Below are 65,498 nucleotides of genomic sequence, written 5' to 3' on the forward strand. Positions count from 1 at the left end.
CTTGTCACCCCGCGACCCTGTCCCCGAGGCCGGTGGGTGCGCGGTGGCCGCGCCACGTGGTGGCCGTGCAGTGCCAGGGTTGGGCACCGAGCCCCGATGTGCCACCGTCCCCCCCAAACCCGTCCCCCCGCACTGTCCCTGTCCCAAAACCCACCGCGCCAGGGTCATCTGGGGACACGTTTGGCAGTGTCCCCGCGGCCCCGTCCCTCACCCCGTGTCCCCACGGCGCAGTCCCGGAGCTGGCGGCCCGCGGCGTCATCCAGCAGGTCTTCCCCCTGCACGAGCAGAGGATCCTCAAGCGGCTGATGAAGTCCTGGGTGCAGGCGGTCTGCGAGGCCCAGCCGCTGGGTAAGGTGCCGAGGAGGAGGGAGGGGGGTGGCATGGGGGGGAGGTTTGGGGGTCCTGGCCCCCCCCCCCCCCCCCCCCCGCCCCCCTCACACCGGCTTGGGCCCCCGCAGATGAGATCTGCGACTACTTCGGGGTGAAAATCGCCATGTATTTCGCCTGGCTGGGCTTCTACACCTCGGCCATGGTGTACCCCGCCGTCTTCGGCTCCATCCTCTACACCTTCACCGAGAGCGACCAGGTGAGAGGGGGCGGGAAATGGGGTAAATCCCCGCGTTTGGGGGCCGTGGGGGGTTTTTTTCATCCCTCCTTGCTCCGGGCTTTCCCTATGATGCTTTAATGCTGCGGAGCTGGGAGGGTCCCGATCCCACGGTGGCGGGGCCGGGGCAGCACCGTGCGGCTTCCCCAGGGCTATGGTGGGGGGGTGGGGGGTGTGTCGGGGACAGGAGGGGACCGACCCCGGTGCAGTTGGTGCCATCCGTCCCGCAGACCAGCCAGGACATCTGCTGCGTGGTCTTTGCCATCTTCAACGTCATCTGGTCCACCCTCTTCCTCGAGGAGTGGAAGCGCCGCGGGGCCGAGTTCGCCTACAAGTGGGGGACGTTGGACACCCCGGCCGAATCCATCGAGGAGCCCCGGCCCCAGTTCCGGGTGAGCCCCGGAGGGGAGGCGTTCCCATGCCTGTGGAGGGGGTCCCCGGGGCTGGGTGTTCCCCCCATCCCCGCCGCCACCGACCCCAACGAGCCACCCAGGCTCAGCGCAGAGAACCGGCACCTTCGCGGCACCCGACGGGGGGGGTCTGCGCTGGGGTCACGGAGGGATTCCGTGGGGCTCCCCGCCGTGGGGAGGGTGACACGCTGCCGTGTGGCGCCCCCCGCCCCGTCCCCATTAGGGCATTAAGAGAATCAGCCCCGTGACCAGCGCGGAGGAGTTTTATTACCCGCCGTGGAAGCGCCTGCTCTTCCAGTGCCTGGTCAGCCTCCCCGTCTGCCTCGCCTGCCTCTCCTTCGTCTTCCTCCTCATGCTGGGCTGCTTCCAGCTCCAGGTGGGTGCTCATCCCGCCCGCGCCCGCCGGGCTGCCGGCCCCCCACCCCGTGACACTGACTCCCCCTCCCCGCAGGAGTTCGTGCTGAGCATCCAGGAGCTGCCCCGCATCATCCGTTTCCTTCCCAAAATCGTCCTGGCCGTCATCGTCACCGCCTGCGACGAGGTTTACAAGAAGATCGCCTACTGGCTGAACGATATGGGTGCGCGGGGGGGGGGCACTGGGGGTGCACCCGGCAGGGTTGGGAGCTGGGACCACCCCACCCCCGAGCCCCCCCTGAACCCCCCCCCCCCCCCCCCGGCTGCTTTGCAGAGAACTACCGCCTGCAGAGTGCCTACGAGAAACACCTCATCATCAAAATCGTCCTGGTGAGGGGGGACACACGGAGGGGATGGGGGGGGGGACACGCGGAGGGGCTGGGGAGACACTGAGGTGTCGGGGGGGGGGACACGGAGGGGCCGGGGGAGACATGGAGAGGTCAGGGGGGACACGGAGGGGCTGGGGGGACACATGGAGGGGCTGGGGGACATGGAGTGGCCGGGGGGGGACACGGAGGGGTCAGAGGGAAATGGAGGGGTCGGGGAGACATGGAGGAGCTGGGGGACACGGGGGGGGTCAGAGGAGACACAGAGGGGTCAGGGGGACATGTAGGAGTTGGGGACACATGGAGGGGCTGGGGGGGACACAGAGGAGCTGGGGGGACACGGAGGGGTCAGAGGAGACACGGAGTGGTCAGGGGGACATGTAGGAGTTGGGGGGACACAGAGGAGCTGGGGGACACAGAGGTGTCGGGGGGGACACGGAGGGGTCCGGGGTGGGTCCCAGCGGCTGCCCCACATTCACACACATGCCCCCCCCCGCCGTTTTCCCCCCAGTTTCAGTTTGTAAATTCATACCTGAGTCTTTTCTACATCGGTTTCTACCTCAAAGACATGGAGCGGCTGAAGGAGGTAAGGGGCCGTGCCCGGGGGCGGCGGGGCCGGCCTGAGCCCCCCCCCCGCCCTCTCCCCAGCATCGCCCAGACGGATGTCCTCGACCCACCCCTGCCATCGTGTCCCGTCCCGTCTCCCCCAACACCCTCTACACAAACCCCCCCCCAAAAAAAACGGGGGGCCGGTGTCCCCGCACGCCCCCGCCGCGGTCCCTGGCTGCCGGCCGGAGGCTGCGCCGGGTCCCCAGCTCCCGCCGCCGCTCACGGCCTCTCTCTGTCTGTCTGTCTGTCTGTTCTTCTGTCCCTTCCGCAGCTCCTGCTCATCTTCTCTCTCTCCCAAAGCCTCGTGCGTCAGCTCAAAGAGGCTCTCCTTCCCTTCATCCTCCTCCACCTCCACCTCTCTCTCATCTTCTTTAAGGGCCTCCTGGGCTTTTGCTGGAGACTGGGAGTATCCAAAGTAGGAGCGGGGAGGGGGTAAGGGGAGGCGGGGGGGCGGGGGCGGGGGGGGTCGGGCATCCCCCCAACACCCCAACCCTTCACATCCCACCCCAGGACGCCTGCCGCCCCCGGGAGGGACACGGGTGTCCCCAGCCCCGGCTGGCGGTGGCACACAGGACCCCAGCGCCGCTGAGGTCCCATCCCATCTGTCGTCACCAACGCGGGGGGTGTGTGTGTGTGTGGGTGTGGGTGTGTGTGTGGGTGTCACAGAGTGGGGGGACACGGGGCTTGGGTGTCCTGCTCGCCTACGGGGAGGAGCGGGGACCCCCCGGGGGGGCAGGCGAGATGGGGATGCAGGGACACACAGAGCCCACCCCAGGTGCTGTGTCCCCAAACCCTGGGCTGCAGCGTGGCCGCGCCGTGTGTCCCCACACGGATGCTGGCCACGCTGCTCCTCACCCAAGGTGCCGTGTCCCCCCTCCCCGGGTGACAGCGTGGCCCTCTGCACAGATACTGGCCACGCTGCTCACCACCCGAGGTGCCGTGTCCCCAAACCTGGGTGACAGTGAGCCCCCTGTGTGGCCCCACACGGATGCTGGCCACGCTGCTTGCCACCTGAGGTGCTGTGTCCCCAAACCCTGGGTGACAGCGTGCCCCCCGCGTGTCCCCACATGGATGTTGGCCACGCTGCTCATCACCCGAGGTGCTGTGTCCCCCCTCCCCGGGTGACAGTGTGGCCCCCATGTCCCCCCACACAGATACTGGCCCCGCTGCTCATCGCCCGAGGTGCTGTGTGTCCCCAGACCCCGGGTGACAGCGTGTCCCCCCCCACAGATGCTGGCCACGCTGCTCATCACCCGCCAGTTCCTGCAGAACGTCAGGGAGGTGTCACAGCCCCACCTGTACCGGCGGCTGCGCCGGGGGGACCTCAACCTCCGCAGCCTCCGCCAGCTCGCCCACGCCGTCCTCCGCCTGCTCGCCTCCCACCGCCGCCCCCCGGCCCCCCCCGAGGGGCTGCGAGGGGAGAAGAAGTGTCTGAACGGCGGGTGCGGGGTGCCGGAGGAAGAGGAGGAGGAGGAAGAGCGGCGGGAGTCGGACTCGGAGGAGGAGAGCGCCCTGGATTGCGGGCTGAAGCTGAAGAAGGTGAGCTTCATCGAGAAGGCGGAGCGGCGCGGCGGGGAGCCCGGCGGCCCCGAGGACGAGAGCTTCCTGGAGGAGGGCAGCCCCACCATGGTGGAGAAGGGCATGGACCCCGCCTCCGTCTTCGAGCTGTGCGAGGATGAGGAGGAGGCCGAAGGTCCCCCCGGCAGCCCGGTCAAGGCGGCGGAGCCGGCGGTGGTGGTCCCGCGGGCAGGCGGCCGGAGGAGGCAGGCGGCTGAGAGCCGGGAGGAGGAGGAGGGTGAGGAGGAAGGGCGGAAACGCAACCGGGCGTCGTGGATCGACCCGCCGGAGGAGGACTACTCCACGCAGCTGACGCAGGCGGAGGTGGAGAGCTGCATGAAGAAGTACGAGGTGAGCGACCCACGGTGGGCACGGGGACGGTGGCGTGCGGTGGTGCCCCCCTTCCCCGGCCCCATGGCAACGTGCTCTTCCTCCTCTTCTTCCTCCCCAGGACACCTTCCAGGACTATCAGGAGATGTTCATCCAGTTCGGCTACGTGGTGCTCTTCTCCTCCGCCTTCCCCCTGGCCGCCATGTGCGCCCTGGTCAACAACGTCATCGAGATCCGCAGCGACGCCTTCAAGCTGTGCACGGGGCTGCAGCGTCCCTTCGGCCAGCGGGTCGAGAGCATCGGCCAGTGGCAGGTGGGCTGGGGGGAGCGGGGGAAGGGGGGGCTGGCGGGGGTCCCGGCTGGCCGGGGGCTCATCCCCGGCTCCGTCGCTCTTGCAGAAGGTGATGGAGGCCATGGGCGTCCTGGCCATCGTGGTCAACTGCTACCTGATCGCCCAGTGCGGGCAGCTCCAGCGCCTCTTCCCCTGGCTCAGCCCCGAGGGAGCCATCATCTCCGTGGTGGTGCTGGAGGTACGGGGCTCGTGCCCGCTGCCAGCGGTTATTGTAGGGTCTCCCGGGGGGGGTGACGAGGCGGCGTCTCGCCTCACACAGCCAAGGGCTCCCGCAGACCTTCCCCTCCACCGACGGAGCCTCCAAACCCTCCGCCGCAACCCCAGGCGGCTCCCTGCGGGCAGCGGGTGCTGCCAGGCAATGCAATGGGGGGGGGGGGGGGGGGGGGGGCACGCCAGAACCCCCCCAGGGCGTTATTGTAGGGTCTCTGGAGTCCCCCGTCCCTCGCGGGGTGCATTTCGGGAGGGGGCGGCGGTGCCCACGGGGCAGGGACGGGGATGCTCAGCCCGGACCCCCGTGCCTCCCGCAGCACTTCGCCCTCTTCCTGAAGTACATCATCCAAGTGGCCATTCCCGACATCCCCGCCTGGGTGGCTGAGGAGATGGCCAAGCTGGAGTACCAGCGCCGCGAGGCCTTCAAGGTAGGCGATGCCGGGCTGGGACCCTCCTCGGGACCCAGCGTGGAGCCGGGACCACCCCCTTCCCCTCCCCGGTGCCCGTGGGGTGTCCCCGAGGTGTCCCCGGGGCTGACGGGCTCCCCGTCGACAGAAGCACGAGCGGCAGGCGCAGCACCACTTCCAGCAGCAGCAGCGGCGCAAGCGGGAGGAGGAGGAGAGGCAGCGGCATGCCGAGTACCAGGCCCGCAAGGAACGCGAGTCCAGCCGCGACGAGGCCAAGCCCGAGGCCGCCGGGCAGGACCCGGCCCACGAGAAGAGCCAGAGCAAAGGGAAGGGCTCCGGGGGTTCCTCGCACGGCTCCGACAAGCCCAAGCGCCCCAGCTCCCTGCTGGCCACCAACAACGTGATGAAGCTGAAGCAGATCATCCCGTTGCAGGGCAAGTTCCTCTCCGGGGGGGCTGGGGCCGGCAGCACGGCCACCGCCAGGTCCCCCCAGTCCCCCACCGGCAGCGAGAACAAGCTCCCCGGCTTCCTCAGCTTCAAGTTCCTCAAATCCCCCGAGACTAAGCGGGACGCGGGGACCGAGAAGGTCCAGTCACCCACCAAGCCATTCAATCCCGGCAAGCTCTTCAACTTCGGCAAGTCCGAAGGGGCCGGGGGCAACGGCGCCGCAGCCACCGCCTCCCCCCAACCCCGGCCCGGCCCCTCGGCGGACACGGGCGAGCGGCCGGTCCCCAGCAAGTCCCATCTCAACGGAGCGCCGGAGGAGGGTGGCCGAGAGGAGCCGGAGAGCCGGGCGGAGGAGGAGAGTGGGGGCTATAAACTCTAACCGGAGCTTGGGGGGGAGCGGGGCTGCCCCCTCCCCTCGCTGGGCAACCGGGGACATCGTCACCCTCTCGCCTCCCCTCGCCGTCCCCCGCCGCGGGGAGCGCAGGGCTGGGCTGAGCCCGCCGGGGGCCAGCACTGGCCCCTCGCTCTGCACCCTGTCCCCTCTGCCGCGTCCCCTTGCGTCCCTCCAGCCCCTCCGCTGGCACCCGCCGCCATCCCGACCCCAGCGCCGGCGGGGATCCTGCACCAAGGACACTGGAGCAAAGCGCCATCGGCCACGGCCTCGGATGGAGCATCCCAATGGGTTTCCATCCTCCGTCCCTCCGCACGCTCACGCTCCGTGCCACGAGCCCAGCGTCCTGCGCCCGCCGCCCCGAGAAGCCGGCACAGGGAGATGCCGCGGCCCAGCCAGAGGGGAGCTCGGTGCTGCCAGATCCACCCGGAACAGCCACCGCGCTTGGCACCACATCTCCGATGGCAGAGGGACAACGCGACTGTGGGAATGGCGGCGAGAGGAGCCCGATTCACCCGTGCCTACAGCCCCTGCCGTACAGCCATGGCCGGGGTCCCGCCGGCACCGGGGGCCCTGCTCCGTCCCGCTCCAGGCAGCCTCCGCTGGGATTCCTTCCCAGTACCGGGACGTTTTCCTGCCCGAAGCCCGGACGGCCGGGAGGGAGGGGGGTGAGCGGCGAGCGCCGGCCACCTGGATTCCCAATGCATGGGCAGCGTTTCTTGCACTAAAACCGAAACAAAACCCACCGCGAGCGACTCTCTCCCCTTCTTCCTCCGAGGGCTCGAGGCGGCGAGAGCTGGCACCGGTGCCGCGGTCAGCAGAGCCCGGCCAGCTGCGGGCAACGTCCCCAGCGACTGCAACGCGAGCCGGGACGGTCCCTTCCCCTCTCCGCTTTCTTATTTCGTGGAATTATTTCGCAATAAGGCACACGCTGGAGCCCAGGAGAAGGACCGGGGTTTTTGGGGGGTGGGGGTTGGGGGAGGGGGGGGGAAAGGCGAGCTCTCCGTAAGGGCAGGGTTGGGGTGGGGGGGGGGGGGTGTGGGAGCAGCTTCGCTTCTGCCGGGGCGAAGGTTTTGCCGTCGCCGGGTTTAGTCTTAGTGCTTTAACAGCCGCCGCCGTCCTCGCCGGGGCTGCGCGGGGAAAGGGGTGGGGGGGCTTTTCAGCAGCTCTGCTGGGTGCTGCTTCGCTTTAGGGGCCGGGCCGGGGCGGTGGCACCCCTGTCAAAAGAAATAGGCTTGAAATTCTTTAACCCGCCCCAAGGCCGTGCCACAGGGTGACCCGGCTGGGGACAATCCAGCCCTGCCACCTCCCCTCCTGCCCCTCGCCACCGGCTCTGCTCTCTGCCCGCCAGCCACCCCGCCATTTCCAAAGCAAGCAGGGGAGAGGCGGGGGGGGGGGGGGGGAGTGGGTGCCGGGAGCCTGGGCAGGGGGGGGACAGGACACCCACCCCATCACTGTGCCTGGACCAGGGCTGGGTGGTCTCACGGGGTCCCTGCACCCCTCTCTCCCCAAGGCCTGGGCTGTAGAAAAATGTCAGGTTGTTTCCCCCCCCTTCCCCGCCCCCCGCCATCTCTTTCCACATTTCCACACCGTGTAAATTTTTTTGGGGGTCTTTAAATCAAGCCATTTTATACAGCAATAAGGGCAGGAGGGGGCCGAGGTGCTGCCGATGGTCCAGTGCAGGCAGGGAGATGCTCTGGGCTCCCTGCGCTGCGGAGGGGACAAGATCCCCCCCCATCAGCTGGGGACAGCCACAGGCTTTGTTGTCCCCAGGGCCACCACGGAGGAGGTCGGGCAGAGCCCACCCCGGGGGCAGACGGAGACACTGGTGTCCCCCCTCGCCCTCCCGCATCATCCGTGGCCGCTCCCGGGCAGGAGGAGCGGAGGATGCGGGAGAGATTTCTGGGCCGAGGCCAGGGGAAAGGAAAAAAAAGGGAGCGCTGGGCTCCGTGGAGCTGGGAAACTGGGACACGCAGGGTTGGGGTGGGGGGTGGGGGATACTGGGAAACCCAGCGAGACCAGCACCACCCCGGCCATGCCCCGGAACGGGAGCAGCATCGTGTTAAGTGATGGCAGGAGAAAAAGTAACCCGAAAGATCCAGCCCTGCCTCGGCTGTGCAGAGCCCCGGGGACGCCCTGCGCCCCGCCAGCCCTCTCCCTTCCTCCACCTCTTCGAGTTTCTCCATCCTTCCCCTCCGCCACTCCAACACACGCGACCCGTCTTCAAGGGAGTTTCTTTTATCCTGTTTTTCCCTCCTGAGAGTAACGGTCCCGGTCACCATCCGGTGCCGGCACCCTCCGTTCCCGCAGCGCTTGCCGGAGGAGAGGGCAGGCTCCCGCTGCTGCCGGAACCCCCCAAGTCCAGGGCATTTTTAAACATTTCTCTCTACAAAATATTTCTACAAGCAGCCGCCTCTCTGGTATCTCACTCTTCCGGGCAGTTACTGTACAAAGGAGGGAAGAGTTAGGTTGTTTTGTTGGGGGTTTTTTTGGGTTTTTATTGTTTGGTGGTGGTTTTTTTTTTTTTTTTTTCCCCTTGCTGCGTTTAATTTCTTTGGAAATGAAAAGAAATGAAGGGGGTTATTTATTTCTTTTTAATTTATTTTGTCATATTTTTGTAAAACCTGCAGAAATGCAATAAAAAAAAAAATAATAAAAATATATTTCAACAAGCCCGAGGCGTGGGGTAAAATTATTGCTCGCCCGGGGGCCTCTCGCTCAGGTCTCCTGGCCCTGGGGGAGGGGAGGGGACGGAGGGGACACTGTCACCCCTTCACAGTCCTCTTAACGCGGGGCAAAGCTCCCAGAGAGTGACACAAGGACGAGCCCCACCGGTGCGGTTCGATGCCAGGCCGCGGCTCTCGCGCGTGTCGTCGGGTAGAGGAAGAAAGAAGAGAGTTGTAATCCTCTAAATTCCGCAAATTTATTTATACACAGTATCAAACACGGAATAGTTTAAAAAGAAATGCCAAAAAAAAAAAAAAAGAAAAATCGAACGGCCGTGACATTCGACTAACGGTGTATTTACAGTCGCTCCGCGAGGGCAGCCCTTCTGCCAACACCCAGCTTTCGGGAAAAACCACCTTCTCCCCAGCCCCATGAAAGACGATATTTTTGAAAAAAAAAAAAAAAAAAAAGAAGGACAATTCAAGTTGCAAAGACAGGTTGGAAGTAACACGGACTCACGAGCTCAACGCCGCGTTGCCCAAAACCAGCCCGGGATCGCGTGCGCCGGAGGGACCGGAGGAGTTAAATACAAGCAGTTGCGGACGACAGGAAACTCCGAGCCGCTCGCAGACGCTCAGCTGCGACGCGCGACCGGCCGAGGACTGGGCGGTTTAACTAAAAATACCCGAAGAAGCCTGTTAACGGCACGCTGGGCGCTGCTGGAGACGAAATGAATGCGTCCGGAAAGCAGCACGGCTGTAGCAGGGAGGAGGGGGTGACTCAGCTCTGACCCTCCATCCCCGTTTCAGGCTGTATGTTTTACAGTAAGCCACTAGTCACCCCATGGCCCCCAGAGCCGCCGCGGAACGAACCCGAGGGCCAGTCCCGCTCCCCGCCAGCCCATGCCGCTGCCTCCGCGCTCCCCGGCCCCTCGCTCCTTTTCGCGCACACACACACACACACAGACGCGGCTTAACAAAGCCGGGGGAATATTTGACCTGTCAAACTGTCTAATATCGTACCTCCAAAAAAAACCCAGACCCACCGGGCGCGTTTAACAGCAACATCCCAGGGACGACAGCTCCGCGATTCGCCCAAGAGCAAACCAGACAAGTCGTTTCTGGAGCCGGTAGCAACGAGGCGAAGTGAAACGTTCCCGCTAGCCGAAGAGAGTTTCCTTCCTTCACGAAGGCGAGGAAATTAAAAGCAGTTAGAGCACAAAAAGGACAAATTACCACCCTCCTCGTGCAGCTGGAGGGCAGCTTCGCTCTCCTACAGAGCGAGGAGCGGGGCCGTCTCTCGCCCCCCGACGCCGCCAGGAGCTGGTTAAGGGAAGGAGGAGAGGACGACCTGCAGAAAAACTCGGTGGCCACCGCAGTGGCCACTGCTGGCCCACAGGCATGCCCCGCTCCCCCCGCCCCGCGTCACCCGGCTGATTCAGCCTATTATAAAACCAAAATCCCCATTTGAAATAGGGTCAAGTTTTACCAGCGCTGCCCTTTGATCTTGCCAGCTCAATACTTACTTTCAGGTTTACACGGGCAAAACTTGGCACTCTACCACGATGGTTAAAGCCACCCAGACGCCTCAAAAAGCACTAAGGCTGCCAAGACTACTTTTAAAAAATTCCTAGAACAACCCAATTCTAAAATCACACACGTAGGGAGACTTAGTTCTTCATATTTGAGGACACGCTAGGAGAATTTTGGCTTTAAAAACAGAAACTGAGCGTTAAGGAGAATTTGAAAGCCGGCATTTCCTTCTCCTGTTTCAGTTACAAAGATGTTCTTCCCTGCCAGCCGGGTTCAGTCTTTTCAATATCTAGATGTTTGGGTTTTTTCTCCCAGTAGTTAAAAAAAGACGAGGTTCTGGAAGTCCTGTCTCCTCCCTGACATTAAACTCTCAAGATGACACACATCTTTCATATAAAATATAACGCAGCTGCCAGCACACGCGTTTCAGGGCGAGCTCCGCAAGCCGATGCCGTGACAGTAAGGCATTTAGTGTAGGCTGGACACAACCACTAAACTCCTAAGTATGCTGGCGTGGCCAGTCCACCTGGAAAACCTGCTGACTCGGCCTTTTTTGGTGATCGCTAGCCACAAACGTCCCAGATCAGCCTCTCCCGACACGGAGAGAGACCGGCTGGAAGCCCCTCTGGTCACGGTCAGCGCGTCGCACAATTCCTCTGCTGCCAGGCTGACGCCGTTAATCCCGGAAAACAAATTGGTTTTCCCCTTATAGATGTGCAGGTCTTTTCAAAAATCTTAAAAAAAGAAGCTAGCAGTATACAAACAAGCCAGGAAAGGGCAAGTGATAACGTAGCTGGGAGCTGCAGTGTTAGAAAATATCCAAAACTCCCGCTTAGTCATTGCCCTTACGGCCAGCGTCAAGGAGCTCACCGAAAAATAAAGCTTTGAAGTTATAACTACTGAGTATAGAGTGAAAATTTTAAGATTAATGTCCAGCCTGTTCAAAATTCGTCTTACAGGAAACACATCCCAACACCAACAACTGAACAGCTGCATAAGGCACGCACGGGAGAGGGAAGGAAACCCGTTTTCCAGCCGATCCCGCTCCAAAACCGACTTCACGGCCCTCCCACACGGCACAACCCCGAACAGCCGCGCGCTCCTGGAGTTTACTGACAGCTTGGCACGTTCACCAGGACGACAGAAAACAGCGTTCGGCTTAAGCGTGTCCTTTGGATTCACCACAACCCGGCTCAGCAACCAGCTCCGGGACATCACCGGGACGCGTATCCCAGTCACCCAAACCAGTACAGCGCTGGCGCTTCATGTCTAGCCCAGGCTAAGAAGTCATTTTTTTAAAAAAAAGTCACATCTTACACATCTAAACGATTTTAAAAGCCTGTCCTCTTACAGTGAAATGCATCTAAATGCATCCTCACAGTGAAACGCATCTAAAACCTTCTGCCCACCTCAATACTCCCGTGGTAAAGAATTTTGCCACAATTCCAAGCCGAGCCGCAGCCTCGGGCAGGCGGGATCCGAGCAACTCCCTTCCCACATCTCCTGCCGCTCCCTGTTCTTTGTAGCACAACGTGGTTCCAGGGCTTGTCAAAACCTTGTACACGTGCTTGCAAACTCCGTAAAGCTTTGCGAAAACAGTCCTCCGCAGCTTGCCAGCTTCCTACGAAAGCAAACCTTCCGGCCACAGGTTCTGCTGCGTTCTGCGCTTCCCGGTTGGAAGGACGCCGGGAGGCGGCCTCCAGCCTCCCGCTCGAAGCAGGGGCGATAGCGAACACGGAGCGGGTCGCTCAGGGCATCGCTTGTCTTGAAAAGCTTCCAAGGACAGAAACAGGAAACACCTTGAGAGCTGAACGTGCCAACGGTACCTGACCGAACGCACTCCGGCAAAATAAACCCCCCCGGCAAACTCCGGGAGCCAACCATCGAGGCAAACAATTCACTCAGACTTGGCTGCTCAGACCCAGTTACCCCTGAATTCACAGCGGAGGACAGAACGTTAAAGTCTATCTTTTCCTTCAACGTTTCCCCACCTCGAAGTATCACGCGAGTACTTTTTGTTACTACTTCTCCCCTAAAAAAAGAAAACAATAAAAAAAGCAGCGGTCACATGCCATGGAGAATTAACCTAAACAACGCCTTAGCTGCGCATCAGGCACTAGTGTATTTTTATCTTAAAATAAGGCGGTGCCCAGCTTGTTGATCTTCAGAACTCCCCCAGCGCACATCTCATTGCTGGCATCGGGCACAAGCTCCAGCGCCGTTTAACACAGCACAGACGCCCGCGGAGTCTGCTGGAAGGGGGCTGCTCTTCGAGGGACTCATCGTCCGTGTGTGTCCCCCCCCGGTATCAAGAAACACATTTCCGCTGCTTGGGTTTTTGAGGAGAGATGCACTAATTCAACTAGAATAACAAAATTCCGATCTCTGATGAGTATCTCCAGTTTTCGTTAAAAAAAAACCCAAACGTTTAGTAGACATCGGTAACAGAAACAATAAAAATCGGGGCCACGCAGACATACACAAAAAACCCCTGAGGGTCACTAAATCTCAGTCACTTTGTAACAAGAGAGCTGGAAGTCGGGGAGCTGGGTATTATACAAATAGTGCAGTCGGCAAAAACCCCGGGTTTGGTGGTTTTTTTTTTAAACGTTGTTGTTGTTTTCAATGCACTAAGGCACCAGGAAGTCACAGTTAGGCAAAGACGACCTTCCACGCGACATTCAAACCCGCGACACTTACCATGTATTAAACAGACGTGAATAAAGGATGGAAGCGCCGCAGCCCGAGGACAGCACTCCCGAGCCAGCAGCGGCACGGAAAGGGAGCTTGGAGAAGGAAGGAGGGAGGAAAGGAGCTCTCGCTTCCCACGGGATGGGACGGAGAAAGGCTCACTGTGGGTTTTAGCAATCCACACTGCTTGTACACAACCACCAACGCAAAAAAAAAACCAAACCAAAAACAACCCAAAAAGCCAAAGTTCGAAGACTTGTTTCTCCAGCGCTTCAGAACCGCTTTAAAAAGGCAACTTTCTTTTACCTCCTAAAAACATCGGCAGTGTTTCAAAGGCTCCCATCACCAACCAAGATCATTTTTAAAGACACGGAGGGCACAAAGACGGGGGTTTACAACAGGAAGGAACTGCCAACTCTCTTTAATAGTACATCGCTCTGTCTAGCAGAGAAGTCAGCAAAGCTCAAACCTTGCCATATCAATCAAGAATTATACAGCATTTTACAACTTTAAAGCACTGTACAAACATCACTGCAAGGCTGCAGCTCTCTCCAGCTTTGCTAAACACACAAATTGGTCACACTTTACCACCAGCTGCACGTCCGTTTCCTCTTTTTTTTTTTTTTTTTTTTGGTATCTCACAGCTCTTCAAAGGATTCTTCAGCTTCAGCTGATCCCCGCGAGGCCGGATGCGAACGCGGCATCTTCAGTCAACGTCTTGCACTTTGCACAAAAGCACTTTTTTGACAGCATTAACTCTGGGAGGACTCCTCTCGCAATCGCCGGTAAATCACACGGAAAGCCAAGTGTATTTTCTCTTCACCAACACAGTTGGCATTTTCAACAGCATCGTAGGAATTCGGAGGTTACTGCCATAGCAAAAAGGTAACAGTTTTTTGAGGCAGATACAAAGTTCTAAACTACTCAGTGTTAAGTTAAATTCACTCACTGCATCAGAAACCTGGCGCCTAAAGGACATTTCGAAATGCAACGTGCGCCGTGCCCTGCTCTTCCTCGGGTTCTGCCTTGCCAACATACGGTCGTCAGCAACAGTTTTCTCTCCCTTCTTGTTCCCTTCGCCCCCAAACCTGGATATGTGGCGTCCCCCGGTCGGACGGGGACGCCGTGGAGAAGGGGACAGCAGAAACCCTCAAAGCCGGCGGCTGCCGCAGCCACGCCAAACGAGGCTTATCCAGGATCTCTAGAAAAACGTCCGTGCCACCTCTTGAATTGGTGTTTAGGATTTGTCAACGAGGAAAAAACACAGCTATAAATGCAACAATTTAACACAGTGTGAAGTCAGCTTCTTACGTTAAAGCAGACGAGACATCATTACTAAGCTACACCTTTCCTGTCCCCTTCAGGTGACGATGCTCATTTCCTTTCAGTCTCTGAACCTCTGAATCCACCTCGACAACTTACGGGGTTCCGTTTTGGCTCTTACCGAAGAGTCAGCGAAGGGTTACAGGCAACAGGCACTGAACTGTCACAGTCCAAGAGAGACTGGTCTTCGTCAGAGACCATGGAAGCTCACATTTTGATCAACTCCAAGTCCTGGGCTCCATTCCAGACATGCCGATATGGCAGGAAAATACAACGTACCATTATTCAGAGCCGGCAGCTGAGACAGAGAACTAGATCTAGGTGCCGAGGTGCTCCCAGACTCTTCCAGCCAAGCGCTGCCTGCAGGGCGCCTGCCCAACTCCATTCCATCAGCTGTTGCTTAAATGCACTGCTGATCAAATACTCAGAACAGGATAAGAGTATCCTTGTATTCCAACGGAGAAGTTGCACAGATCAGTCCGTTCAAGACCAAGAGACGGTTAGAATTTAAGAGCAACAAAAAGCAACACACCTTTCACTTTGAACTCTCCGTGGCCACTGACGCATGAGACAATGTACGCTGCCAAATGACTGTGGCCCTCCCAGAACAGACCAAAAGAATAAAACTTACAGCTCAAGTTGACAACACGGTTGCTAAGATCAACATAACCCTAAATGACACCCATGTTTTTTTTTTTTGTTTGTTTTTTTTGTTTGTTTTTTTTTTTTTTTTAAGTGCAGTGCCAGTTTCAGAATAGTTGAGAAAAAAAATAGTGAGGCCCCACACTTACGGCTGGACTGGGCACATTCAAAGAAGAATTAACCACTTGGAATATGTCAACGGGCAGATGAATCGGAAAAAGCTCTATCACGGAAGGGTTCTGTAATAACCCGCGTCTCTTACCCAGGCTCCCATTGCTAGACCCAGGTGATCAGGTAACAGATTCAACAAAACCTGTGAAAGTGACAGTGTATATTTTTAGAAAGGAGGAACTAAGGTTATACTACATCATTTACTGAATTGTTCCACCATCGCTCCGTAAGGTTTACGGCATAAATAAAAAATGGAGAGGAAAAAAAAAAAAATAAATACATTGGCTCCTATGAAGTCAGAAGTGGTTTAGGCTGCATAGTGGAGGGGTGAGAGATGGGGGCAAGGGGCAAAATTTACACACTTTGAGACAAAACAGGAAGCGCCTGCAAAGTAGTAGAGGAGAAAGCCAAGAGTTTAAGTGTCCTCGTTCATATCCTGGCTGTCTGTCCGAGCGATTTTCCGTGGTGGCGCCGAATTCTCACCTTCTATTTCCACTTGCTCTTGATCTCTCTTCTTTGCTGCATTCTGTTGGGACAGAGAAAGCCACGGTGAAACTCTCCAAAACCTTGGATTCTGGTGGCAGTTAGCATCGGTAGGACAAGTTTTTGTTTGTGAAAGTTTTTTGGATGGAATACAGTGATGCAATGACCTAACTGACACGCTGGAACAGACACTGAAGAGGATTTTGCCCAAAGCCAAAAGGTGCTCCTTCGAGACTGTTCTTCAAATTTGAAGGTGGGACTAAAAGACCAATCGTTGATCTTGGCACCTTTTATTTATAGATCTCAAATATTGCATAAACATGAGTAAGATCCTCTTTCCCACTGCTCTGAGTCAGTCTCTAAACTTATCTAAATCTCCCAAAGCCTTCTGTCACATACAAATACTTTCTTTTCAGCTTCAAGGTTCCTTATAATTTCACCTCTCTCCATGTTCTTCCTCCACCTCTGCTCTGCCCGTGATGGCACCCACTGCTTCAACATCTCCCCTCCGAAGCCATCGCCTTGTTCCGAGTACTCCCAGCCCAGCTACCCCAGTTCCTTGTCTCAAACGCTAGCTAGAGCCTACTAATTTGCGCATTCCTCATACGAGAACTCCGATTTTGTACCGGAGGTACTTCCACCGCCTCATTAGTGCATTCACATTCTGCACAAGCTCACCTGGCATCTCCTAACAGGCCTGGGAGGTAAGAGCAGCTTTGCCCAGCTGGAAAGGAGAGGCTGAGGCACAGGGAGACCAATTTGCCAAGGTCACAAAGGAAAACTGCAGCAAATGGGAGATGTAACTGCAGTCTCCCAAGTTCTAGACTAAACGCTGAGTTAACGTCCCTTAAATTGAAAGGGAAGAAAAAGTTGGTTTGGTTTCTTTTCTTAAAAAAGAAGCGTTGTGCAGAGACAGAGCCGCCTTACACTATCTTTTGCTGAAGTGCAGTTCGCACTTTCTTTTAATTAATCTTCAATATTTTGGTTGTGAACAACATTCAGCTCAGTCAGCAAAGCAAGACAAAACATTAATATTAAGAAAACACGACCGTACCTTTTTGTCCCACTGCTGATGTAAATAACGCAAAAGTATATTTGTTTTTTCTGTTACTATGACTGCAAAAAAAAAAAAAAAAAGAGAGAGAGAGAAACATACTGAGGTCATTTTAAAGAGGACTTTTAAAATAGTGCAGTAATCACCACATTACTTCACATACCAGGCATGGTCCTTTTTAATAAAAGGATGCTATGCAGTAACACCAATCACTTAATAAGGACAGAGGAAAAGCACAAAAACCCCACAACTAGACATACACTGCTAATCACAGTTCAATAATATCACCTGATCTGAAGTGTAAAATAAGGGAGATCATGCCTATGCCAGATTTTTAATATTAGACCAGAATAAAGTTATTAAAGAACTCAAACTTTAGCAGGGCAGACTTACTTTGTTCAGATGGATATTCTCTCGTGGGAAGATATACCGATGGTCGTCTATTCTGTAGAAGAATTACAACAGTTACAGACCAAAGACAGCAAAAAGCTGATTTTTTTAACCCAACCACAGCTAAACCAACCAAAAAGCCCTCAATAACGCAGGCTACAAATGTGCTGGGATATTCTGCCCTGTTACGTGACGCTGTGCAGCTACAGCTTTTTAAAACACACATATAAAGAAGAAGGTCCGTTTTTCGCATGCTTTTCAGGGCATAAGGCTACTATTAAAGAACGCATATATAAAGAAAGCATCACAGATGTGGTCTGGTTGATGTGATGACACATTCCTCACCAAAGCAAGCAGGAAGTTTTCCTTGCCAAATCTCAACTCGTGAACACTATCAACTGTGATCATAAATGGTTTTTAAGCAAACAAACGCTCATTTCGAGTTTATTTCACTCTAGCATCCTTTGAGGCAGGCACGAAAACCTCCCCCCCAAAGCACCAGGATGCGGCAATACTTACCGATGCTTTACATACAGAATCCGCATGGAATCTGCTGAAGTTGCTTTTGTTGTAGACCGGTAATCCTTTCAAAAAATCTGCCTAAAAAAAGACACACAACAAAAACAAACAAGTAGCTGAGGAACGAAAGAGTGATATTCCCGTGGTTGTTTGTTTTGTGCTGATTCTCGACGGAGTCTCTCGGGTCATTAAGATAAACAACCGCAGGAATTGAAGGATGCTGCCAGGTCCCGGTTAGTGAGATGGTTGTTGGATACGAAACCCACCCAAAACTGTTTATGTAAAGTAAACCAACCCCTCAGCTTCCACATTTGGCTCACCATATCCCCAATGTTCAGTAATTCAGTTAGAAAGCTGCTAATTAAGTCTGTTTTGGCAGATAGGTGATTACGGGTGAGCTCTGACAGAAGGGGATTCGCACCACGCAGACACAACCGTCGCTGATGAGCAGACCAGAATTCACAGTGATTTACCAGCAGAAATCACAACATCACACGAAAAAACTCTGCCCCAGTTTCGCTGATGCCTGAAGTCCTTGAACATTACACCGTATCAAACCAGTTGCTCTTTCGCTTTCCCAGTTCACATTCTTTGTCACAGACCAAGGCTGGTTCCACAGAGCAATAAAACCCTCCATGGCCTCAAATCCCAATCCTTATCGCACCCCTATCAGCCTGCCCCAATTGTATTTTTCTTTCAAGGATCACATCCCGGCACGCGTCAAGGCTACTGGTACATCAAAAAAAGAAATAATCCCAAGTTTTGCTGGCAGCGGCGAGATCCCCACTCACAACAAAACTGTTGATCACACAGGCCAGCAAAGCTCTTTGCTGAACAGCCGCGGGAACCCTGCAGAGCCCTCTCAGCTTAATTAAGCCATAGCAGCATGAAACAGGAATTTCCTTCTCCAAAGTGAAAAAGGAGGGCGGGAGGAGAGCACCAAGCTTAAAAGCGTGTGTTGGAGCCCCTCTACTCACAGCAGAGACAAAGGAAGATGCCCAGCAACGTCGTTAAAGTAAAGGGAAGGTGGGTAATGAATGTAGGATGAACCTGTGCAATAAGCAGAAGAGAGAGGCGACCCTTCTAAATCATCAGCTACCTGTATTGTAATGATACTTGCTTAAAGATTCAAAGCCTGTTATATTAAACACTAAAGGATTCTACTCCGGGATACACATCACCTTATTTATAAGCAATTTTAAAAGGACAGTAAAGCAGCAGATGACAAGTCATTTGGTTTCAGTGTTAGGAGCAACGCGTAAATGGACACTACTGCTGCAGAACTGCTAGGCTGGAAGACATTGTTTTCATTTAAATAGAAGCCATTATTTTTATTAGCGCTGCATCTTTAATTCAAAACAAAGAGCTATAATTAGCCAAACCAGAAAAATATTGTTCATACTTTTGTTCTTAAAAAGAACTCTACCGACGTTCTAGTTTACACATCCAGCCCTTCCCACATGCCTGCTTGTAGAAATAATCTTGTTAAAATACCGGCCTTGGGTTCAAGCAACGAATCGCAAATTTCTCTTGCCCGCCTTAATCCCATGGGGCCAACGCTATTTCCCTGTGCCTTCCCTGCGCCTTCCCTGCCTTCGCTCACGAGTTCTCCAGGGCAGAGTCCATCGCTCGCTCCTCTGCGGAGCGGCCGCACCACGGTGGAGCTCGGGAATTAAGGCAGGATCTTCCGGCTCTGCGATAGCAGAAGCCCTTGGTTTCGGACCGCGCTGCGGTCTCAAGTTCACCACTTCCCACGCTCGCCCCGACGGATTTCTCTGCTCATCTGTTCTCATCGACATCCACACTCGGCACCGATGAGCAAACACATCCGCTACCCGAGGACTCCCGGGCTGAAAAGGATGGGGAACCCTTTAACGACTTCTGAAGGCACAGCCAGACGGTTTTCTCCACATAGCCCAGATTTAAGAATTACTAGTTATATTACTCTGTTTAGGACTGAGGATCTTTAAAAACATCCTATTATGTTTCAAAGCATCTCGCCTTCCCATTGCATTAAATTTGCAGGCTTTTTATGACAAAGTAACCTGCTCCGCTACACCAGCCTAATCCAGAGAGAGACAGACACGTCCCCGATTTCTTTTATCACAGTAAAAGCCTGACAACTACTTGGCTCTATTACTGCTTATAAGAATGGAAAATAACTGCTCTAAATAAGAGCCGACAACTTCAAGTACCTCTTCAGTAAGCTACAGCTCACCCCAAGTTCCTCACGCAAGACTATTCCCCTCCTTCCAGCTGGGAATTTGGTCTGGCAGAGCCTGTGTTTCCCTGGAAAGAGACCGGGAGAGCCGGATCACAGCTCTCACCGGGAATTCCACAGTCTTTTAACGGATTTTTACAACAGAGCAAGTTACGTCCAGTAAGTTGTAAAAACACTGTTACAATCATCAGTCAAAATGCAATTTAAATGGTGAATGTGGGGTTTTTTTACCCCCCTCTTTACCATATAAACAACTAAAGCAGGATATACACGAGCGAAGCACAGACTTGCAAGCAGGAAGGTTACTACGCTCGGACAACACCTGGAGACCTCAGCTCTAACAGCCACGAGCGTCCCCGGCTCTCCGCCACCACCTTTCCTTTTCTCAGGCCAGCAGTCGCCTGGGTGGACCAGCTCCAGCCCTGCCAGCAGTGCCCAGTGCCCAGCCACAACCTAGCTGGAGCAAAACAGGGACGCTAAAACAAGGAGAGACGGACCTTTCTCCAACCTAGGCTCCAGCCAGCACGTTAAGCACTCGCCACCAGTTCAGCTGAAGAGTCTGGTTGTCACTGATACAGACTATCCCTCCGATAATGGTAATTCTGCTGCAAACACGCACACTTCTGCCACTATCTGCTGATATGATCTCAGAGATCACTGAAAAGGCCCCCTCGGGGGAATTGCCTGGAGTCGTATTCCTGGATATTCTGAATTAGACAATACTCCAAGTGCAGTGATCCTTATCTGCTCCAAGGGCACCGGATAAATAAGCCCCGGTAGGTCAGTGCTGTGTTTACACACCTATGGCACAAGGCACACCGAGTCATACCTCCCGTATAATGTCACATGAGGAAACGTTCCCCCCGCCTGCCTTCTGCCACTCTTTAACCAAGGAAAGCACACCCCGGCCAAGCTGGTGAAGCTGCTGCAGCTTCCTGCGTGGATGTGAAAAACCAGCACCCGAACCGAGCCGACGCCTCGTTTCCTTTGGGGAAAGGCAAACTCAAAAAAAAAAAAACAACCAACAACAAAACAAGCGCGATTATGCAACCTCAGAAGACAACACTAGTTCCTTCTATGATTTGGGAAGTGAGGTAGAGATAAGATGCATCTACTGTTCCTGCGTCAACGAGGGCGCTCAGCTTCCTAGGAAGACAACAGTCTTCATCTAAAGGCAGAAAGGTGAAAAAAACCCCACATATATATGTGCCCCATTCTCAGCTTTTTGAAAGGAACCGCAGTAACAATGCGCAAAAAGACGAGGCCCAGCACAGAGATGCTGAAAGCAGGGCTCTGTCCCAGCACGATGCACGTGGACGTGGGTTAGAGAAAAACCACTAACACGAACTTGGGAACAGCCACGATACGCCTGTACGTGGAGACCGCGGACACTGCTGTTTTCCCCTTCATTACTGAGCTTGCAGAGGGGCAGAAGGAAAACTCTCTTTCTCCAAAAATTACTACGTTGCTGCAAAGGGAGGGAGGGAGACTGGAAGCCTCTTGGCTGTGACGGCTGCCACCGAACGCTGAGGCACCAGACCGAGTCCCTGTTGCTGCTCAGGGGGCACAGAAAGGATTGAACAACCTCCACAGCCCCCAGCCCTGGCACCGGCGGAGCACCCCACACCTCGGATGTGCCCCAGTTTCCCCTTTCTGTCCCCCAGTTTTGGGCGTGGAGGAAACACCCCGCACCCTAGCAGTGCCCCAGCTGCTCTCAGCCCCCCATCCCCGAGGGTGGGGAAGACGCCACACCCTGGGGGAGCCCTCGCTTTCCAGCCATGGTGGGGAACAGCACGTACCTTGATGTACCACAGCCTCCCCCAGTCACTAGAAGGGGGGGATCCCCCCACAGTCTGGAGTGTCCCAGCCCCCCTCATCCCCCCCCACCCCAAGAGGAGGGGTGCATCCCCAGTTTGGGGTGTCCCAGCCTCCCACAGCCCCCCTTATCCACCCCCCCATGCCCCAAGACAAGGGGTACTTCCCCAGTTTAGGGTGACCCAGCCCCCCCCCGCCCCAAGAGAAGGGGTGTGTCCCCATTTTAGGGTGTCTCAACCCCCCCAGCCCTCTCATCCCACCCCCCCCCCCGCCCCAAGAAAAGGGGTGCGTCCCCAGCTTAGGGTGTCCCAACCTCCCCAGCCCCCTCATAACCCCCCCCCCGCCCCAAGAGAAGGGGTGCGTCCCCAGCTTTGGGTGCCCCTACCCTCCTCAGCCCCCCAGCCCGGCGTGTGCGGAGCCCCGCCATCTTGGGGTGCTGCAGCCCTCCACCCCCGGGGCTGTGGGCCCCCCCCCGCCTCGGTGTGCAGCAACCCCCCGCGCCCCACCCCGTCGCTAGGGACGCGCAACACCCCCGCCCCGCTCCCCCCGCACCAGAGGGTGGCTCACCCCCCACCTCGGGGCGCCTCAGCCGAGGCCCCCACCGCCCCCCCACCTCCGCCGAGGCCCCGGGCGGGGAGGCCGGAGGCCGGGAGGCCGGAGGAGGAGGAGGCGGCGGCGGCGGCCATGGGCCCCCACTCCCCGGGCTGGGTGGGGCAGCGGGTCGGGGCCGGCGGGGGTGCAGCGGCGGGGCCCCCCGGGCCGCGCTCCCCTCACAGGGACGGGCAGGGGGCGCCGCCATTTCGGGCGGGGGGCGCGAGGCACCTACCATCTTCGCCGCCGCGAGGAACCGCCCCTCCCCCGCCGCCGCGCCTCGGCCCGCCCACTACCCCCGCTGCCCGCCGCCGCCGCTCGCCGATTGGCCCCGCGCCGCACCTCCCTCGCCTTCTATAGGGCGCCGCCCCCGTCACTCAGCGCGGCGCCGAGGAGCGTGAGGTTCGGTTGAGGCAGGAAATGCCCGCTCGGGAAGGCCCGGCGGGTAAGGTAGGGTGCAGGGCGGGAGGACCCGGATGTAGCGTCGGCCGCGAGGCATGCTGGGAAATGTAGTCCATTCCCCCTTCCCCTTAGCCCTCGTTAATGAAGGCGCTGTTAATTATGCGGCAGGACGAGGCAGCTCATTAGCAGCGCTGGGAGAAGAGTGGCCAGGGGAAGGCAATTCCTTCCCTACACCCCATCCTTAGCGCAGAGAACCAGGAACCCGATGCCAGAGCGCCCAAGGGGGATGGAGGAGAGGAGTGGGGAAGAGTGACAGAATGGTTCGGGTTGGAAGGGACCTTAAAGCCCCAGCCAGTGGCACCCCCTGCCCTGGGCAGGGACACCTCCCACCAGCCCAGGTTGCCCCAAGCCCCGTCCAACCTGGCCTTGAACCCCTCCAGGGATGGGGCAGCCACAGCTTCTCTGGGCAACCTGGGCCAGGGGCTCACCACCCTCACAGCCAAGAATTTCTTCCTCACATCTCATCTCAATCCCCCCTCTTCCAGTTTAAAACCCTTCCCCCTTGTCCCGTGGCTCCCCTCCCTGCTCCAGAGTCCCTCCCCAGCTTTCCTGGAGCCCCTTTAGGGACTGGAAGGGGCTCCAAAGTCTTCCTGGAGCCTTGTCGTCTCCAGTCTGAACCCCCCCAACTCTCTCAGCCTGTCCCCACAGCAGAGGGGCTCCAGCCCTCCCAGCATCTCCATGTCCCTCCCAAGTTATTCTGCATTTCTCCCAGTTCTTCCTCTTATTAGCAGTTTGCCCCATTTTTGCACCATCAGCATAAAGAGCTACTTTCTGCGAACTTCCAATGATTCCTGGGAGCACTGAACAGCATCAGGCCAAGCCAAGTAGGGTGCTAACTAGACTAAACTAAACCAAAGCTAACCAAACTAAACTAAAACCCAAAGTTCCCACCCCCCCAGCCCTAATCCCACACTCCTGCCATTCTCCCGAAGGCTCCCCACCCCAACAAGCCGTCTTCCCCCCCACCCCTCACCCAGTTCAGTTCTGCATTACCGATCAGCGCAGGAGGTTCAAGGCGAGTCGCCGGGCTTTAATTACAGCTCAAGTCTACCCCCAGGACCACACAAAGCAGCAATAATTTCACAATTTGAGAAGCAGCCATTAAACACAGCCCTCGAAGGCCACCAGCGCAATTGCTTACACGCTCCTGACACGAGAGGGACAGTCGGTCGCTGCTGCTCCAAGTAGGAGGAGGGACCGACTGTCCCTCTCGTGTCGGGAGCATGTGAGCCAGTGTCCCTCGGCACAAACTGGGTGATTCCAAAGCCACAGCGGCTCTAGGGCTCGATTCGAGCTCGCCCCACGCCACGTCGAGCTGTCGGGCAGAGCCCTCAGTGGGTCAGAGACTTCCTGCCCTTCAGCATACGCCGGAGGATGACCTCGATGCCGCCCGGCGTGCTGATGCGCTTGATCCAGCCATGGGTCCGCTTGCGTTTGCGGTTGTTGGGTTGGTATTCGTTCCCTCGCGCTTTTGTGCGGATCTGCTGGTGGTTCCAGGGAGACGCCGGGCTGGGATGGATGCCAGCGGGCTCGAAGGAGGGATGGCTTCCCAAGGAATGGTGGTTTCCCAAGGAGGGATGGCTTCTGAGGGAGAGACGGCTTCCGAGGGGCAGCGCCAGGGAGCTCGAGAGGACGGAGGCTGTTCGCAGCTGGGAAGAGCAGGCTGCAGCTTGCTGCAGGAGACGAAATCTTTGGAAAAAGGGGGGAAAAAAAAAAAACAAAGAGAAATGAGGAGAGAGAGCCTGGCGCTGCCGCTGACAGGAGAATAACGGGCTTTTTCGCAGCCATGAGGGACGGGGCTCACCCAGCCTCCGGCCCGCTCGCCCCCGCTGTCTTCTCCCCTCAGCCTTCCCCGGGGGCGCGGTGGCCGCCGTTACCTGCCGCCAAGGGCGGGCGGCCAGAGGCGGCCCAGCGCCGCCATCGCCCTCAGCCTGTCCTGGCAACACCGTCCTGCCAACAACACCGCCTCCTATTGGCTGCCTCCGCCCGGCCGGCGGGGGAACGCGCATGCGCAGTGGGCGGGAGGGAGGCACGCACGGACGGCGCGGCCGCAAGGGATGATGGGGGTTATAGTCCCGCCGGGGGCGCTGTTACCATGGCAACGGCCGCGGGGTGCGGCCTGCGCCCCCCGGGTTCGCCAAGGGCCGAGGCCTCCCGCGGCGCGGGGAGCTGGTCCCGGTCACAGACAGCGAACAGAGCAACGGACGCCGTTAAAGGGTGGTTTATTCCTCTCCAGGATGGTTCTGCTTGTGTCGGCTCCGGTGTTTGAGCCCCTGCGGGGTGGGCTGGGCCCGGGGCCCTGTCACCTCAGGGGGCCCATGGCCCCACCACCATCCCAGCCGCCTCACCCCCAAGGGGCGTGCTCTGGCTGCCCCCAAAATTGTCACGACAAGCAGTGTGGAGCAGAAGCATCCATTTTTCGAAGCCCCCGTGGGCACCGCCGGAGGGGTACATTGGGGCTGGGACCAGCACCGGACTCCGCTCACCTTCGTCCTCTAACATATATAAAAATATATAGAGAGAGCAGCAGCATGTGGGATGTGCCAAGGCACCTACAGAAAGGTTCAGCCACTGCCCATTCCTGTGTAGGTGAATGTGGTTATCTGTGTTTTACAGAGCAGGGAAATGAGGTGCAGGAGGAGGAGGAAGAAGAGGAGGAGGAGGAGCCAGAGGGCCAGCTTGGAGGTCAGCGGGTGAGTCACCACTAACCCGCAGGATCTCGGTCACCCTCGCTCTGCGCTCTGCTCTGCTCATCGAGAAGATCCTCCGGATTGCTTTGCTGGAGGCAAGCCCGGCCGCATCGCCCAAGAGCAGGCACCAGCTCCGGAGTTTTTCTCCACTGGTTTGGTGTGTTCCTGCCAGAAATTGGCCTGCCGGGGTGAGGGGTTGCGACTGCAGCCCTGCCAAACCCACTGGTGTGACATTAAACCCAAGAGACATTCCTCATTTTATGTTTGTCCTCCTGTCCCGGCCCCTGGGCTTTCGGTGCACCGTCCCCCGTGCTGAGCTCCGACACGCTCATGGCACCGACACGCTGGTGACCTCTGGGAAGCTGTGAATACCGGAATGGTGAGAAAATGGTAAAAGGTGAAAAAGGAACTCAGTAACTCATCCCACTGGAAGGGGCAAAAACCCAGGGTGAGCCCTCCTGCCCCCCCAGCTCCTGGCAGGCTCCCCATGGGCGGGCGGCGCTGGGTCTTGCTTTGACTGGCAAGTCTCCTTGTCTGTCACGCCGAGAGCCCTCCTCTTTAGGAGGGATTTAAGGGGCTTTCTATGGCTATAGACTGCAAGGACAAATAGCACTCCCAAACCCCCGAGCTCAGTTATGAAGCTGCTCATGGGGAGAAGATGGAAGGAGAGATTTCGGTCTAAAGCGGATGAGCTGAGCTGAAGGCATTGCTCCATCCTTCCCACCAGCCAGGCAAAAAAAATGTAATCGGAGGAGCTGGAAAGCTGAGCAGCCTGCCAGCGCTGGCACCCTGCATCCTGCACAGGCTCCCACCGCCTCGGGCATCTCTTCCTCTCTCCCCCTTTTGCCTCCTGCAAGATTTAAGCCTTTCATTTGCAGCCTCGACTCCTGACAATCCTTGTCAATAAATGAGGTGAGCATCCTCTTCTGTCTCTCTCTCTCTCTTTGTGCAGAGGGCTCGGAGCACAAGCTGTGATGTAGGGCATGCGCTGGAGGGGAGGAAGGTGCTCTGCACGGGGAGCAAAATGGCCAAAAGATGTGTTTTTTCGAAGCTGACGGTGGGAAGGGATTTGAGAGGCGCTAGATGGGATTGCGGGGAGAGAAGGGGAGACGGCAGCCTCGCAGAGACACGGCATTGCTTGCACTTAAATAGCCCTGTTGTATTGAGCTTGATTTGAGCGCGGGGTTATAAAAAGCTACCCAGCAATAAAACTTAAAGGACGGCTTCTGTTGTGATGCAATTGCAGTAAACGATTGCTGGCTCTGCCCGAAGACCTGCTGTTGCTATGTGCGTGTCAAATCTGCTTGGATTTTCTGTTGGAGATCGAGGGGGCACCTGCACGCATCGCTGCCCGGCAGAGGGGGCAGGGTTTTCTTCTTCTCCTGCTTCCTTGCAATGGTTTCTTCCAGCTTGCTGCTGGAGGACGTTGGCTGCTGGAGGAATCCAACCGGCTTTTTCTGCTGCTATGTGGTGGGCAATCCCCCTGGAAATCCAGGAGGTTTGGGAAGCGCAGGGGGTTAAGGGGGATTTCGGTGGCAGAGGTCAGGCGCAGGCTGTGCATTGTATGATCTTTTGTTTCTCAAGGTCTTCTTCCTTCCTAAAGAGAGCCGTGTGGCAGGCAGCCAGCCGCGGCTCCAGCGTGCCGTATGTCTTACAGACGCTCTGCTTTCCCTGCCGTGTCGTTTCTTGACTGCACGCGATTTGCCTGCGTCCTGCGGGCCCCCGGTGAAGTCGTGCTGCCCACGGACGGGGACCCTGTGCTGAGGATTCAGGGCTGCTTCCTTGGTTTTCTATCTGTACGACCGCTAAAGCCTTCCTGACTACTTACTCCTGGCTGTCCTGATAAAGCCGCTATAATTGTATCAGGATGGGGAAGCCAGGCGTAACAGAATAAATCCAGGTGCTTGCCACCAGCTGAAGTGGCTTTTTCCCCTTCCCCCAGAGGGAATTTTACTTTGCAGGACCCAGCCTAAGCAGCGTAAACATTTCCTTGCGTGTATCTGAGATAGGTGCTTAAACAGCCGTTCTTTTTATGCGTTTCTCGATGCTGCAGTTTCTCCACTTTGCAAAGAGTGAACGGCTGGGGGAGGCTGGGAAGAGCATAATAATATTTGCCCATTCCTCAGGAGTGTTGTGTGTCATCATTAATACTCGCGAGCCCCGGAGGGAAGGGATTAGAGCTGAACAAATTATTATGGCAGGTCGGCTTCTGGCTGCAGCACATCTCACGCTCCTCTCTGGCACCTCTCCTCTGAGGATTTGCAAGGAATTAGCAGATATCAAGTCCCTGCTACTCCCCGCGAGGGTCCAGAGCTGAGTGCAGGGAGGGGAGCGGAGGTGCTGGGCTGCGATGGGACTTGCTGGGTTATGGGGAGGTTCGTGGCCATTGGCTCCGGTGCTGCATCCTGCTCGCGGTAAACGATGCTCTTGGCTCGCTTATCAGGGCCAAGTGTTTCCCAGGACTTCTCTGGGCAGGGATGGGCTTACAGCTGCCCTGGGGGCCGTCGGGGAGAAACGCGCAGTCCTTTCTCCTGCCCACAATTCAAGGACTCCTCAGCAGGGACAGCAGGAGGATATTTTTGCCATTCCTAGCCCCCTGGATGTTTGGGACGTCAGCTGTACCCAGCAACCCAGTGGGGACGGGACCCCCGCGGGAGGCAGGACCGGGGAGGCTGTTTGGGCCAGAGGAGACCCTCTTCTCTGCAGGGATGGCAAGGGAAGAGCCAGCCTGGCTAGCCCATCCTGGCACAGCCACAAGCATGCCCACACCGTGCTGTCACGTCCCTGGGGCAGATGCGGTGTGAGCGCTGCCCCCATATACTACCCCATGGGCTGTATGTCGGCCCCACGGGCTCCGTATCAGACCCACGGGCTCCGTGTCAACCCCATGGGCTCTGTGTCAGCCCCATGGGCTGTATATCAGCCCCACAAGCTCTATGTCAGCCCCACAGGCTCTGTGTCAGCCCCATGGGCTTTGTGTTAAGCCCATGGGCTTTGTGTTAACCCCACAGGCTGTATATCAGCCCCATAAGCTCTATGCCAGCCCCACAGGCTGTATATCAGCCACATGGGCTCAGTGTCAGCCCCACAGACTGTATGTCAGCCCCACGGGCTCTGTATCAGCCCCATGGGCTGTATGTCAGCCCCACAGGCTCTGTGTCAGCCCCACGTGGCTGCCTGTCACGTTACCCCGTCGGGCTTTCCGCCCTCCACCCTGACACATCACATCTCATCCCATTTTTCTCCAGCTGTGACATGGTGCCGTCAAGTTGTATAAAATCTGAGGCGCTGCAGCCCAAAGTAGGTCAGTAAGTTGTTTTTTTTTCCCCAGCCGGGTTCTTCATCGCAGCGGCAAGGGAGGGTGAAGCCTCCTGGGGTTAACCTCCAGCGTCCCTCCAGCATCCCTTCTCTGCTGGGAGCGGTTTCCTGGAGGAAAATGTGATGTTGGGGGGGACCAGGATGTAGGTATCAGCTCGGGGCGATGCCATCCGCCTTCCCAAGCCTGTGCCGTACCCTCGGCCTCGCCGGGACACAGTGACCGACGGCAGGTTCATGCCGCGCCTGACTCATTGTTGTGCCTGGCCTTATGTAAGCCGTGCTGAAATCTCGCTCTCTGCCGGGGGCGGTGATGAAAGGTAGCCGGGATGGAGGATGGGGGGGGAGGAGGGGGAAAGCAGCCCATCGCCATGGTTACCAGCATCTTTGCAAAGTTCTTCGCATCCATCTGGTTTCATTTTCAGCCCTTTTCATCTCGCGAAGGGAACATCCCTTGATGTTTGTGGCTGCACCAGCCGCGGCAGACGGCACGGTGGGTTAGAGGAGGCGCGGGGGAGGTGGGAGACGGGTGCGCTTTGCCTCCCAGCCCCTCAGACGAAGCCTGACATCCAGTCGAGTCGTTTAACCTCCTCTCCCCTCCATTTCCCACCTGGCACAGCTCTCTGATGGGATTCGGCTGGTGTTTTCTCGGTCTGATATCCAGCAGGGATTGCCACGTCCTGGACCACGAGCTCCAGCCTGGGTGTATCCAAGCGGTGGCATCTCAGCTGAATAATCCCAGTGGGATTCAGGAGTACCCAGAGCCGGTGATGCCGGAGGGTGGCTCCGAGGCCGGAGCCTGGGCTCCTGGATCTGCCTGCAGAGCTCCTGACTGCCAGAGCCTTCCAGCAAATCAATTCTGGAAATGAACAGGATGGACTAATTGAGTTAATCCTGAGAAGTTCATCAATGTCGAGGCGGTTTGGCCAGAAGTCCTGTTTATAATCCATGCAGACATCATTAGTACCTTGTGAAATGGAGGCGCAGCGCAAAGCCAGGCCTTATGGAAACCAGAGGCAGAACCACGTCCAGGTCCCAAAGGCTGAACCCAGGGGATCCGGACCCAGCGCAGATGCAGGATGTGACCTGCCAGCCACGGGCAGAGCTTGCGGAGAGCTCGCAGTTGTGCTGGTGGGGACCACGAGGCTCAGGTTCTGCCTGGTTTCCCCTCTCCCCACGGGTTTTCTGCCCGCCCCATTTCTCTGTTCAGCATTAGCATCCCAGAGCTGCTCGGGGATCGAGAGCAGCCCGAGCCCGGCACCCAGCTGGTGCTCAAAAGCACGGTAAGAGCAATGGCGTGTCCATCCCGGTGCAAAGGCAGCTGGGCATCTTCCAGCCAGGGCTCCAGCCAGTCTGGTGCCCAGCTCCTCGGGCTCAGCACCGATCTGTTGGCTCAGCAGAGCAGGGCGGCCCCTTGCCAGCGAGGTCTGGATTTGGCTCCTCTTTCCCCGGGCTCTGAGATCTCCTGCTCTTGCTCATCAGCTTGGAAGGGTCCATCCCCGGAGCAGTGAAGGGTGCCCGGCGGGTGACACGGCTGTTTAGCAGGACGTTTGGCCAGCCTGCGGGGTGCAGGAGGATGCTGGAAAGCTCTCGGTGCAGCCGGATCCTGCATGGATGTGCTCGGGTCCAGAAGAGAGATCACCGATGCAAACCCAGGCACCAAGCCGCAGAGAGCTGGGACTGCCATGCCCCACGCTGGGGGGAGCTCCCGAGGACCTCCCCAGCCAGCGGCGAGGAGAAGGAGCACCCTGGAGCGGCTTTGCTGCATCTCCAGTCCCTACAGTTCAGCACCCAGAGCTTTACACGGCGTTTGCGTGGGAGTCAGGCCACCGTCCCCGCAGAGCTGGGCGAGAACCGAGCGCTGGCTGCTGTCCCGAGAGCTGGCAGCTCTCCCCGGATAAACCGCTCCGTCTTTGCCAAGGGAACCGCTACCCAGATCGCCTGCCTGGAGCAACCAGGCTGCTTTTTCCTGGGGAAACCCACAAAGCCATGTGTTGGGCTGGGACTGGAGCGCCGGGGCTCCTCGCTGGCCGGCAGCTCTCCGGTCCCCGGGAGGACGCAGGGGCCAGGCTGGGTGTGTGTGGGTCGGTGGATCTCCGAGGAGGAGGCAGTGGTGGCTTCCCCAAACATGGTGAATGGTAAAAGCCACTGAGGAGGCAGCAGCCTGTGTTCCCAGCCTGCCTCCATCCCTTATTTTGTTTAACTAATTCCCTCTCTTGCGGTTTGCTAGCAAAGCGTCCGTAATCCTGCTGAGTGCGCTTGGAGGGGTTGTTCAGGGAGCTAAGTGCACTGCTCCTGACAACAGCACTGGGATTTAGACTTCAATTCCCCTCTGGGAACGAGCTTTTCTTTCTCTCCTCCGCAGGGGTGGTGGTCGGTACCCACAGGCACCACTCAGGGGGTGGCCGGTGCCCCCTCCTGCAGGGCCAGCCCCTCCGCGCAGTGCCCGCTCCGGCTCTCTTTGCCCATCAGCATCAATAATTCACCATGTTTAGCTTCATCAATAATAAACGCGCGTCAGGCTGCCAGCCAGGGGAGGCAGCGACCTCCCCAGCCCCCTCCGCAGCCACCCTCAGCTCTGCCGGGATGGCATCGAGCTCTGGTCCCAGCACCGATGTCCCCAGTGCCACCGGCCTTTCCTACCTCCCGCCTGCCCTTGCTCAGGTCTGGCTTCACTCTCGGCCAGGGTCGGGGGTCCCCACGCCCGCAGCCTTCTCTCAAAGCCACCCGAGTGCATCTAGAAGAGCAAATGTCAAGGAATGAGCCTTAGGGACAATAAGGACAGGGCCACGGCCCCCCAGCCCATGTGGTGCCAGGTGGGGATGTGGGGAGGGGGTATCGCACCCCCCAAGCTTGCACTTTCCCCCTCCTCCCCTGTTTTCTTGACGTATTATTTTCAGCCTCCGTTTGCGGAGTGACTTTGATTAAAACCGTCAGCTCCAGCCCCTGTGATTTCCACCTCTCGCTATTTGTATTGGTGGTTTAGACTAGAGATAAGTATATATATTTAATGGTATAAATAATGCATTTTCGTAGCTGAATCTTCCCTCAGCCCCATATTTGGTGCCAGAAATAACATTTTCATTTCAAACAGGCTTTCCTTTGCATGTACCTTCCTTTGGCCAGAGCAGGTCCCTCCTCGGAGGCGGCTGCGTGCCAGGGACTGGGTGGATTTCCAGCCGCTCCAGTTCACCTCTGCTGGGCCAGCATGCGTCGCTCCGGCTCGGTGGCAGGGACCTGGCCCAGACAAAGCTGGACGGGGAGTGCTGGATCCATCTTTGATCAGAAATAAAAGCCCGTTTGCACGTGGCCGAGGAGGGCTGTGCGTTTGGGGAGCACCGTGTTCACCCCTCGATGCATCCCCCGAGGCACGTTCTCCCCTGCCTTGTGGGGGCTGGAAGCAAAGCTAGGGGGGGGACGACAGGGCTGTCCCCGCTCCCCTGTGCCACAGCCAGGACCCCCAGCAGGTCCCCGCTGGGTGCTGGAGCTCGTGACTGACCCCCCCTTCTCCTGCCGCCCCCCCCTCTTGCCTTCATTGCAGGGAGCATAATGCTGAACAGCATCACCGATGGGCTCCTGTGCTGCCTGATGGGCAAGATGACGAATGCCGTGGGGCCACTGGACAGTGTTGAGTCCAGCAACGGCTACAGCTTCATGGAGGTGAAGCCGGGGAGGATCCTGCGGGTCAGGCACAGCGCTCCCAACCGCCCGGCCCCGGAGGAGCCTGAGGAGCCCCAGCCGGGGGGCCTGGAGCGGGGCACGGTGCACTGCAAGCGCAAGATCACCGTCTACCGCAACGGGCAGCTGGTGATCGAGAACCTGGGGGATGCCGTCCGCTCTGAGATTCTGCACTGCCAGAACGGCTCGGGGGAACCCAACAGCACCGTGGAGCTGGAGCTCTCTGACGTGGCCGGCCAAACTCCTGCCCAGGCTCCCGCCGGCACGCCAGGATGCGGCACGCCAGGATGCGGCACACGGGAGGCAGCCACTGCGCCCGGCAAGCGTCGGAAGCGTAAACCCAAGAAAGTCATCAACATTGACTGCAAGAAGCAGATCACGAGCTGCAAAGGGACACACAGCGACGTGGTCCTCTTCTTCATCCATGGCGTGGGCGGCTCGCTGGACATCTGGAAGGAGCAGCTGGACTTCTTTACCAAGCTGGGCTACGAAGTGGTGGCTCCCGACCTGGCTGGCCACGGCTGCAGCTCAGCTCCCCAAATTGCCGCCGCGTACACCTTCTACGCGCTGGCGGAGGACATGAGGGCCGTCTTCAAGCGCTACGCGAAGAAGAGGAATATCCTGATAGGACACTCATACGGGTAAGGGACGGGGAGATCCCAGGAGGGAAGGGATGGATTCATCCCCCCAGTCCTCTCCTTGGCAGCAAACGCCCAGCAATTCCTGCACTTTGGGGGCGGAGAGGCAGAAGGGGGTGCGGGGTTTCCCCTTCTGGGTTTATCTCTCAGCTCTGATCTCCTACATCCTCTTGGTGTGTGTCCCTGCCTCCAGCTAATCCTGGAGCCCGTCCTCCAGCAGGGAAGCTGGCAGAGCAAAGCCTATAAATAGAGTAAGCCCAAGAAAGTCAATTAGATGGAGACTAAGCAGTGCAGAGAGCAGCCCTGGGAGGAGAAGGAGCCAGAGATGGGTCCAAGCTGGGCAGGATTAGATCAGAAGGACAAGGCTGGTCCAGGCTGGCGGGCACCGAGCGGGTCCCAGCACCCTGCTTTGGTCTGGGCAGGGGTGAAACTCCGAGCTCAGCCCCTCCACTCAGGCTCTGTGGGTCTGTGGCTTTGACTGGGGTTACCCTGTCCTGTTATGGGTCAAACGAGGGACTGGAGCCTGGGCTCTGGCCGTGGATCCTTGGGATCTGCCTTGGGGTGCAGCATCCACCGGTGCCGTGGGATCAGCGCGTGGTCCCCATGCCCACCATCTCTCTCTCTCCCCGCAGGGTGTCCTTCTGCACCTTCCTCGCCCACGAGTACCCAGACCTGGTCCATAAGGTGATCATGATCAACGGAGGGGGCCCGACAGCGCTGGAGCCCAGCCTCTGCTCCATCTTCAACATGCCCACCTGCGTGCTGCACTGCCTCTCCCCGTGCCTGGCCTGGAGCTTCCTCAAGTGAGTGGCCATCCCGATACCGCGGCACTGAGGAGGGTTGTCCCTGGCCACCCGGGCTTCCAGCCACTGACGGCGACCCCCAGCATGGGCAGGGACACCCCATCCTCCCGTCCCCCCGATGCTGAGGCACTACGGGGGGGGCTAACCCTCTGCCCGCACCGGCTCCCTCCCGCAGGGCTGGCTTCGCTCGCCAGGGTGCCAAAGAAAAGCAGCTGCTGAAGGAAGGCAACGCCTTCAACGTCTCCTCCTTCGTGCTGCGCGCCATGATGAGCGGGCAGTACTGGCCGGAGGGTGACGAGGTTTACCACGCGGAGCTGGCCGTGCCCGTGCTCCTGGTCCATGGCATGCACGACAAGTTTGTCCCGGTGGAGGAGGACCAGCGAATGGCCGAGGTAGGGGACGGAGCGGGGCTGGGAGGGTGGGCGAGGGCTGGGGTCTGCCTGCCGGCACGTGGCCATGGGGGCAGTGGGCTCGTCCCCGCGCTGACGCCTGCTGCTGCCACCCTCTCCCTCCAGATCCTGCTGATCGCCTTCCTGAAGGTGATCGATGAGGGCAGCCACATGGTGATGATGGAGTGTCCCGAGACGGTGAACACGCTGCTCCACGAGTTTGTCCTGTGGGAGCCCGAGACGCCAGCTGGGGACGGGCAAGGGGAGAAGAAATAAGGCGGCGGGACGTGGTGACCGGGCTGCTCCGATGGGAGAGACGTTTCGGAGAGGAGAGGGGTTTGCGAGAGCGGAGGGGTGCGGCGGAGGCTGCCCTCGCCGATTTTCTTTCCCGGCCACCTCGGAGGCTGGTGGCGGAGCGCGGAGGCTCCCCTGGGCAGGGGTGCGTGGGGCCAGCAGTGGGAACACGGCAGACCTGGTCCCCATCCCCTCGGGGACAGCATGGCAGCCGCTGGAGCGTCTTCATCCTGTTTCTTTGTAGTATTATTTTCCTCACGCAGCAACTCCCCATCCCCGGGGACAGAGAGGAGGCGGCCGCAGGGAGACTGGTTGCACCTGCAGCAAAATGGGAAGAAATTGGAGTGGTTCCTCTAGGGAGAGCGCGTCGGCTCCGGCACCTTCCCGGCCAGGGTTGGAGGAGCTGAGCTGGGATCGTTTTAAGGGGAAGCCAAAGGCTCCTTTGCCTCAGCAGCGGGATTTGCCTCTCCGAGCCCTGGAGCGCTTCGCTGGAGCTATTTGTGGGGCCGGGAGCATGGGACCACCGTTATCGCCCGCAGCTGAGCACGTGGCGTCCAGCAGCTCCTGCCTGGCGCTGGCGAGAGTCTGCCGGCACAGCTCGTCTCTGCCCGCACAGCTCGTCTCTGCCTGGCCGGGAGCTGAGGACGAGGAGGTGGTGACCCGCTCCCACGGGCACGGCCAGAAGGACCGTCAGCCCCCCCGCTGTGGTGGCACTGGCATGGCTGCGGTGGGCAGGACAACGCCAAACCTGAGCTCTCCTGCGGTCCCCAGTGCCGCCGTCCGTGCAGTCACGTCCCCGACCGCCATCGCTTTAGGTACCGCAGCACTGGCTTCTGCACAGCCCTCTGCTTCCCTCCCGCTGCCGCGTCCTCAAGATGCTCGGAGCCATCGCCACCACACAGCGACTCCTGCAGCGTCCGATCCACTCGCCCTTCCCAGCTTCCAGCTCCTCCACGACTCCGGGACCCACTACCTGCTCCCGGACCACATCCCCGCCGGGATCACCCCCATCCCTGGTGCACCAGGGGATCAGCAATACACCGTCACCTTGCCGCTGTGTCTGTCCTTGCTGACAGCTCCCATACGGATCCGTGAGGTCTCGGAGCAACACAGGAGCGACGAAGCAAACTGCAACCGTCTGATCTTGATGAACAACAGCTCATTACCCGCCGACACCGTTCTGTACGTAACCCACTGATCCCATCATCTCCTCCCCTCCGCACTTCGCATCCCGCTGCCAGGAGCCGGGCAGGACCGAGAAGGTACATGACAAGTGTCGAGCAGGGACCCAGGTGCCATCACGGGGTCCGGGGGCTCCTGGCTGCAGCAGGAGCCTGAGCGAGCCGGGAGGACGCTGTACTTGGCATGGCCACTCTTCAGCCCCGTAGCCGCACGCTGGGGATGGCCCCGGCCCCCCCCGGCTCCCCCAAAGCTTTGCTTCCCTCTTATTTCCCCCCCCATTTTAAACCAAAGAAACAACCAGTCTCACGGAAACCTCACCCTTGGCCCGCGTCCCACCCAGCACCCCGTCGCCCCCAGTGGGGCTGGCACCGTGCCGGGGCACCCCGGGGCGGCTCGAGGGGCTCCCGGCTAGGCAGGGCTGCTCCCACCAGAGCTGGCACCCCCCTGCAACACGCCGTCCCCGCGGCCGAGCCCGTCTTTCTCCCCAAAATGAGCGATGTAGAAGAGGGAAGGGTCCTTCAGAGCTGGCCCCTGGCATGATGGGGACCCCATGTGTGTCCCCAACTCTGTCCCAGCACCGGGGCAGAGCTGCCCCTCTGCCGGCACCTGCCCCTGCCTGTCTCATAATGAGAATTTTAATGTCCCTGGGTTCAAATTGTTCCCACGAGCCTTCCCCCCACCCGACATCTCTCTCACCCCATCCTGGCCAGGGGAGACGCCACAGCACGGCCGGGCTCTGCAATAAGGGCACCCAGAAACGCCACCGTACCCCAAAACACGGCCCTGACCCCCCCTCTCCCCCCGCTCGCCACCACCTCCCAGGTGACTGTCGGTGCCTGGCCGCGGGCCACGGCTCTTCGACCTCTGTTTGCCACGGAGTCTGTGTCGCTTGTACCCACATCGCTTGTGCTAAGGCCAAGGCAAACCGCACACCGGAACCCCGCCGCTGAGCCCCGCGCCGCATTAGTGCCATTTCATACAGTAAAACCACGTTATATTCTCAGCCGCGTCCGACTCCATGATGGGGAGAGACGCGTGGGGCTCCTAGGAGGGACGCCCTAGGTCGGATGCGTTGGTGGGGGGAGTCCTAGGAGCACAGCGGAGCGGGGAAGCCAAGCCAGAAATCGCGCACGGCCTGGGTTTCTTAGCAAAAGGTGACCCGCAGCGATTTATTTATCGTAGAAAAAATAGAAAAATTCTCGCCCAGTGTTCACGACATTAAAAAAACCCCGCACCCAGAGCACAGGCGCCTCCTCGGGCAGGGCAGGGGGTGCCCCCCCGGGGTGCTCAGCGCCCGCCCTGGATGTCGGGCGGCCGGAGGTGCCGCTCGCCCTCGGCCAGGAAGATGCGCATGGCCCGGTGCAGCATGTGGACGCCCAGGCGCCGGCGCCGTGCCGCCGGCCAGCTCGCTGCCACGCCGTAGCAGTTCCCCTTCCTCTGGTTGGTGATGGTCTGCAGCCCTGCGGGGACGGGGTCAGCACCCAAAGCCCCCCAGGGACGGGCTCAGCACCCCCAGCCCCAGCCCCCAGCCCCCCACCAGCACCCACAGCCCCCCAGGGATGTGATCAGCACCCAAAATCCCAGCCCCCTGCTCCCCATCAGCACCCACAGCCCTGCGGGGACGGATGGGGTCAGCACCCAAAGGCCTCCAGGGACGGAGTCAGCACCCAAAACCCCAACTCCCTGCTCCCCATCAGCACCCACGGCCCCCGAAGGATGGGGTCTGCACCCACAGCCTCAGCCCCCAGCTCCCGACCAGCACCCACAGCCCCCCAGGGGCGGGGTCTGCACCCAAAACCCCAGCCCCCTGCTTCCCACCAGCACCCCCAGGCCCCCAGGGATGGGGTCAGCACCCAAAATCCCAGCCCCCTGCTCCCCATCAGCACCCCCAGCCCCCCAAGGACGGGGTCAGCACCCAAAACCCCAGCCCCCTGCTCCCCATCAGCACCCACAGCCCTGTGGGGACGGGGTCAGCACCCCCAGCCCCTGCCCCCTGCACCCCACCAGCACCCCCAGCCCCCCAGGGACAGGGTCAGCACCCACAACCCCAGTCCCCCAGCAGCACCCACAGCCCTGCGGGGACAGGGTCACCACCCCCAGCCCCTGCCCCCTGCATCCCACCAGCCCCCCCAGCCCCCCAGGGATGGAGGCAGCCCCACACCCCCCACCAGCGCCCATTCCCAGGCAGTTTTTCCCGCAGGAGATGGGGGTTTGGGGGACTGTGCCCAGACCCTGCGCTGGCAACCAGGGACCCCAAAGTCCCCGCGTGCCGCAGGATGGGCTGCATCCCCCTGACTCCTGCATGGAGCAGGAGAGAGGGATGCAGGGAGTCGCAGTGGCGGCAGAACCGATGCCGGGAGCCGCGGCAGGGGCAGGGGGCCAGGGCAGCACTGTGTCCCCCCTCCCCAGCCCTGCTCACCCAGAGCCTCCAGCATGCAGCCCTCCCGCGTGTACGCCTCCGCCGGGACGGCGCTCTGGAAGCAGTGCACGGAGATGACACCCTGCCCGCTCGCCCAGATCTCCAGGATGCGCCGCACCTTGGGGCAGCCCTGCGGGACCGCGGGCACCGTCACCACAGTCCCCAGCCCCCCGTGCCCATTACCACGGTCCCCAGCCCCCTGGTGCAGCCCCCCCATGCCCATCACCATGGCCCTCAGGCCCCCATCCCCACAGCCCCCAGCTCCCTGGAGCAGCCCCCCATGCCCACCACCATGGCCCTCAGGCCCCCATCCCCACGGTCCCCAACCCCCTGGAGCAGCCCCCCATGCCCACCACCATGGCCCTCAGGCCCCCATCCACGCAGTCCCCAGCCCCCTGGAGCAGCCCCCCATGCCCACCACCATGGCCGCCAGATCCCCATTCCCATCACCACCATCCCCAGCCCCCCACTGCAGCCCCCCATGCCCATCACCACGTCCCCCAGACCCCCGTGCCCATCACCATGGCCCCAAGCCCCCTGGAGCAGCCCCCCATACCCATCACCATGGTCTCCAGCCCCCCATGCCCACCACCACGGCCCCCACCTCCCACTGCAGCCCCCACCTCCCACTGCAGCCCCCCATGCCCATCACCATGGCCCACAGTCCCCTGGTGCAGACCCCCACTCCCATCACCATGGCCCCTGGCCCCCAGGCGCATCACCACAGTCCCCAGCCCCCCGCTGCAGCCCCCCCATGCCCATCACCAAGGCCCCTGGCCCCCATCCCCATCCCCATGGTCCCCAGCCCTCAGTGCAGCCCCCCATGCCCATCACCATGGCCCCTGGCCCTGATCCCCATCCCCATGGTCCCCAGCCCCCCAGTGCAGCCCCCCACGCCCACCACCATGGCCCCCGGCCCCTCCAGCCCACCCCACCTTCTGTGTGCCGGCGCGCTGCTGGCTCAGAGCCTCGGCGAGGTGGCAGTATGGCCGGGCACGCGTCCCCTTGCCCACGTAGAAGATGGCTTCGACGAAGGTCCTGAAGCACTCGGCCGGGCTCAGGCGGTGGGAGCGCAGCGGCAGGTTCTGGGTGGTCCTGGGGGCGCAAACCCCCCCAGCTTTGGGGCTTGACGCCTCCTGGGGGGTCCCCGCTCGGACCCCCGCGGCACAGGGGACATATGGGGCAGCGGCGCAGCCCTACCTGGGGTCGAGGAGGAGGTAGTTGAAGCTGGACTTGAGCAGCCCCTCTCGCCAGTGCCGGCTGCGGTCGGGGCGGTCGAACTGCCGGGCCAGCGCCAGCTCGTCCTGGGCGCAGTCAGGGACGTGGCCAGTCCTCAGCGCCGCCACCAGCTCGGGGCTGTGACCTGGGGTGGCCGTGCCGGCATTGGGGAGCAGCGTCAGCCCCGCGCTGGCACGGCAGGGACCGGCCACTGGGCCGGGGGTCCCCGAGACTCACCTGCTGGCCTCCCCCGGGGTCCCCCCAGCAGCTCCTCCAGCCGCCGCAGGTAGAGCCGCCTGGTGAGCTCCGTGACGGGCCCTGGGTTGTCCCCCAGCAACCGCAGCCGCCGCCGCAGACCTTCGTCTGAGAGGGGCCGCGGTGGCACCCCGCACGCTCGCCCGTCCTGGACCACAGCATCCTCCAGGCTGGTGGTGGCCGCAGTGCCAGGGCTGTGCCGCCCAGTGGGTGCCTGTCCCCACTCCTCATCCTCGAGGTGCTCCCCGGAGCAGCGGGTGTTGCCGGCAGGCGAGAGCGGGACGGCCGGGCTCCTCGGCTCCACCGCGGTGCTGCCCGGTGGCCACGGGGCAAGGAGGCGGCCGAAGCCCCCGTGGGGCAACCGGGGCTGGTGTGCCCCCAAGGTTGAGGGGTCCTGCCACCCAGAGCCACCCTCCAGCACCCTGGGGTTGGGGCTGTGGGTGGCATGGAGGGAGCCCTGAGCATCTGATGGGGAGTCTTGGGGGTGGCCGTGGTCCCCAGGGACCAGCAGGACTGTGGGGCTGGAGCCAGGGGAGCCCCGAGCATCTGACAGGGGGTCCTGGGGGCAACCACGGTCCCCAGGGACCAGCAGGACCATGGGGCTGGAGCCAGGAGAGCCCTGAGCATCTGATGGGGTGTCCTGGGGGTCACCGTGGTCCCCGGGGACTAGCAGGACTGTGGGGCTGGAGCTGGGGGAGCTGCTGGCCCCCGGGGGCAAGCTGGGCTGGCTGGGGGCTCGGGGGAGGATCTCGGTGTCATCCAAAGAGCCTGTCCCCTCTCCGTCCCTGCTGGACGCATCCCCGCGCCCTGGGGTGACGCAGTGCCCTGAGGTGGTGGCAGGGTCCCTGGGGACACCCCGGGGTGCTCTGAGCCTGGGGGGCCTCCGGGGCATCTCCAGCGACTCGTCAAAGAGGGAGGAGGAGGAGGAAGAGGAGGCGGCCAGCCGTGCCGCCGAGGCCTGGAGGCGGCTCTTGGTCCTGGGGGTGACGTGGCGGTGCATGGGGGGCTCCGTCCCCCGGGGGGTGACATCCCCGGCGGCGAGACCGGCCGGGCTGCGAGGGGCCTCTGCAGTACGTGGGGGGGAGCCCCGCAGGCTGCACCCCTGCAGCTGGGCAAGCAGCTCCCCCACATCGCCCACGTCCGAGCCGCCCTCGCAGCGAGGGGCCGCCCTCGAGCCCCCCCCAAAATCCACCTCCTGCACCCGCTCCGCGTTTGGGGGGCTGGCGGGGGGCAGCTCCCCGGTGGTAGCTGTGACTGAGGAGGGGGCTTCACCCGGCTCCGGCCCCCCGGCTGCCCTGGGCTGGGGGGAGCGGCGGTGCCGAGCCCCCAGGGACCCCCCGGCCTCGCTGGGCTCCAGGGTCTCCACGGCGGTGACAAAGCGCTCGTTGTCCCCGCTGCTGTCCCCGAGGCTGCTGCGGTCACAGCCCCCAGCTCCCGCCTTGGGCACCACCATCCCCAGCTTGGGGGTGGCCGGGGGCGACACGGGTGGCCCTGGGGGGACACCAGGATGGCGCTGAGCCGCAGTGCGTGGGATGTCACCGTCCCCAGGGCTCTGACATGCCACGGAGCGGCCGCTCAGGCCAGCGTGGAGTCGGGGAGCCCTGGAAGATGCTCCGTGTCCCCCCGGGACCCTGCTGCAACACCGAGGCTGGGGGGAGCGCAGGGACCCACCAGCACCAAACTCCCGATGGGGCTTGGGGACAGCCCAGGGGGGATCCCCCGTCCCCCCCACCGCCGTCCGACTCCGGGGTCCCTCCCCGAGCTCGTCCCCGGCCGAGAGCAGCGTGCTGGAGGCCAGGGGCTGCGGGGGGAGGGACGAGCCCCCGGGGGGCCACGGGGTGAGGGAGGGGATGAAGAGGGACGGGGGCTCCCCCGAACCGCAGCCACCCCCCAGCTCCAGCCCCTCCAGCAGGGACCTGTGGGTGCTGCTCAGGGGCCCGACTCCGTCGCCGTCCTCGGGGAGCTCGAGGATGACGCTGCCATCGGTGCCATCCTCCGTCAGGAAGGACAGGGACCGCCGGGCCCCCCCCGGGTCTGGGGGCAGAGACCACAGTCGGGGGTCTGGCCTGGCCCAAACTGGGGGTCTGGGTCAGTCCCCCCGACACCCGCCCTGGCCGAGGGGCGCCCTGGGGACCTCACCCTCCGCGGGGGGCCAGCCCCAGGCACACTGCAAGTCCCGCGGGATCAGCTCCAGCGCCAGCTCCACGGCTCCTCTCCCATCCTGCAGGGAGGGGATGCTGCTGCCACCGCTGCCAGGGCCACCATGGGGTGACACGGCCCCCCCAGGGCCAGGCGGGCACCCGCTTCTCACCCACCCCACCGATGACGAGGGTCCCAGCACAGGCAGCACCTCCAGGGTGCTGTCCCCGTCCCCACAGCTGTCCCCACTGACCTGCTCTCGGAGCACCGGGCCCCCCCCTTTCTTCAGCAGGAGCTTGAGGCGCCGGTGGCACCCCCAGGACGCGGTGACGTGCGGCGGTGGTGGCTCCTCGGTGGACCTGGAGCAGGGAGCGGGGCTTCACCCCCTGCCCCCCGCCCCCCCCAGCTCAGCCAGCGGGTCAATGTCGTGGCCAGCAGGTCACGGCCACCCCCTCGGGGTCACACGAGTGCCACCAGCCCTGCAGCTGGGTGCTCCGGCACCGTGGGGGGGGACACACTGCGTGCCACCGGTGGTTACCTGGCGTTGGGGTCCCCACGGCAGCGCAGCAGCAGCCCCCGGCAGCACCCACCGCCTGGGGGGGCCAGCCTGGGGGCACCCCCCCGCTCCAGCAGGGCCTGCAGCGCCCTATGGCATGGCCGGGCACAGTCAGCACGGGGTGGGGGGCAGCCCACAGGACCCCCCCCGGGTCAGAGCCGCACACTGGGGCACCCCCGTGCCATGTTTCCCCCCCCCCTTGCAATGCACCCACCACCACCCACCCGGTCCGTGCAGGGCCCCCCCAGCGCCGCACATGCTGCACCCCCTCCCAGTTACCCCCCAGTTCCCCCCCTCCCCAGCGCAATGGCCCCCCCCCGGGGCAGTGCGTACAGGGGTACCCCTAAGCATCCTGTCCCGTGCCCCCCCCCCCAGTGCAATGTCCCAAAGCCCCATTGCAATGTGTCCCCAAGCCCTGGTGCAATGTGTGTGTGTCCCCGCCCCGGTCCAGTATCCCCAAGCCCCGGTGTAATGTCGTCCCCCCCCGGTCCAATGTGTCTGTCTGCGTCCCCCCCCGGTGCAATGTCCCCAAGCCCCGTTGCAATGTGTCCCCCCCCCGGTGCAATGTCCCCCCCGCCCCGTGCAATCTCTCCAAGCCCCGGTGCAATGTCCCCCGTCCCCTCCCGCCCCGGTGCGATGTCCCCAAGCCCCGGTGCCTCCCACCCCTCGGTGCAATGTCCCCAAGCCCCCATCCAATGTGTCCCCCCCCGGTGCAATGTCCCCAAGGCCGCGGTCCGTCCCCCCCCCGCAATGTCCCCCCGCCCCGGTGCAATGTCCCCAAGCCCCAGTCCCCACCACCCGGTGCAATGTCCCCAAGCCTCAATCCAATGTGTGTCCCCCCCCGGTGCAATGTCCCCCCCCCCCGGTGCAACGTCCCCAAGCCCCAATCCAATGTGCCCCCCCCCCCGGTGCAACGTCCCCAAGCCCCAATCCAATGTGCCCCCCCCCCCGGTGCAACGTCCCCAAGCCCCAATCCAGTGTGTCCCCCCTGGTGCAATGTTCCCCCCCCCGCGGCGCACTGTCCCTTACGGCTCGCGCCGCCCCGCGCCGCTCATGCCGCCCCGCGCACGCGCATAGCGCCCCGCCCGTTCGAACCCCCCGCGCGCAGCCACGCCGCCGCTCATTGGCTGGCCGGGCGGCCAATAGGAGCCGGCCGGGAGTGCAGCCGCGCCCGGGGCCACGCCCCCCGCCCCCCCTCGTCCCGCAGCGCCCCCTAGTGCCCGGCGCCGGCATCCACAGCGCTCCCAGTACAGGCACTAGCGCTCCCAGTACCGGCACCAGCGCTCCCAGCGCCTCCCAGTAACAGCACTAGCGCTCCCAGTTCCGGCACCAGTGCTCCCACTAACAGCACCAGCGCTCCCAGTACTCCCAGTAACGGCCCCAGCGCTCCCAGCACCTCCCAGTAACGGTACCAGTGCTCCCAGTAACCGCATCACTGTTCCCAGTACGCCCAGTAACAGCCCCAGTGCTCCCAGTAACGGCCCCAGCGCTCCCAGCGCCTCCCAGTAACGGCCCCAGCGCTCCCAGTAACCGCATCAGTGTTCCCAGTACGCTCGGTAACAGCCCCAGTGCTCCCAGTAACGGCCCCAGCACTCCCAGCAACGGCCCCAGCGTTCCCAGCAACGGCCCCAGTGCTCCCAGCGCCTCCCAGTACCAACACCAGTGCTCCCAGTAACCTGCACCAGTGCTCCGTGCGCCTCCCCGTAACCTGCACCAGTCCCACCAGTGCCCTGCACCAGCCCCACACAGCACCTCCCCGTAACCTGCACCAGTCCCACCAGTGCCTCCCAGTAACCCGCCCCAGCACTTCCCATCACCCTGCCCCACCGTTCATGGCGAGAGTCACCCACCCACCCCCGGCGTCCCCCCGCCAGCGCTGCTGAGCACAGGCACCCCCCCATCCCCATGGCCGGGGGGGAGCACAGTGCTGGGGGGAGTGATGCCCCCCCCCCTCCCCAAACCCCCCCGGTTTCCGATGGGCGCAGGAGCATCAGCACGACACGGCTCAGCAACGCACCTCTCTTTCCCCCGCCATCCCGGGTGACACCGGCCGCCCGCCGCAGCCCAGGGATGGCGCCTTGTCCTCGCGTCCCTGTGTCCCCCCACCCCCCCCAACCCCCCTCCCCCACGGCTCAGACGGTGGCTTCCACCTCGGGGGGCTCGTCGTCCCCCAGCAGCCCGTAGGCGGCGTGGGGCTGGAAGGGCCGCTGCAGCGGGTGCGCCAGCAGCTTGGCCATGCAGTTGTGCAGCTCCACGGCCGGCCCCGCCAGCGGCACCTCGTACTTGTAGTTGGTGCCTTTGGTGTCCAGGCTGCTGAAGAAGGCGTACATCTCCTGGGGGGGGGGGGGGACACACACAAAAATGGGCAGCGTGGGCACGGGCTGACACAGCCCCCACTCACACAGAATGGCCGGGGTGGGAAGGGACCTCTGGAGATCGTCTCCTCCAGAGCAGGTGGCACAGGAACGCGTCCAGGCGGGGTTGGGATGACTCCAGAGACGGAGACTCCCCCACCTCTCTGGGCAGCCTGTGCCAGGGCTCTGCCACCCTCACAGCAAAGAAGTTCCTCCTCGTCTTGAGATGGAGCTTCCCATGGGCAAGTTTGTGCCCGTTACCCCTTGTCCTGTCCCCGGGCACCACTGAGAAGAGCCTGGCCCCATCCTCCTGACACCCCCCCTTTCAGTATTTATCAGCGTTGATAAGATCTAAAGATCTAAGCCTAAAAAGCCCCAAATCCCTCAGCCTTTCCTCCTCAGAGAGGTGTTCCTGTCCCCTCGTCCTCTTGGTGGCCCTTTGCTGTCCCCTCTCCAGCAGTTCCCTGTCCTTCTGGAACCGGGGAGGCCAGAACTGGACCCAGCGCTCCAGATGGGGCCTCCCCAGGGCAGAGCAGAGGGGGAGGATGACCTCCCTCCACCTGCTGGCCACCCCCTTCTTGATGCCCCCCAGGATGCCATTGGCCTTCTCGGCCACATTGCTGGCTCATGGTCACCCTGTTGGCCACCAGGACTCCCAGTCACAGCTTGGGGGGGCTGCCCCATCCCACATTTACCTTCCAGCTCGTCTCGTCATCCTTCTCCTCCACCCCGTTGTGGATATAAACCACGTCGAAGAAGAAGTAGGGACATTGCAGCATCTTCTGCAGGACAACAAGGCAGGAATGGCACCAGGATGGACCCGGAGCCACCGAGCTCACCTCAGTGGGGGCAGGACGGTGTGTTGGGGGGGGACACACCTACCTTCATGTGCTCCGACATGGAGAACTGGGGCTGGCAGCCCGGGCGGCCGAACACCAGGATGGTCCGGACCACGTAGGGGGGCGGGATGGTCTGCACGTTCTCCGTCACCGGCAGCTCGATCTTCTGCTGGCTGCGGAGCGAGGACGGAGGGGGCTCATGGACACCACACACACACACACACACACCCCCCCGCCATCACCACCGCGGGCAGGGTCCCTGCACCTCCGGGACCCCCCCCGCTTCGCCTCGTTAAAACTTAACGACAGCTCCGGGCTGGGGGAGCAGCACCCACCCCGCGGCCGTTTGGGTTAAAGGCTCGCGGGGTTTTTACAGCAAAGCAGAAAATTCAGAGCCAGGGCGGGCACCCCGGCCCCCACCCCATCCCGCCCGTCCCCCCCCGCCCCCCAAGCCGTACTCACATCAGGTTGAAGAGTCCCTCCAGATCTGCAGCCCCAGGTAAGGACCGATCCCGGCACACAGACCCCCCCCGCCCGCCCCCGGGGACGCCCCCCCACCCCAGACCGGCACCGGGGCACCCGGGCGGCTCCCGCGCAGGGGGGCGACCGCAGTGGGACGGAGCGGGGTGGGGAGAAAACCCCGATAAATGGGTGTTTGGTGGGTCCAGAGGGTCCAGTGTTAAACCCGGGGTGGTGGGGCGGGATTCAGGGTCCCAGCGCCGCTGTGTGCCGGGGATCCAGCGAGGCCGTGGGTCTGCTGCCATCTGCAGGCAACGGGCCTGGAGGGTCCCCGCTTATGCTCGAGGGACCCCGTTTGCACCCCCGAGGGACCCCGTTTGCACCCCCGAGGGGACCCTTGCGGGGTCCCGGCCCCCCCGTCCCAGCGGTGGGATACTGAATGACTTGCAGACGACAGTCTCCAGGTCGTAGAGGCAGCTGCAGACCTCGCGGGGGTCCGAGGTGAACCCTGAGAGCTGAGAGGAACCGGGGTGAGAGGGGGGCGTGGGGGGGGACACACGGAGCCGTCCCCGTCCCCGCGGTCCCGGCTCACCCACGTGGCGTCGTTGTTCACCACCACCAGCGCGAACTCGTGGCACTTGTCGATCTTGTGCTTCGTCCTCACAAACATCTCGATCATCTTCTGGGAGATGTTCAGCGCGTTGGTCTTGGACCTGCCGCGGAGGGGGACAGAGCTCAGCGGCGACCGGCGCGTCGTCGTCCCCCCACCCCACCCCCCGTCCCCACGATGGGCCGGGGACAGCAGAGCCGGGGTCACCGGGGGTCCCAGCGCCAGCGCCCCGACACTCACCCGTTGAAGGACTCCAGTTTGGGCAGAGCCATCTCCTCCGCCAGGTCCAGGCAGATGATCTGCGGGGAGGGAGCCACGGCTGAGCCTCCCCCCGCCGCCAGCCCCTCAACCCGGCGTCGGGGCCGGGGGCCGCCCCCTCCCTGCAGACACTCACCACCTTCTCAGGGCAATTCACCCGCGGCGTCTTCACCTGGACCTCGGCGTGGGGCGCGGGGCCGGGCCAGGCGGTGCCGTCGGGGGCGGCCGTGGCTTGCGGGCTGTCGTCGGCACTGGCCGCCTCGCCCTCGCCCTCGCTGCGGTTGCCCACGCTGGCCTGGGCGCTCAGCGCCCGGTCCTCGGCCCCCTCGGGGTTGGAACGGGTGCGGGGCCGCGGCTCCATCGCCTTCTCCTCCTCCTCCTCGGCGGCGCTGCCGGGCTCCGACGTGTCCATCACGCAGCCGCGCTCCATGGCGGCCCCGGCGGTGCTGGGGACTGAGGACGGGGGGGGGGATGCGGGGTGTCAGCGCGGGTGCAGGCCTGCGACCCCCCCGCAGACCCCCCTGCTCTGCGCACCCCCTGCTCACAGACCCCCTGGAGCCCCCCTGCTCCATGCACCCCCTGCCCCGGTCAACCCCCATCCCCTCTGGACCCCCCCGGCTCATGTACCCCCCCTGCCACAGGCACCCCCCTGCCCCCTGGACACCCCCCCCCGACTCTGTGCACCCCCTGCTCGTGCACCCCTTGCCCTATGCCCCCCCTGCCCCATGCATCCCTTGCTTATGTATCCCCAGAACCCCCCCCCGGCTCTGTGCACCCCCTGCCCCGTTCAACCCCCATCCCCTCTGGACCCCCCCCCGCCCCATTCAACCCCCATCCCCTCCCCTCTGGACACCCCCCCCCCCGCTCACATACCCCCTGCCCCATGCACCCCCCCGGCTCCATGCACCCCTTGCTCACGTACCCCCAGAAACACCCCCCCTCTCGCATACCCCCTGCCCCCCGGACACCCCCCCCCCCAACTCCGTGCACCCCCTGCTCATGTACCCCTTGCCCTATGTGCCCCCCGCCCCAGGCACCCCCCTGCTCCTTGGACCCCCCCCCCCCCGGCTCCACACATCCTGCTGATGCACCCTCAGAACCCCCCCCTGCTCACGTACCCCCTGCCCCATGCACCCCCCTGCCTCCCGGACTCCCCCCCCGGCTCCCTGGACCCCTTGCTCATGTACCCCCAGAACCCGCCCCCCCGGCTCTGTGCACCCCCTGCTCCCACACCCCCCCCACCCCATGCACCCCTGCTCCGTGCCCCCCCTGCTTACATCCCCCCTGCCCCTCGCCCCCCAAGTCCGTGCACCCCCTGCCCCCTGGACCCCCCCCTGCTCTGTGCACCCCTTGTTCCACGCACCCCCCCCACCCTATGCATCCCTGCTCCATGCCCCCCCTGCCCCCCGCCACCCCCACCCCGTGCACCCCCTGCCCCCTGGACCCCCCCGCTCTGTGCTCACGTACCCTCTGCCCCATGTACCCCCCCCCAGCTCTGTGCACCCCCTGTTCCACGCACGCCCCCCCCCGCAACCTGTGCACCCCCTGCTCCCACACCCCCCCACCCCGTGCCCCCCTGCTCCGTGCCCCCCCCCGCTTACATCCCCCCTGCCCCATGTACCCCCCAGCTCTGTGCTCCCCCTGCTCCGAGCACCCCCCCCACACCCCGTGCACCCCCCTGCCCCATGTACCCCCCAGCTCTGTGCACCCCCTGCCCCATACACCCCCCCCACCCCGTGCACCCCAGCTCCGTGCCCCCCCCGCTTACATCCCCCCTGCCCCTCGCCACCCCCACCCCGTGCACCCCCCGCCCCACGCACCCCCCAGCTCTGCGCACCCCCTGCCCCATGCCCGCGTCCTGTGCACCCCCTGCCCCCCCACCCCCTGCCCCATGCGCCCCCCCCCATCCTGTGCACCCCCTGCCCCATGCACAGCCCCCCCATCCTGTGCACCCCCTGCCCCCCCACCCCCCTGCTCACGCACCCCCCGCCCCACACCCCCCCTTGCTCACGCACCCCCTGCCCCCTGGACACCCCCCCGGCCCCAGCTCCGTGCGCCCCCCGAACCCCCCCCCCCCGCCCCGCCGAGCCCCGCTCACCCGCTCGCGGCCGCACGCGCCCCGCCCGGTCCCTCCCGGAAGCGGCGCGCGGCGCGGGGGCTGCTGGGATTTGTAGTTCCCCGCCGTCCGCGGGGGCAGGGGGGGCACCCCCGGCACCCCCCCCGAGCCCCAAACACACCCCTCCCCCCCACCCGCATCCCCCTGTACCCCAAATACCCATCCACGCCCTGCGGCGCCCCAAATATCCATGCACACACCCCCAGCACCCGTGCACCCCCCCCGTACCCCAAATATCCATACACACCCCCCCTTGCACCCCAAATACCCATGCACACCCTCCTGCTCCCGTGAACTTCCCCCTGCACCCCAAATATCCACGCACCCCCCCACCCCAAAATACCCATATGCGCCTCCCTGCACCCATGAACCCCCCCCCCGCACCCCAAATATCCATGCACACCCCCCTGCACGCGTGCACCCCTCCCTCACACCCCAAATATCGATGCAGCCCCCCACCCTAAAATACCCATATACCCCTCCCTGCACCCATACGCCCCCCCTGCACCCCAAATATCCATGCATACCCTCCTGCACTCATGCACACCCCTCGCACCCCAAATAGCCATGTACCCCCCCGCACCCATGAACCCCCCCCGCACCCCAAATAACCATATACTTCCCCCCGCACCCATGAACCCCCCCCCGCACCCCAAATAACCACGTAACCCCCCTGCACCCAAAATACATATGCACACTCCCCTGCACCCATGCACCCCTCCCTTGCACCCCAAATATCGATGCACACCCCCCCCCCGCACCCCAAATATCCATGTGTCCCCCCCCCGGCACCCACGCACCCCCCTGCACCCCAAACACCCCTGGTCTTCGAACACCCACCCAGCACCCTCCAGCCCCCCAGTGCTGCCACCCCCCCGCCCCCCAAACACCCCCGCAGCACCCCTGTGCACCCCAAACACCACCCTCCCACACCCCAACGTAACCCCCCTGCACCCCAAATATCCATGTACCCCCCCTGCACCCATGAACCCCCTCCGCACCCCAAATATCCATGGACCCCCCCTGCACCCATGCACCATCCCCCTGCACCCCAAATATCCATGGACCCCCTCCCGCACCCATGGACCCCTCCCTTGCACCCCAAATACGCACGCACCCCCCCGCACCCACGAACTCCCCCCGCACCCCAAATATCCATGCACACTCCCCTGCACCCATCCACCCCTCCCTTGCGCCCCAAATACCCACGCACCCCCCTGCCCCCCAAACCCCCCTGCTCTCCGAACACCCACCCAGCGCCCTCCAGCCCCCCAGTGCTGCCCCCCCCTGCCCCCCAAACACCCCCGCAGCACCCGCTGTGCACCCCAAACACCACCCTCCCGCACCCCAACGCCCACGCGCCGCCCGCGGCACCCCCGGGATGGGTCCCCATCACCCCACGCAACCCCTCCGAGCACCCCAAACCCTCCCGAACGCCCCCCCCCCGGGAGCGTTCTGGGCTGCCCCCCGCCTCCCCTAAACGGGGGATGCTCAGGGGGGGTGCGTCCTCCCGCCTGGGTGCGAGGGAGCCGGGGCGCGTGGGGTTGAGGATGTTGGGGGGCAGAGACACCCCCCCCCCCCCCCCCAAAAATGGCTGCGGCGTCCGGCCGGGCACGGGGCAGCGCAACGGTTAAGGGCGGGAGGCTGCGCCGGGGCTGCCGAGGAAGAGGAAATCTCGGCAGGAACAAGGAGAGGGAAAGGCCCAGGGCTGGGGCTGCCGGAGGCGCAACCGAGAGGGTGCCGGGAGGTGCCGGGAGGTGCCAGGACCCCCATCCGTGGGAGCGGGAGCAGTCCCGGGGACCCCCCGGGCACCGGCTGGCGCAGGGACCCGCGGGCAGGAGGCGGCCAGGATGGAGAAGGCAAGTGGGGTGTCCCGTGGGATGGGGGCGGCCGGGGGCTGGACCCACGTGGCTGGTGGCCTCCTTGTGTGTGTGTGTGTGTCCCTTGGGCATCCCCCGGCCATGGGCATCGGCGGTGCCAGGATTGGGTGCGCCGTGGCACGGCAGCGCCAGGTGCGGAGAGCGGGGCAAGGCACCGCGGCCACGCAGCTGGTGGCCACAACTCACCCCAACCCGTCCCCATCCCGGCAAATCCCGGTGGGTGTCTCTCCCTCCGTCCCCCGGTGCCAGCCGGAACCGGGATGGGCAGACACCCCTGCTCCCCGCAGCCCCCGCCGCCCCCGCCGGGCGAGGAGGAAGATGAGGACGAGGAGAAGGACGAGGACGAGGATGACGACGAGGACATGGCGGGGGACGCCGAGGGCATCCTGCGCTACGAGGAGCGCATCGCCGGGCTGCTGGCGACGGTGGCCCGGCTGCACCGGAGAGCCGAGCAGCTGCAGAGCCGCACCGGCAGGTACCGGCACATGGTGGCCGCGGGGCTACCACCGCCCGGCCACCTCCATCTCTGGCCTTCGCCGCCCCGCAGGGAGGATGAGGAGGGCTGGGAGGGCACCGCCAGCCTCCCCGTTGCCGGCCCGCAGCCCCAGCGCCTCACGGGGACGCACGACATCGGTGTGGAAGGTGGGTGCGCCACACCGTGCGGTGCCGTGCCGTGCCGTGCCGTGCCGGTGCCTCACTGCCGGGACCTGGCTGACCCCGGCCATGCTCCCTCTCCCCAGCCCCTGGCCCCGACCTCTTTGCCGACCTGCAGCACGCCGTGAGCTCGCTGGAACGCGCCGTCTTCTCCCGCCACCGGCGGCCACCGGCACAGCCTGCGCCCGGCGAGGAATGGGCGCGGGCGGCCAAGGTGAGCCACGCCGGCAACGGTCAGCCCAGACGCCAAGGGGATGGGCACCCATCGACCATCCCTGTATCCCCAGAGCCTGGAGGAGCTGGACCGGGCGCCGGGCTGTGCCGGGAGGGCAACGCACCGGGGTCCGGAGGAGGGAGCGGGCGAGGGGCTGCCGGCGGAGGAGGCGGCGGTGGCGGCGGCGGCGGCGAGGAACGCAGCCTTGCGGGCGGCCTTGGGCCGCCGGGACGAGGAGCTGAGCCGGGCCACTGCCGCGCTGCGGGCGCTGCGGGGGGAGCGCGACCGGCTACAGCAGAAGGTGGGTGTCTGGGGCACGGTGGGGGAAGGGGGGGGGGGGCCACCGCCCTGGTTCACCCCCTCGGGGCTCAGCCCGGTGCTTGGCGCAGGTGTGGGACCTGCGGGATGCTCTGTCCAGGCTGGAGGAGCCGGGGGGCTCCGGCAGTGACACCCCCGGGTTCGGCAGCCCCGTGGGGCTGGGGGAGCCCTGGCTACCCCAGGTGAGTGTGGGGCCAGGGTGGGCTGCAGGGTGGGGGGTCGCGGGGGGTGGATCCTGCCCCGGTGCCGGGGGGCTCTGCCTGTCCCCTCTGCAGGATTTGTCCCAGTATGGCGACGGCGCTCAGCCCCACAGCCCCCTCTCCCCCCAACCCTCGGAGGGGGCCAGCCCGGAGCAGGAGGAGCGGGTGCAGCAGCTGCAGGGGTGAGTCTTCCCCCCCCGGCCCCCGGCCTCCAAGCCCCAGGGGTGCCCTCGCCGGTGGGGAAACTGAGGCACGGGGGGGTGCGGGCGGTGCCCAGGTGCCTGGAGAGGCTGCAGGAGGTGAACCGGCGGCTGGCGGCCGCGCTGCAGGAGTGCAAGAGCGACGCGGAGCGGCTCAGCATGGCGCTGGGCCAGCACGAGTCCCGCAGCACTGCCCTGCGCCTGGCCCTGCGCTGCAGGTGGGGACGGGGGACGAGGAGGAGGCGGGGGGGGGCACACACGCAGGGTTGGGGGGGACAGCCTGGGGTGGCGCGCTGAGCCCCTCTCCCTGCAGCGAGCGCTGCGGGGGGGCCTACGCCGCCCTCCTCGACCTGGTGCGGGCGAAGGTGGGAAGGGAGGAGGATGGTGCCCGTGGCGGTGAGTGCCAGCCCCGGGGGGCTGCGGGGTGGGGGGGTGCGGGGGGGATACTGGGGAGTCTATGGGGAGGATGCTGGGGGGATACTGGGGAGTTTTCGGGGGATACTGGGGAGTTATCGGGATGATGCTGGGGGGATACTGGGGAGTTATTGGGGGGATTCTGTGGAGTTATCAGGGGGGATGCTGGGGGGATGCTGGGGGGATACTGGGGAGTTTACAGGGGGGATGCTGGGGGGATGCTGGGGAGTTATTGGGGGGATTCTGGGGAGTTATCAAGGGGGATGCTGGGGGGATACTGGGGAGTTTACGGGGAAGATGTTGGGGGATGCTGGGGGGTTATCAGGGGGATGCAGGGGGGATACTGGGGAGTTTACGGGGAAGATGCTGCGGGATGCTGGGGAGTTATCAGGGGGATGCCGGGGGACGCACAAGGGATACCAGGGGATATCAGGGGATGCAGGGAGGATGCAGGAGCGATGTAGGAGAGATGCCGCCGGATGCAGCAGGGATGCTGGAGGGGCATCAGGTGGATGTTGGGGGGATGCGGGGAGGCTGTGGTAGGGGGGGGATATCGAGGAGATGATGCTGGGAGGATGCTGGGGAGATGCTGAGGGATGCAGGGGGGGTACCGGGGGGATGCAGGAAGGATGTTGGGAGACCCTGGTCCCCGGCACAGCGGAGGGGGGCAGCTGCCTGAATGCCACCTGCCCTGTGCCCAGGAGCTGCAGGGGAGCCGAGCCCGGGACATGGATGGGGGTCCAGCCCCACGCCGACAGAGGGGCCGCGGCTCCCGGGCCGAGCGGAGCCGGACGGCCAGGAGGAGAGTGGGGATAGCGGCTCTCCCAGACTGCAGAGGTAGCAGGGGAAGGAGCGGGGGGCGAAGGCACGATGCCAGGCCAGGGCTGCGCTCTCCTTGGGGTGGCACCCTGCCCCTGTGCCCACCCCAGCCCGTGTCCCTGTCCCCGCAGCATCCCGGTGCCCCGCGGGATGGAGGAGGGGGCCCTGCGGGAGCACATTCGCCGGCTGCGCGCGGAGCAGGCGGCCGTGGAGGCGTCCCTGCACGACGCCCCGGCACCCACCCGCGGTGCCACCCGCCGCAGCGAGGATGCCCGAACCCGGGCTGAGCGGGCGCTGCGGGACGCCAGGGCTCTCCTGCCCGGCTGGAGGCGGCCGGAGAAAGCGGAGCTGCTGCGGGACTTGGCGATGCTCAAGGTGAGCTGGGAGGGGGCCGAGGCAGGGGAGGGTGGAGGGCAGACGGCTGCGTCCCTCCCTGGCTCTCCGTGGGGGAGATCCTACATCGCCCCTGCATCCTCCCTGCATCCCCCAATAGCCCGCAGTATCCCTTGTGCATCCCCCGGCATCCCCCCGATAACTCCCCAGCATCCCTGCTGGTAACTCCCCAGTATCCCGCCTGATAACTCCCCAGTATCCCCCCAGCTTCCTCCCCATAGACTCCCCAGCATCCCCCAGCAACCCCACAGATAACGCCCCAGTATCCCCCCTGCATCTTCCCCGTAAACTCCCTAGCATCGCCCAGTATCCCCTCTGATAACTCCCCAGTATGCCCCAGTGCCCTCCCTGCAGGCTCCCCAGTATCCCCCCAGCATCCCCCCTCATAACTCCCAAGCATCCCTCAGCATCCCTCCCGATAACTCCCCAGCATCCCTCCTAACTCCCCAGTATCCCCCCTGATAACTCCCCAGTATCCCGCAGCATCCTTCCCGTAAACTCCCAGTATCTGCCCAGCATCCCCCCTGATAACTCCCCAGCATCCCCCCCGATAACTCCCCAGTATCCCTGTTGATAACTCCCCAGCATCCCTGCTGGTAACTCCCCAGCATCCCCCTGATAACTCCCCAGTATCCCCCAGCATCCTTCCCGTAAACTCCCCAGTATCCCCCCAGCATCCCCCCAGCATCCCTCCCCGATAACTCCATAGGCTTCAAGCGGAGCAGCCGGGAGAAGGGCAGGGGACGATGCAGGGCGGGAGGGAGCGGAGGTGGGAGGGGGGGGGAAATGGCCGTGCCTCAGTTTCCCCCGCCTGGCGGTGACGCCGCTGCCCTGCCAGGAGGCCATGGCCGACCTGAAGACGCGGCTGCAGCTGGTGGAGAGGGAGAAGCGGGGCCTGGAGGTGCTGGCGGCCGCGCAGGGGCCGCGGGAGGCCGCGCTGCGCCTGGTGCTCCAGCAGCTGCAGCGGGAGCGGGACGGGGGGCCCGGCTGCCCCCCCAGCCCCCCCAGCAGCCCCAGCAGCAGCGAGGAGGTAAGGATGGCTCCCACCTCCTTGGGGATGGCCGGGGAGGGGGGGTGTCTCCCAAGGAACGGCACCCACACCCGGCTTCTGCAGGACGCCCAAAGCGACCGGGTGGGATCGGCGGCTCCGCAGCACCCTCCGGACCCGGAGAGGACGAGGGAAGAGCTGCTCCGTGCCCTGGCCCGGTAAGAGACCTCACCGGCAGCGCGCGGGTGGGTGCCGCGGGCAGCGTTGGGGGGGGGGCCGGCTGCCGTATGTGGGTGTCCCCAGGGTGGAGGAGCTTCGCGGCCGAGCGCGGGCCCTGTCCCTGTCCCTGGAGCAGAGCAGTGCCGCCAGCCGCGCGCAGCAGGCGCAGTGCGTCACCGTCACCGCAGACTTCTTCCAGGCTCACAGGTGGGCAGCGGGCACCCGCTTGCCCCCCCCGCCGCGATGGGCGGGCGGTGGGTGCCACGTCCCCAACACGCCCAAAAAAAGCGGTCCTGCATGTCCTGGATGCAAATCCCCTCTGCGTGCACGGTCCCTTCCCGCGCGCCCCAAAACCACGGTCCCTTCTTGCACTACCCCAAAACCACGGTCCCTTCCCGCGCACCCCAAAACCACGGTCCCTTCTTGCACACCCCAAAACCACGGTCCCTTCCCACGCACCCCCGGCGGGTGTCCCCCCCTCCGCGCCCCCGAACCACAGTCCCTTCATCCTTCACACCCCAAAAGCGCAATCCCTCCTTGCACCCCCCCCAAAAAATCCTGTCCCTTCTTGCACACCCCAGAAGCATTATCCTTGCCTGCACCCCCCCAAAAAAAGCCGTCCCATATCGCGTGTCCCCCCTGGTGCGTGCTCCCTCCCTGCACCCCCCAAACCCGCGGTCCCTTCTTTCACCCCCCAAAAGCGTTATCCTTCCCTGCACCCCCTCAAAAACACCATCCCCATCTCCCACACCCCAAAAGCGTGGTCCCTTCCTGGGCACCCCAAAAACACTCTCCCGTCTCGCACCCCTCAAAAACGCGTCCCGTCTCGCACCCCTCCCTTGATGCTTGGTGCCCTCCTGCACGCCCCGAGAGCCCGCTCCCGGTCCTGCCAACCCCCAAAACCCGGGGGGTTTTGGGGTCCCTCCTGCCCGCGCGGTCCCCACGGTCGGTCCCTGCGGTGGGTCCCCTGGGTGGGTGCCTTTGGTGGGTGCCCTGGGTCAGTCCCCGTGGTGGGTGCCTTCAGTGGGTGCCCTCAGTGGGTCCCCGCAGTCGGTCCCCGTGGTGGGTCCCCTGGGTGGGTGCCTTGGGTGGGTGCCCTGGGCCGGGGCGCTGAGCGTGGCACCCGCAGCGCGCTGGCCCTGGCGTACCGCGGTGCCCGGCGGAAGCAGGCGGCCCAGCTGCGGCGGCTGGAGGCGCAGGCGGGTGCCCTGCGCAGGCAGCACGCCCGGCGGGCGCAGGCGCTGGCCCGCAGGCTGCAGACCCTGGAGCAGGGGACGGCCGGCAGCGAGACCTGCATCTAGGGACCCCCCATCACCCCCCAAGACCCCCCATGACCCTCAACACCCTCCATCACCCTCATCACCCTCAAGACCCCCATCACCCGCAACACCCCCCATGACCCTCAACACCCCCATCACCCCCAAGACCCCCATCACCCTCAACGCCCCCATCACTCCCAACGCCCCCATCATCCCCCAACACCCCTGTCATGCTCAAGACCCCCATCACCCCCAACACCCCCATCACCCTCAAGACCCCCATCACCCCCATCAGCCTCAAGACCCCCATCACCCCAAACAACCCCATCACCCCCAACACCCCCATCACCCTCAAGACCCCCATCATGCTCAAGACCCCCCATCACCCCCAACACCCCCGTCACCCCCATCACCCTCAAGACCCCCATCATGCTCAAGACCCCCCATCACCCCCAACACCCCCATCACCCTCAAGACTCCCCATCACCCCCAAGACCCCCCATCACCCTCAAGACCCCCCATCACCCCCAACACCCCCCATCACCCTCAACACCCCCATCATCCCCAAGACCCTCCATCACCCTCAACACCCCCATCACCCTCAAGACTCCCCATCACCCAAGACCCCCCATCACCCCCAAGACCCTCCATCACCCCCAACACCCCCCATGCCGGGAGGCGCCTGCTGTATCCCCAGGGAGAATAAATCACTGATGCTCGTGGCTCGGCCGATCCCACCGTGGTTCAGGTTTGGGGGGTTTTGAGCTCGGAATGGTGTGCGTGGGGGGGGGGGGGGGGGTCAGACAGCCAAACCCCCAGCTCGGCTCATCCCAGTGGGGCCTGGAACAAAGGCCGTCCCCTCCCCGCTGCCCCCGCTATCTCCGGCGCAGATGAAGCCATTTCGTTATCCCTGACGTGGGATCAAAGGTGACGGCGGTGGCCGTGGCGGCCGGGGCCCCATGCATATTCAGGAGGGAAGAGGAGCAGTGACCCTGCACGGGGCATCCTCGCTGCGCAGGGGGCCGGGGGCGGGGGGGCGGAGGAGGGCCGGCAGCAGGGCTGTGCCGGGGGGCTGCCGCGGGGAGCGGGGGGCTAAATCCGGCAGGCTGAACCCAGCAGGATGGGGCACTTGGGTGGCGGGAGCCAGGCTGAGTGTGGGTCTCCGGTGGGAGGGTGCGGAGGCTGTGGGGCAGCCCCGGGCTCAGACAGGCTGCGGGGTGGGAGGAAACTGAGGCACGGAGCTATATATAGGCTAAAATGAGGCTGCGCCTCCCCGGAGAGATCCTGCAGCGGAGTTCAAGGCTCAGTGGATCAATATCCACAGCCGTGGTGATGGAGAGGGCAGAGAGAGGGCTGCGGGGATGCAGGGCTGTGGGATGCGGGGATGTGGGGATGTGGGGATGCAGGGATGTGGGGATGCGGGGATGTGGGGATGCAGGGAGGAAGGGATGAGGGGATGAAGGGTTGCAGGGATGCAGGGCTTGGGGATGCAGGGCTGTGGGGATGCAGCAATGAAGGGCTGCAGGAATGCAGGGATTCAGGATGTGGGGATGCAGGGCTGCAGGGATGCAGGGATGAAGGGATGCGGGATGCAGGATGAGGGGATGCAGGGATGCAGGGGTGAAGGGATGCGGGGATGCGGGATGCAGGGGTGAAGGGATGCGGGGATGCAGGGATGAAGGATGCGGGGATGCAGGGGTGAAGGGATGCAGGGATGCAGGGTGAAGGGATGCGGGGATGCAGGGGTGAAGGGATGCGGGGATGCGGGGTTGCAGGGGTGAAGGGCTGCAGCGATGAAGGGCTGCAGGGATGAAGGATTGTGGGATGCGGGCTGTGGGGATGCAGGGATGCGGGGATGCAGGGATGCGGGGATGCAGGGACGTGGGGATGCAGGGCTGTGGGGATGCAGGGATGAAGGGCTGTAGGGATGCAGGGCTGTGGGGATGCAGGGCTGCAACTCACCCCCCCGCCAAACTGCCCGTGCCCTCTGCCCCCCTCCACCCCCCGACTCCTCCAGCAGCCAGGAGCCCTCCGAAACGGGGGCAGCCCCGTGTCGCCGGAGGCAGCGGGGGCTGGATCAAAGGAGGACATTCCCGGGCGGCGGGGACCAGCCCCGGCAGGAAAACGGGAGCAGCGGAGCCACGGGGCGGTGCGGGGGGGGCTGCCGGCCCTGTGCCTGGCTGCGGGGGGGACCGCGGCTCGGTCCGGCCCGGGGGGGGGTGGTCCCGGGGGCCGGTGGCGGTGGCGTGGCGGGGGTGACCCGCGGGTTGAAGGTCAGGGCTCCGGGCTCAGACCCCTTTTCAGATTCAAATGGGCTCCTGGGGGGCTTTGTGCGGGGGTCAGGCTCCACCGAGAGCCGCATGAAAGGGCCGGGGCGGCTTCGGCCTGGGTGCCGCCAGGAGGGGGAGGGCAGGGGGGACCCGCCGCCGCCCCCACCCCGGCTGGAGGGGTCCCCCGGCCATGTGCCGCCGACCCCGGGGCCGGACCGGGCACCGGTGGGGACGGGGTGACCCCGACTGCGGTGTCCCACAGCCGGCCTGCCCTGGCCTTGGCTGCCCGTTCCCACCTCCACGCCGGGCCCAGCCGCTCTGCCCGCGCTGGCACAGCCCCAGCCCCTGCCAAGGACGGAGCGTGCCGGGAGCTCGGGGACGGGGACGGGGGCCCCTGGCACCCGCGCTGCCTGCCAGGCTGCCAGCATGGCACGGCACGGCACGGCATGGCATGGTGCAGCATGGCACAGCACAGCACGGCATGGTGCAGCACGGCATGGCATGGTGCAGCATGGCACGGTGCAGCATGGCACAGCATGGCACAGCATGGCATGGCATGGCACGGTGCACAACAGCATGGCATGGCACGGTGCAGCATGGCACAGCATGGCACGGTGCAGCATGGGATGGTGCAGCATGGCACAGCGTGGCACGGTGCATTATGGCATGGTATAGCATGGCACGGTCTAGCATGGCACAGCATGGCACGGTGCATTATGGCACAGCACAGCACGGTGCAGCATGGCACGGTGCCGCACAGCACAGCATGGCACAGTGCAGCATGGCACGGCACAGCCTGGTATGGTGCAGCACGGCACGGTGTAGCACGGCACAGCATGGCACGGTGCATTACAACACAGCATGGCATGGCGTGGCACGGCATGGTGCAGCATGGCAGAGCTTGGCACGGCGTGGCACAGCATAGTGCAGCACGTCGCAGCATGGCACAGCGTGGCACGGCGCAGCACGGCACAGCGCATTATGGCACAGCACGGCACAGTGCAGCGCAGCACGGCACGTCACGGCATGGCACGTCACGGTGCAGCATGGCACAGCATGGCTTGGTGCAGCACGGCACAGCACGGCACAGCACGGCACGGCATGGTGCAGCATAGCATGGCACGGCATGGTGCAGCGTGGTGGCTGTGGGTGGCAGGACCCTCCCCCCCCCGGCTTTGCCCACTACCCACCCCCCCCGCAGCTCCCCAGCGAAGGCTCCAGGTGCCCCTTCATGGTTTGCAAGATGCCGCCATCCGGCCCACTCCCTGCCTCAGTTTCCCCTCTGTGAAGCAGCCTGAGCTGCCAGGAAGCAGAGGGCTGCAGCAACCCGCCCCCCCGCCCCCCCGGCACCTCGGGTAGCAGGGACTGCACCCCATTCCTGGGTGAATGCATCCCCGGGGGGCGTGCAAAACACCATCCCGGGGGGGGCCAGGCTGTACCGAGGGGGGGGACGAGGGCAAAGGCAGAGGGGAGAAGCCGGGAGCGATGGGAGCAGGGAGGGTGTGTGATTCATGCCCCCCCGGGGAGGGAGCATCCGGCCTGGGTGGGGGCCGTGGAGCGGGATCTGATATCCCGGAATGCAGAGCAGGGAGCGGCGCTCTCCGGCGGGACTGGGAGGGGGGCAGGATGGGGGCAAGGGGGGGGCTGGGGGCAACGGCGAAACCGCGGCGTCAGGGGGCGAAGCCTGCCGCTCCATGGGGTGGCCGTGGGGGAGCGAGAGCCCGTGCACACGCATGTGCACCGCCATGCGTGGGGCTGCGTGTCCCCTGCACACGCGTGTGCGCTCGGCGGAGGCGTGTTCGCTGCACGGGCACGTGACGGGTGCTGCCTGCGTGTTTGCGCGCGTGGGGCAGCCGTGGGGCACAGGGTCGTGCTGTGGTGCAGCCATGGAGCGCAGGACTGAGCCGTGGGGCAGCCATGGGGCACAGGAGCGCGCCATGGTGCAGTCATGGGGCACAGGACCGTGCCGTGGGGCAGCTGTGGGGTGCAGGGTCGTGTCATGGTGCAGCCATGGGGCACAGGACTGAGTCGTGGGGCAGCTGTGAGGCACAGGGTCATGTCGTGATGCACCCATGGGGTGCAGGACCATGCTGTGGGGCAGCTGTGGGGTGCAGGACCATGCCGTGGGGCAGCTGTGGGGCGCAGGGCTGTGGGGCAGCCTTGCCCGGGGAGCCGAGGAGCTGCGGCCCAGCCGGCCCCGGCCTCCCTTTGTCCTTCGCCCGCGGCGGCGCGGCCACGGTCCGGCCCTGCAAGGTCACGCGCTGCCGCAGCCGCTGCGGGTGGGACGGGACCCTCCCGGCCATGAGGGGCCCTTCTATCCCCCGCCAGCTCCCCACCGGTTCACGGCAGGATCCGGCCCCAGGAATGCAGAACCCCCAGCCCCACAGCAAACAGGGACTGGCGGGGAGGCTCTGCGAGCCGCTGTGGGGCAGAGCGGGGCCGGATCCTGCCCCACGGCCGAAAATCAAGGGGTTGACCCAAACCATGCAGGGCTGAACCCCCCCCCACACACACACAGAGCCCACACAGTGGGGTGCAGGTCCCCATGGGGGTACGCTGGGGCCTGGGGACGGACGGACGGACGGACGGACTGGTGTCTGTTGAAGCCCCCCGGGAAGCACCGCTGCCGGCAGCTCCCACGTGGAGTTGGGAACGGGCACGGCTGCCCCCCAGCCCGGAGTGCTGTTAACTGGGACGCTGGTGACCGAGTTGGGGCTGGTGGTGCTGGCACGCGACTCTCCCGTGCTGCTGGCACCCAGGTCTCCAGGGGTGGTGGCACCCGGCTCTCTGGTGGCACCGGCACCCAGCTCCCCATCGACACCGGCACCCAGATGTCTGGTGGCACTGGCAACCAGTTCTGCATTGCTGCTGGCACCCAGATCTCCAGTGGTGATGGCACCCAGCTCTCCGGTGGCACCGGCACCCAGCTCCCCGTCAGTGGTGGCACCCAGATGTCTGGTGGCACTGGCACGTGGCTCCCCATCGGTGCTGGCACCCAGATCCCCAGTGGTGATGGCACCCAGCTCTCTGGTGGCACTGGCACACAGCTCCCCATCAGTGGTGGCACCCAGATCCCCATTGGTGCTGGCACCCAGCTCTCTGGTGGCACCGTCACACAGCTCCCTGGTGGCACTGGCACCCAGCTCTCCCATGCTGCTGGCACCCAGTTCCCCGTTGGTGCTGGCACCCAGCTCTCTGGTGGCACGACCACGAACCCGCACGTTTTGCCAAGGGTTGCTCAATCGTCCTCCACCCCAAAGGCTGGGGGGGGAGTTGGGGGGGGGACACCGCTGCCCCCCGTCCCCGCGCTGGAGCCGGGTCCGACACCGAGCCCGGAAACCTCCCCGCGCCCCGGCGGGCGCCTCTGCCGTGCCGGACCCTTCCCGGGGGCGTCGAGGCGGCGCGAAACGCATCGGCGGCTCTTTCCCGGGGATTGCTGGGGGGGGGGGGGCCCTTTTGTGCGGCGGAGTCAGCGGAGCAGCGCGAGGAAGGAGGAATTCCTCCGGAGATCAAACGCCTTGGGCCAACTGGACACCCGACGTCAAAACAAACCCGGCTCCCACCGCGGGGGCCGGGAGCCGCGCGGGGGGAGAAGATCCAATTTCCTCCTTTGTTCCTGGATTATTATTTTTTGCAGGGGGCGAGGAGGCGGGGGGGGGAGCGGCAGGGAAAGGGCCATAAATCACGGCCTGACAGAAGAGAAAGGAGAAACGGGGCCGGTTGCAGGCGGGGGTGACCCTTCCCAGCCAGCCCCGCCGACCGCGGTAGCTCTGCGGCACCGTCCCTTGCCGGGCCGCCTCGGCGTGGCCGCGTTGGCAGGTACCCGGTGAGCAGAGATCCCTCCAGACAGGAGGAAATGGAGGTTTTATTTATGGCTGGAGCTGGAATCCATCCACTTCTGCTGCGCCCCTGCGCCAGCCTCGGTGCTTTGCTGGGGTTTTTGGTTTTTTGATTGTTTTTTTTTGTTGTTGTTGTTGTTGGTGGTGGTGGTGTTTTTTTTTTTTTATCCAGCCCCGTTTTGCTTCGCCTGTGCCTTTATCCCGGCGGAGAGCCCGGCCCCAACGCGTGGGTTGGGAATGCCAAGGACACGGCAGCACACGGCGCCGCGAAGGTGGGGGCAGCGTTGGCATCGCCGGCTGCTCCACTCGGCACCCGCATCCTCACCCAGCCCCAGTGGGGACCCCCGTGGGGACAAGGCACCCCGGGGGGGGGGATACACAGGGGTGCGTGGGGGGTACCCAGCCCTCCCGCGCCCCAGCTCCGTGCCCTGCCCGCCGGACTTTGCCCCCGAAGTCAAGGTGAAAGGCGCGCTGCCGGGAGACACCGGGGCCGCGGCGGCACGGCCGGGAGGAGAATTTGGCCCCTGGGGTGAAAGGCGAAGGCAGGGCGATATCGCGGGGCTGCTCCCGGGTCGAGCACCTTTTCCGCACAGTTTATTTCTTCGTTAATGATTAACGGGGCGGCAGCAGGCAGGCGCTGCGCACCCCCAGCTGGCACCCCCAGCCCGTGCCAGGGCCGGCCGACGAGTTCCCGCGGGTCCGACTCAATTAACCACCTTACGAAGGGATTTTACGGGGCTGCGGGCGGCCCCTCGCCGACCGCATCCAGCCCTTGGCCCCCGGTGGCACCCGAGGGACCCCCCGGGGTGGTGGCATAGCCCCAGCCCTCGTGCCCCACCACGAGATGGGGTGGGGGGGAGCCGCGGCCTCGTGCCGCTCGCGCTAATTAAAGATCCCGCTGGGGCTGTCGGCGAGAGGAGGGGATTGCCGATGCCGGCAGCTTGGCCGTGGGCCAGGCGCGGGGGGAAATGGCTTGCCATCCTCCCCCCGTGGCCCCCCGCTGGGCTGCAGCAGCGGGGGGGCTCGGTCCTCGCCCCCCCCCCCCCCCCCGGGGGGACCACCACCCCGGCGGTGAATTTGCCCGTTGCCACGTCCTGCAGCTCAGAGGTCACTTGCTGGGGGTGGGGGGAGGACAACGACACGGGGACAAGGACCGCAGCCATAACCGCGGCCTGCGGCGTGGCCCTGCACCCCGGTCCCCGGGGGCCAGCGAAGGGCTCTGGTCCCCGAAGGGCATCGGGCCGGTGGGAGTGGGGGGGGGGGGGCCACCTCCAGCCACCTCCGCTCGCCAAATGGCTCCATGGCATCGCCCTGCCCGTACCGGGCACCACACCGGGCTACCGCAACCGGCACCGCAACCGGTACCACCGGCCCACGGAGCCGCCCGCCCCATCCCCGGGCTGGGGGGCGGCGGGGGCGGCCCGGTGCGGCGGGGCCGGGGCCGGGGCAGGACCCGGCGGGCGGCGAGCGGAAGGGGAGGAGGACGGGGAGGAGCATCCAGGGCGGCCACCGCGGCAGCGGCTGAACTTTGCTCTTTCGCGGGAGGCGGGGAGAGCCCCGGGGCTCGGCGGAGCGGGTCCCGCCGGACCCGGACCGGGCTGCATGCAGCGGCGGCGGCGGCGGGGCCCGTAGGGGCGAGGGCGGGCCGGGGCAGCGCCGCCTCCTCCTCCTCCTCCTCATCATCATCCTCCTCCTCCTCCTCCTCCTTCCCTGCCGGTGCCGCGGAGCGGAGGAGCCACCGGGGGCGGGCAGCGGCGGCCCCCGCATGCGGCCGAGCCCCGGGGCCGCCGCCGCCGCCGCGCCCGGAGCCGCCGCGCCCCGCGGGGGGATGCGCCCCGCCGGGCCCCGCTCCCGCCGCCGCAAAGTTTCCGCGGGGCCCCCCCGGTAACCGGGGAGGGGGTGGGGGGGTGGGGAAAAGGAGGGAGGGAGACCCTGGGGTCGGGGGGGTGGCGGGGGGGTGGGAAAACAAAAAAAAAAAAAAAAAAAAAACCCCGAACCAAAAAAAAACCCCAAACTATAAAAATCCCAAACCGGCCGCCACCCACCCGCCCCCCGAAAAAAAAAAAAAAAAAAAAAAAAAACAACAAACCAAAACCCAAAACTTGCTGAACTCGTTCCGGGAGGCGCCGGTCGCCGCGCACCGCTCCATGCGGCGGCGGGGCCGGCGCTGAGCCCCGGGGCCGCGGAGCCATGGCCATGGTGGCCGGCGGCTGGGGCGAGCCCAACGGCGGCGGCGGCGGCGGCGGCGGCGGGGAGGAGGCGGCGTCCCCGGCGGGCGGCGGCAGCGACGCGGAGCACGGCGAGGAGGAGCGGGCCGGGGCGGCGGTGGACTGCGTGGTGTGCGGGGACAAGTCCAGCGGGAAACACTACGGCGTCTTCACCTGCGAGGGCTGCAAGAGCTTCTTCAAGCGCAGCATCCGCAGGAACCTCAGCTACACCTGCAGGTAGGGATCGGGGCCGGGGCGGGGGGCAGGGGAGGACGGGGACTGGAGTCGGGGGGGAACGGTGGGGCACCGGGGGTGGCAGAGCCCTGGCAGGATTGCAGCTCTAAGGGTTGCCCCCGGTGCAGGCTCCCTGATGGGCCCTGGTTTGGCACACCGGTGGCCCTTGGTTCAGGCTCCCTGGTGGCCCTTGGTTCGGCTCCCCGGTGGCCACAAGTTCAGGCTCCCCGGTGGTCCTTGATTTAGTACCCCAGTGGCCCTTGGTTCGGCACCCTGGTGGCCCTTGGTTTGGCACCCCGGTGGCCACCAGTTCAGGCTCCCTGGTGGTCCTTGATTTAGTACCCCAGTGGCCCTTGGTTTGGCACCCTGGTGGCCACCAGTTCAGGCTCCCTGGTGGTCCTTGATTTAGTACCCCAGTGGCCCTTGGTTTGGCACCCTGGTGGCCACCAGTTCAGGCTCCCTGGTGGTCCTTGATTTAGTACCCCAGTGGCCCTTGGTTTGGCATCCCGGTGGCCCCCACTTCAGGCTCCCTGATGGCCCTTGGTTTGGCACCCTGGTGG

The 65,498-nt window shown here is 63.6% G+C and overlaps 8 protein-coding genes across 18 annotated transcripts in view; 4 read left to right on the forward strand and 4 right to left on the reverse strand.

The window, feature by feature from the left end:
• ANO8 (anoctamin 8) overlaps positions 1-6,802 on the forward strand; it is an 11,131-nt gene extending 4,329 nt beyond the window's left edge. For 3 of the 8 annotated variants that reach the window (XM_054182265.1, XM_054182259.1, XM_054182267.1), the window contains exons 6-18: positions 232-348; positions 459-586; positions 814-996; positions 1,238-1,390; positions 1,466-1,592; positions 1,703-1,758; positions 2,266-2,340; positions 2,635-2,778; positions 3,594-4,271; positions 4,372-4,563; positions 4,649-4,780; positions 5,130-5,240; positions 5,368-6,802. In XM_054182265.1, coding sequence (XP_054038240.1) covers positions 232-348; positions 459-586; positions 814-996; positions 1,238-1,390; positions 1,466-1,592; positions 1,703-1,758; positions 2,266-2,340; positions 2,635-2,778; positions 3,594-4,271; positions 4,372-4,563; positions 4,649-4,780; positions 5,130-5,240; positions 5,368-6,045 — 2,774 coding nt within the window. In that variant the 3' untranslated portion in view covers positions 6,046-6,802. The remainder of the gene's footprint in view (positions 1-231; positions 349-458; positions 587-813; positions 997-1,237; positions 1,391-1,465; positions 1,593-1,702; positions 1,759-2,265; positions 2,341-2,634; positions 2,779-3,593; positions 4,272-4,371; positions 4,564-4,648; positions 4,781-5,129; positions 5,241-5,367) is intronic. The other 5 variants (XM_054182266.1, XM_054182261.1, XM_054182262.1 and 2 more) reach the window with 4 other exon arrangements.
• Positions 6,803-13,338: 6,536 nt separating this feature from the next.
• DDA1 (DET1 and DDB1 associated 1) lies at positions 13,339-22,440 on the reverse strand. Its single transcript, XM_054182068.1, has 5 exons — positions 22,392-22,440; positions 17,530-17,610; positions 17,014-17,065; positions 16,621-16,682; positions 13,339-15,609 (listed from the first exon to the last, which is right to left on the reverse strand). Exons 1-5 carry the CDS (start codon positions 22,392-22,394, stop codon positions 15,499-15,501), a joined length of 309 nt encoding a protein of 102 aa, XP_054038043.1. The 5' UTR covers positions 22,395-22,440; the 3' UTR covers positions 13,339-15,498.
• A 1,187-nt stretch (positions 22,441-23,627) lies between these two features.
• Positions 23,628-24,622, reverse strand: MRPL34 (mitochondrial ribosomal protein L34). Its single transcript, XM_054181918.1, has 2 exons — positions 24,496-24,622; positions 23,628-24,307 (listed from the first exon to the last, which is right to left on the reverse strand). The coding sequence occupies exons 1-2, from the start codon at positions 24,537-24,539 to the stop codon at positions 23,950-23,952; spliced, it is 402 nt and encodes a 133-aa protein (XP_054037893.1). The 5' UTR covers positions 24,540-24,622; the 3' UTR covers positions 23,628-23,949.
• Positions 24,623-25,803: 1,181 nt separating this feature from the next.
• Positions 25,804-34,407, forward strand: ABHD8 (abhydrolase domain containing 8). Its single transcript, XM_054182088.1, has 5 exons — positions 25,804-26,220; positions 32,165-32,942; positions 33,572-33,742; positions 33,918-34,134; positions 34,258-34,407. The coding sequence occupies exons 2-5, from the start codon at positions 32,173-32,175 to the stop codon at positions 34,405-34,407; spliced, it is 1,308 nt and encodes a 435-aa protein (XP_054038063.1). The 5' UTR covers positions 25,804-26,220; positions 32,165-32,172.
• Positions 34,408-36,814: 2,407 nt separating this feature from the next.
• Positions 36,815-43,270, reverse strand: ANKLE1 (ankyrin repeat and LEM domain containing 1). 4 transcript variants are annotated; one of them, XM_054181966.1, is made up of 9 exons: positions 43,224-43,270; positions 42,177-42,284; positions 41,892-41,997; positions 41,639-41,720; positions 39,482-41,533; positions 39,227-39,389; positions 38,962-39,121; positions 38,027-38,081; positions 36,815-37,059 (listed from the first exon to the last, which is right to left on the reverse strand). In XM_054181966.1, the coding sequence occupies exons 1-9, from the start codon at positions 43,247-43,249 to the stop codon at positions 36,818-36,820; spliced, it is 2,994 nt and encodes a 997-aa protein (XP_054037941.1). In that variant the 5' UTR covers positions 43,250-43,270; the 3' UTR covers positions 36,815-36,817. The 4 variants fall into 4 exon arrangements, with proteins under 4 accessions (XP_054037941.1, XP_054037942.1, XP_054037939.1 ...); XM_054181967.1 differs by having other exon boundaries at positions 36,815-37,067; XM_054181964.1 differs by having other exon boundaries at positions 38,027-38,156.
• Positions 43,271-44,316: 1,046 nt separating this feature from the next.
• BABAM1 (BRISC and BRCA1 A complex member 1) lies at positions 44,317-48,940 on the reverse strand. The gene is made up of 9 exons (XM_054181905.1): positions 48,813-48,940; positions 46,851-47,160; positions 46,697-46,755; positions 46,439-46,559; positions 46,283-46,361; positions 45,850-45,874; positions 45,431-45,560; positions 45,244-45,330; positions 44,317-44,527 (listed from the first exon to the last, which is right to left on the reverse strand). Exons 2-9 carry the CDS (start codon positions 47,142-47,144, stop codon positions 44,327-44,329), a joined length of 996 nt encoding a protein of 331 aa, XP_054037880.1. The 5' UTR covers positions 47,145-47,160; positions 48,813-48,940; the 3' UTR covers positions 44,317-44,326.
• A 1,561-nt stretch (positions 48,941-50,501) lies between these two features.
• USHBP1 (USH1 protein network component harmonin binding protein 1) lies at positions 50,502-56,497 on the forward strand. Its single transcript, XM_054182067.1, has 15 exons — positions 50,502-50,689; positions 50,998-51,185; positions 51,258-51,352; positions 51,451-51,578; positions 51,652-51,879; positions 51,968-52,078; positions 52,172-52,278; positions 52,374-52,514; positions 52,610-52,692; positions 53,412-53,547; positions 53,661-53,904; positions 54,761-54,952; positions 55,037-55,128; positions 55,214-55,336; positions 56,259-56,497. Exons 1-15 carry the CDS (start codon positions 50,681-50,683, stop codon positions 56,428-56,430), a joined length of 2,049 nt encoding a protein of 682 aa, XP_054038042.1. The 5' UTR covers positions 50,502-50,680; the 3' UTR covers positions 56,431-56,497.
• Positions 56,498-64,516: 8,019 nt separating this feature from the next.
• NR2F6 (nuclear receptor subfamily 2 group F member 6) overlaps positions 64,517-65,498 on the forward strand; it is a 9,163-nt gene continuing 8,181 nt past the window's right edge. Inside the window, exon 1 of the mRNA XM_054181754.1 lies at positions 64,517-64,941. Coding sequence (XP_054037729.1) covers positions 64,688-64,941 — 254 coding nt within the window. The 5' untranslated portion in view covers positions 64,517-64,687. The remainder of the gene's footprint in view (positions 64,942-65,498) is intronic.

This window comes from Rissa tridactyla, chromosome 22 (assembly GCF_028500815.1).
Source record: "Rissa tridactyla isolate bRisTri1 chromosome 22, bRisTri1.patW.cur.20221130, whole genome shotgun sequence".
NCBI lineage: Eukaryota > Metazoa > Chordata > Aves > Charadriiformes > Laridae > Rissa > Rissa tridactyla.

Excerpts from the sequence above, each read along its gene's own strand:
- BABAM1 (XM_054181905.1), bottom strand. The coding sequence starts at position 47,144 with ATGGAGCGCGGCTGCGTGATGGACACGTCGGAGCCCGGCAGCGCCGCC. Across the intron at positions 46,756-46,850 it reads TGAATTGCCCTGAGAAGGTG|ATCATCTGCCTGGACCTGGC; the intron begins GTGAGTGTCTGC and ends CCCTCCCCGCAG. Across the intron at positions 44,528-45,243 it reads ATGACGAGACGAGCTGGAAG|GAGATGTACGCCTTCTTCAG; the intron begins GTAAATGTGGGA and ends CCCCCCCCCCAG.
- DDA1 (XM_054182068.1), bottom strand. Across the intron at positions 17,066-17,529 it reads ATTCTGTATGTAAAGCATCG|AATAGACGACCATCGGTATA; the intron begins GTAAGTATTGCC and ends ATTCTTCTACAG. Across the intron at positions 16,683-17,013 it reads AGAATATCCATCTGAACAAA|TCATAGTAACAGAAAAAACA; the intron begins GTAAGTCTGCCC and ends TTTTTTTTGCAG.
- ANKLE1 (XM_054181964.1), bottom strand. The coding sequence starts at position 43,249 with ATGAGCGGCGCGGGGCGGCGCGAGCC. Across the intron at positions 41,998-42,176 it reads CGTGGGGACCCCAACGCCAG|GTCCACCGAGGAGCCACCAC; the intron begins GTAACCACCGGT and ends TCCCTGCTCCAG. Across the intron at positions 37,060-38,026 it reads CTGCATGCTGGAGGCTCTGG|ACCATCACCAACCAGAGGAA; the intron begins GTGAGCAGGGCT and ends GCAGGGCTGCAG.
- USHBP1 (XM_054182067.1), top strand. Across the intron at positions 52,279-52,373 it reads CGGGTGCAGCAGCTGCAGGG|GTGCCTGGAGAGGCTGCAGG; the intron begins GTGAGTCTTCCC and ends GGCGGTGCCCAG. Across the intron at positions 54,953-55,036 it reads GCCCCAGCAGCAGCGAGGAG|GACGCCCAAAGCGACCGGGT; the intron begins GTAAGGATGGCT and ends CGGCTTCTGCAG.
- MRPL34 (XM_054181918.1), bottom strand. The coding sequence starts at position 24,539 with ATGGCGGCGCTGGGCCGCCTCTGGCCGCCCGCCCTTGGCGGCAG. Across the intron at positions 24,308-24,495 it reads CCGCCCGCCCTTGGCGGCAG|ATTTCGTCTCCTGCAGCAAG; the intron begins GTAACGGCGGCC and ends CTTTTTCCAAAG.
- ABHD8 (XM_054182088.1), top strand. The coding sequence starts at position 32,173 with ATGCTGAACAGCATCACCGATGGGCTCCTGTGCTGCCTGATGGGCAAG. Across the intron at positions 32,943-33,571 it reads CTGATAGGACACTCATACGG|GGTGTCCTTCTGCACCTTCC; the intron begins GTAAGGGACGGG and ends CTCTCCCCGCAG. Across the intron at positions 33,743-33,917 it reads CTGGCCTGGAGCTTCCTCAA|GGCTGGCTTCGCTCGCCAGG; the intron begins GTGAGTGGCCAT and ends TCCCTCCCGCAG.